Here is a 70933-nt window from a genome sequence, read left to right as displayed (position 1 = left end):
GGGGAAATGAGGCACAGGTGCGAATAATAATGGGGATCAAGGGAAAACAAAAGGTCAAAAGGCACGATGGGGCATCTAGTGACCAAAAACCGGAACAACCCTGGCCAAATCGTGACACAGCTCATCTCCTTTCCAAGACACCAACTTTCTTTTGGTTTTGCTATAGGAATAAGGTAACTGTAACGGCGTTCGTCTGTTGAAAGAGAGTCGGACCAAAATGCGGCGTGGTGGTTATTTTCTTTAATGAAAATTGAACGATACATGAAATAACTAAATATACAAAACAACAAACGAAAGGCTGTATAGGTTTTCGCTATCTTGTGAAAACAAACACTGAGACAGGAACAATCACCCACAAAACACACAGTGAAACCTAGGCTACCTAAATATGGTTCCCAATCAGAGACAACGAGAATCACCTGACTCTGATTGAGAACCGCCTCAGGCAGCCAAGCCTATGCTAGACACCCCTACTCAGCCGCAATCCCAATGCCTACAAAACCCCTATACGAAACACAACAAAATAAACCCATGTCACACCCTGGCCTACCCAAATATATAATGAAAACACAAAATACTAAGACCAAGTAACGCCAATCATCAATTGTATTAGCCAATCAGAAGCCTTCTTTCCCGGGACTTAGGGTAATACCCGACCAGGCAGGGCCCCAGGCAGTCTGTAGTTTCCATTCTGATGATCAACCTGTTTTTCTCTCCTGCTTATTTTACCTCCTTAGAAGAAATTGCGTTCCTTTCTGATGTAATTGTATTTGCAGCTAAATGTAAGTTCCAAAATCTTGATGTTTTGTTGTTTGGAGCTAAATAGTGTCTGTAAATATGTACCATTTGTGCTAGCTAGCTTGCGTACTCCGGCTAGCTTTAGCATTAGAATTAGCATTGTCATCCAGACTGCATTACTATTTAGCATGCTTATTATCATTTGTTAGCATTTGTCTGTGGTGCTAGGCTATTTTCGGTTGTAGATCGCTCATGCTTATTATGTTTTATAATGTGTAGATACTTCTGAATTGCTTTATTGTTCTTTGTGCATCTAGCATGTGTTTGGGTCCACATAGCCTGTTTAGTTGTGGACATGTAAATAGGCATATATTTTGCCATAATGTGCCATTGCCTAAGTTCTCCTCTTTTCTTTACAGAACCACAATTAGTATCAAAGAGACTGGTGTTCTATGTGTGTTTGTGGATCTTCAATAAATCCTTGAACTGGAACTATTGCTTCCTCGTGTTCTGAATGGACACCCTGTGCTGGTTGCTACCGGCCTAAAATCCAGCACCTAAGTTTTTTCCATCCCATTTTATTGGTCCTTCGAATTCATAAATAACCCATAGTTTGCGAATCAACACAAGCAAGCACACACACATGCAATAATTTCAGCGATTTTACTGAGTTACAGTTCATATAAGGAAATCAGTCAATTGAAAGAAATATATTTGGCCCTAATCTATGGATTTCACATGACTGTGTAGGGGCACAACCATGGGTGGGCCTGGCTCCCAAGTGAGTGGGCCTATGGGCCTGGGAGGTCCATTCAGAATGGGGTTTTCCCCACAAAAGGGCTTTATTACCAACATATATACTCCTCAGTTTCATCAGCTGTCCTGGTGGCTGGTCTCAGATGATCCCAGAGAAGAAGAAGCCAGATGTGGAGCTATCGGGCTCGTGTGGTTACACGTGGACTGGGGTTGTGATGCCGGTTGGACGTACTGCTAAATTCTCTAAAATGACGTTTGAGGCGGCTTATGGTAGATAAATTATTCATTCCGCATGCCCATTGCACGCTCCCTCAAAACTTGAGGCATCTGTGGAATTGTGTTTTCGAGTGCCATTTTATTGTCCCCAGCACAAGGTGCACATGTGTACGGATCATGCTGTCGTGTTGTCAACTTTTTGATATTCCACACCTGTCAGGTGAATGAATTATCTTGGCAAAGTAAAAATGCACACTATCAGGGATGGAAACAAATTTATGCACTAATTTGAGAGAAATCTGCTTTTTTTTTGTGAGTTTGGAAAATTTCTGGGACTTTTATTTCAGTTCATGAAATATGGGACCTACAGGTTGCGTTGATGATTTTGTTCAGTATAAAATCAAATGTATGTGCCTTTATCTGTATAAAACTTGTTTTATTATTTTGACTGTAGTTTACTGTAAGGGCTCTATTCGATCTGTTTTGCTGAAGGGCTTTTTATGGTGGTTTTGGAGCAGTGGCTTCTTCCATAGCCTTTCAGGTTATGTCGATATAGGATTAGTTTTACTGTGGATATGGATACCTTTGTACCTGTTTCCTGCAGCATCTTCACAAGGTATTTTACTGTTGTTTTGGGACTGATTTGCACTTTTCGCACCAAAGTACATTCATCTCTAGGAGACAGAACGCATCTCCTTCCTGAGCGGTATGACAGCTGTGTGGTCCCATGGTGTTTATACTTGCATACTATTGTTTGTACGATGAACGTGGTACCTTCAGGCGTTTGGAAATTGCTCCCAAGGATGAACCAGACTTGTGAAGGTCATTTGATTTTCCCATGATGTCAAGCAAAGAGGCACTGAGTTTTAAGGTAGGCCTTGAAATACATCCACAAGTACACCTCCAATTGACTCAAATGATGTCAATTAGCCTATCAGAAGCTTCTAAAGCCATGACATCATTTTCTAGAATATTCCAAGCTGTTTGAAGGCACAGTCCACTTAGTGTATGTAAACTTCCGACCCACTGGAATTGTGATATAAGTTAAATAATCTGTCTGTAAACAATTGTAGGAAAAATTATTGAGCATGCACAAAGTAGATGTCCTAACTGACTTGCCAAAACTATATTTTGTTAACAAGGAATTTGTGGAGTGGTTGAAAAACGAGTTTAATTGACTCCAACCTAAGTGTATGTAAACTTCCAACTTCAACTGTATATACAGGGGGTACTGGTACAGAGTCAATGTGCACTGGTTAGTTGAGGTAATATGTACATGTAGGTAGAGTTATTAAAATGACTATGCATTGATGATAACAACAGAGAGTAGCAGCGGTGGAAAAGAGAGGGAGCAGCGGTGGAAAAGAGAGGGAGCGGGGGCAATGCAAAAATAGCCTCAGTGATGTACTGGTCCATTCGCACTACCCTCTGTAGTGCCGTACTGTCGGAGGCTGAGCAGTTGCCATACCAGGCAGTGATGCAAGCAGGATGCTCTCGATGGTGCAGCTCTAGAACCTTTTGAGGATCTGAGGACCCATGCCAAATATTTTCAGTCTGAGGAGGAATAGGTTTTGTCATACCCTATTCACGACTGTCTTGGTGTGCTTGGACCATGTTAGTTTGTTGGTGATGTGGACACCAATGAACTTGAAACTCTCAACCTGCTCCACTGCAGCCCCGTCTTGCCTTTGCTTAGATTTGTGTGTATTAGGTAGTTGTTGTGGAATTGTTAGATTACTTGTTGATATTGCTGCACTGTCGGAACAAGAAGAACAAGCATTTTACTACACTCGCAACAACATCTGCTAACCATGTGTATGTGACCAATAACATTTGATTTGATTAGAGTATTACATTTACTGTTGTTTTTTCCCCATTCACTGCCCTTACTGATCAATCCCCTTTCTCACTCTATTGATATCTCTTGAGTAGCCAGGCAGCAGAGTAGAAATGCCAGGGGCATCTTATCCAAAAACAGAATGCGAATGAATAAATGCATAAACCATGTGCATATTGTTCATGGTTGTCCCTCATGTTAATACAAGGCAGATTAAGCTGCTTAAATGCCTTATTGACATCCTGGCCAATCAATGTGAGTGTAATTAAACAGTGAGTCTGAGCCAATGACAGGGCCAGTGATGCCCTCTCTATGGAGCTGCCGCTGGGGAAACAGATGGCTATGCATTTATTTAAAGCCCCTCTCTCCTGCTTAAAGCTGATGGGGAGAGGCTTTTCTGGCACCGGGGTTTGACCCCTTCTGACAATCGATTTTGCCAGTGAGGATGGGCCAGAGAAGATAGTTCCCGGTGTGATGTCATAATGCAAACAGGTGTGTGAAGAAAAGCATGTTTGTTTCACAATCACGGTGTACAGTCTCAGAATTGGTTTTACGGCAGTCATTCCCTTAGGGGCCGATTCCGACCACAGCAAGCATAATTGGAATGCAATTCCCTTTTTATGCACTTTCCTCTCTGTGAATTCTGACCTGAAATAGAATGACAATGAAGTATCCTATTCACCCGCTATTCGTTCAGGGTGGAGATCAAATAAATGAAGGTGTGGTGGTGTGTCGACACATGCACCGTATTCCATTGCCTTCACACATAAGGAAACCATGAATAAGGCCTAGCAAACCTACCGGTTTCAAGTGGTTTTTGTTTTTTACTTCCAATAGAAATAACACCATTCTCCATGCACTATAATTTACAACTTGATAAGAGCTAGTAATCTGTTTGGATAAGGGAATTGTAAATATAAATACACTGGCTTTAGATCTATTTCCCTTATAATAATTGGAGACAAATTTAAAACCAGAGCATATATCATGTACAGTGCCTTTGGAAAATATTCAGACCCCTTGACTTTTTCTGCATTTTGTTACATTAAAGCCTTATTCAAATGGATTTAAAAAATGTTTTCCTCAGCAACCTACCCCCAATACCCCATAATGACAAAGCGAAAACAGATTTTTAGAATTTTGTTAAAATTTATTATAAATAAAAAACAGAAATACCTTATTTACCGTAATTGCTGGACTATTAAGTGCACCTGAATATAAACCGCACCCACTGAATTATAAAAAAATATGTATTTTGCACATAAATAAGCAGCACATGTCTATAAGCCGCAGGTGCCTAACGGTACATTGAAACAAATGAACTTTACACGGCCTTTAAACAAAACACGGCTTGTAACAAAAATTAAACAGTGGCCTACCAAGAAAGTCATTGGTCACTATCTTCCTCCTCCTGTGCACTGAAACCACTGAAGCCATCTCCTTCGGTGTCGGAGTTGAATAGCCTCAGAATTGCTTCATCCGATGTTGGATCGTTTTCATTGTCGCTCTCGTGACTTTCATCCGGAGGCAAATACCCCGCTGAGCTCATGCTGCCCCTTCAACACGCAGCAGTCCAGCCTTTCGAAACCCGTTGATGATAGTGGATTTTTTGACAATGCTCCATGTTGTCAGGACCCACTGGCAGACTTGACCATAAGTTGCTCTTCGCATGTGGCCCGTTTTAGTGAAGGATTTCTCCCCACTTGTCATCCAAGCCTCCAACTGAACAAGGAGCGCCACCTTAAATGCACGATTTACACTGATGTCGAGTGGCTGCAAATACTTTGGGCCATCTGCTTTTCTTCCCTCTGAAAGCTGGTGTTGTCTTTTTGCACTGAGTCAGTTCCTCACGCTGCTTTCCAACGTCTTATCATCGACTCACTAAGGCCAAGCTCCCGTGCAGCAGCTCTATTTCCTTTTCCAACAGCCAGATCGATCGCCTTCAACTTGAAAGCTGCATCATATGCATTTCTCCGTGTCTTTGTCATGATGAGGGTGACAAAATTACTACCGTAATCAGAATGATGGGAAGTTTGAGCGCGCTCGATTTACGTCACATTATGTGACGGTGCTCAGTTTTTTGGCGGCATGAATCTTGTGAAAGCGGAAAAAATCCATAAATTAGCCGAGTCATTGTATAAACCGCGAGGTTCAAAGCGTGGGAATAAAGTAGCAGCTTATAGTCCGGAAATTACGCTACATAATTATTCAGAGCCTTTGCTATGAGACTCGAAATTGAGCTCAGGTGCATCATGTTTCCATTGATCATCCTTGAAATGTTTCGACAACTTGATTTGGAGTCCAGCGGTGGAAAATTCAATTGATTGGACATGATTTGGAAAGGCACACACCTGTCTAGATAAGGTCCCACAGTTGACAGTGCATGTCAGAGCAAAACCCAAGCCATGAGGTCGAAGGAATTGTCCGTAGAGACCCCAAGACAGGATTGTGTTGAGGTACAGATCTGGGGAAGTGTACCAAAAAATGTCTGCAGCAATGAAGGTCCCAAAAGAACACATTGGCCTCCATCATTCTTAAATGGAAGGAGTTTGGAACCACGAAGACTCTTCTGAGAGCTGGCCACCTGGCCAAACTGAGTAATCGGGAGAGAAGGACCTTTGTCAGGGACGTGACCAAGAACCCAATGGTCACGCTGTCAGGGCTCTAGAGTTCCTCTGTGGAGATGGGAGAAGCTTCCAGAAGGACAACCATCTCTGCAGCACTACACCATTCAGGCCTTTATGGTAAGGTGCCAGATGGAAACCACTGCTCAGTAAAAGGCACATGACAGCCGGCTTGGAAATGCCAAAAGGCACCTTAAGACTCTCAGACCATGAGAAACAATACCAAGTGTCATGCCTGAATGCCAAGTGTCACATCTAGAGGATTCCTGTCACCAACAATATGGTGAAGCATGGTGGTGACAGCAAGTTTTTCAGCGGCAGGGACTGGGAGCAAAGTACAGAGAGATCCTTGATGAAAGCCAGCTCCAGATTGATCAGGACCTAAGATTGGGGCCATGGTTCACCTTCCAACAGGACAATGACCCTAAGCACAAGACAACACAGGAGTGGCTTCGGGACAAGTCTCTGTATGTCCTTGAGTGGCCCAGCCAGAGCCCGGACTTGAACCCAATCGATCATCTCTGGATAGACCTGAAAATAGCTGTGCAGCGATGCTCCCCTTTCAACCTGATAGAGCTTGAGAGAATATGTCGAGAATAATGGGAGAAACTCCCCAAATACAGGTGTGCAAAAGCTTGTAGCATCATACCCAAGAAGATTCAAGGCTGTAATCACTGCCAAAGGTGCTTCAACAAAGTACTGAATAAAGGGTCTGAATACTTATGTGATACTTCAGTTTTTTTACGAACCTGAATACTTCAGTTTTTTTATGAACCGGTTTTTGCTTTGTCATTATTGGGTATTGTGTGTAGATTGATGAGGTGGAAAAAACTATTGAATACATTTTAGAACAAGGCTGTAACATAACAATGTGGAAAACGTCAAATGGTCTGAATACTTTCCGAATGCTCTGTAAAATAGATTCACCCATTTTATTTTTTATCATGCAGATATGTCAGGACATTGTAACTTATTAAGCTCATTCTAAAATACAGATATTATTTTCTGTCCCAGGGGATTGCACTGTGGATAAGTCTTCAATTTAGACCACAGTTAATTGAAATTAGGTGTTAGTGTAGGGCTCAAACAAAAACTTGTAAACTCCTGTCCTGTGTATAAAAAAAAGTTGTGGTCATGTACTGAACAAGCTTATGAATGTTGGAGGTTAATCTCCTTGATGTCCCTCACTTGGGAATTACTTATTTTGTGTTTTACGGACTCAAGCACATATTGTTATTTATTATGCATCCCCAATGATGAGAAGGCAGTTAGAGTGGGGCAAAAAGTATTTAGTCAGCCACCAATTGTGCAAGTTCTCCCACTTAAGAAGATGAGAGGCCTGTAATTTTCATCATAGGTACACTTCAACTATGACAGACAAAATGAGAAAAAATCCAGAAAATCACATTGTAGGATTTTTAATGAATTTATTTGCAAATTATGGTGGAAAATAAGTATTTGGTCAATAACAAAAGTTTATCTCAATACTTTGTTATCTACCCTTTGTTGGCAATGACAGAGGTCAAACGTCTTCACAAGGTTTTCACACCCTTTGCCTTGATGACATCTTTGCACACTCTTGGCATTCTCTCAACCAGCTTCACCTGGAATGCTTTTGGATGCTTTTCCTTCACTCTCTCCACTTTAGGTACAATGCCAGGAGCCGCTTGTGGATTTGACAGCTCTAACGCAGTTCCATCTCTGACACCATCAAAACATCAGTTATGCGGATGTCGGCTAATGCGGATGGGCTTGAATTGGGCCCTAAGAGTATACAGTGTTTGTTTACATATACTTTGTTTACAAACATGGGAATGAAACAGGCTTATATGTCAGGTTCTGATGGGGTAAGACAGTTGAACTAAGCTTATGAGGTATTTATAAGTTATATTCTTCAAGAATCAATGGGTACATATCATTCATTTACAAGTCCAAAAAGGGATGTACTGTAGCAACTGATGATTGGCCCTTTAATGCAAATGAACAGAATGATGAACTTAAATATAAACCACCTCAAATTCCAATTGGGCTTGATAAGATATTCAATATAAAATTTGTTTAAATGTATTCCTATCAGGAGTAAAATGTAGGGAGAGAGTTCACAATGTGCTAAATTCATCAATATTGCTAGTAGGCCGGCTATATACATTTTGTGAGCGAAGGTGGGCGTTCTTCAAGGTCTGTTGACCTTCTAAGATTAAGAATGAAGGATTTCCTTGTCAAAAGTGCAGGCCTACTGGCAGCGACGTGCACAGTATGGCCCACGTGTCTTCACTCACTGACATCCCAGAGAACTTAACTGACGGTAAAACAAACAGGCAGACAGTCAGGGCAAGAGAGCAGGGTAGACTGCTGCGGTTAGAATGTTAAAGCTAGAATGACACTGAAAGCATAGAGGATACAAGCCCTGTTCAGAAACATCAAAGAGTCAATCCTTCTAGACCGCACCCTTGATGAGATCTGACATTATGAGTTTGGTGAAAGCAAATGGGTGGAAATTGGGCTTTCATCCATCCAGGCTTGTGAGACTGGTGATTGCTTCAAGGAAGTAAGGATGGATGCTGAAGTAGTTATAGTACAATATGCAATATTTACAGGTGATCATTTTCAAATAATAATAGGCCAATAATACCATACCGTGAGTGGGACGGGTGTGCCTTCATGGCAATGATGAAGAGCAGCTGCTCACCGATTTGACAGCTTCAACACAGTTACACCTCAGACACAGCCAAAACATCAGCTATGCATGCAGGTGTCAGCCATCGCCGGGTAACGTTTACCTGATTGAGACCGCTGTACAATCCGCTTTAGTGGAGACTGCATTCACAGTAAATGCTGCATATTTCAATCTGAAATTTACCTTCACATTTTCTATTAAGAAATCTGTAACGCTTCAGATTTACAGATTGAATAGAGCCCCTAATCTAGGCCTAACTGTTTTACCCCAACAGAACCCAAAATAGAAAGCTTGTTTTACGCCATTGTTTGAAACCGTACAGATTTACATCCCTTACTCCATCTATAAATTGAGAGGTTATGTTTCTCCAGCCTGATCTCTCAGACAAAAATAGTGGCGGGGTGCTGCTTTGTTGTTGTTGAATCCCAGATTGCCCCATTAAGAAGACATGAGGATTTCAGTGATCCATATTCTCTGCAATTTGGAGAATGTAGTATTAATATCAGTAACATCACCACAGATGTTTTCCTTGCTTTTGAATACAAACAACTCCTTAAACTGATTTTTTTAACAGTGACATTGAGGACAGAAATAGCTCAATAAACATCTGCAGCATGTCTGATTCCCCGCTTTTAAAAACAAGTCACTTCTTTGCTGCTGACTGAAGCTGAAGCGTTACAGATTCCGGTACGGTAATTTCCGATAGAGCTGTTATGCAGGGTTTACTGTGAAAGTAGTCTCTACTAAAGGGGAAACATTGCCTTTCAATTATGAAGCACGATGTAAAGCTTAACTTCAGTGATGCGGATTGAAGAGAGCCCCTAATTTCCTCACCTTTGATCATGTATTTATTTTTCTTTAGATATACATGCCTTGGCACAGTCACGCTCAAATGAGATAGTTAGAATTTTGAAGCGTGAAAGTTGGAGAGTTAGCTGTGGAGTGGAAGGACAGAGAAAGAGATGCAAACTTGTCCACTGTCTATAGCGCCACCATGTGGCCAGCAGTACATTCAGCAGGTGAACGAAGGTAGCTTGAGTTCCATTACTGAAATCTGCATGTCAGCTTCATTGATAGTTTCACTTGAAATACAAATTATAATTCATGGCTGTTCTTGTCTGTGGAATTTAAACAACGGATGTTGGCAGTTATAAAAGTGAATTTGAGCAATTAAACATAATGATTTTTGGATACTGGTGAATGTCGTCTCCCAAAAAAGCCACACAACACTTCAAGTTGAAAACAATAACATTTATAGATTTATAGGTTATACATTTCATGATATAATAGCGATATATTATTATTATTGGCAAAGATATTGTACTCCAACTGCATTTTCTATACATAAATACAAAATGTGAGGTAGGGCCTCAATGATTGATGATTTTCAAAATAAATAATTAACTTCACATATTTGTATATGCTAAATATCTTTTTTATATCTGTCACAGAATTCAAAACATATATTTATATTATATATCTATTTTCTATTTTCAAACCAAAGGATGGCATGGGCTGTTGGAGGCACATATCTATATCCATAGGCAGCAGTACCTCACATAGAACACACAGAAATAAATGACATTACCCAAGTAATTAGACATTTAACCTATGCATTCATAGGTCCACAATAAAGTGCCAAAAAGACACAACATACATAACAATAGGGATATACCATATGAGACAGACAATACATCTTGAGTTACATACAATATTTTACTATTAGAGGACACCTATAAGGTCAATGGTTACCTGAAGATGTTTTGTAACATATTGGCAAACATTAAGGATCACTAGGTGGGATATGAATGGCAGTATCTCAATCTCCTAAATGCAAGTTTTTTGTATTGTTTTGTGTGTATTTTTTCAGAACCCTATGTTCTGATAAAAAAAGTTGTTCTCCCTCTTTGGTGACCTACTGACCAAAGTTGACCCACAGGTATAGCAATGGAAAGTTTATTATTTAGTGTTGTTCTTTGTGAAGGAAAATACCGGGGTAAACTATAACCCTGGTTTGTCAGTGCTTTGAGGAACATAAAAGCACGCTAAGGAGACATGCGAGGGGGAGAAGGGAGGAGAAGGAGGAAGCAGAAGGAAGAGAGCATACATAGACACGGAAGCACAGGAACACAAACAGCACAAGCTAGCTTTCGAACGTTTAATTTCCTGTTCAATCCCGTTGAAAACAGAAAGCTAATCCCCATGTCCTCAACGAAAGCATCAAATTGGCTACACAAGGACAGAGCTATTCCAAACAGCGCTTAGATTTACATTTGACATTTTAGCCACTTAGTAGACACTTTTATCCAGAGCGACTTACAGGAGCAATTCGGGTTAAGTGCCTTGCTTAAGGGCACAGCGACAGATTTTTACCTAGCCCGGGGATTCGAAGCAGCGACCTTTCGGTTACTGGCCCAACACTCTTAACCGCTAGGCTATCTGCCACCCCTACATGAATTGTTAGCTGTTGGCCCAGCGCAAACGTTACAATCTATCACAGCGCAAAAATGTTCTCTTTCTCTCTCTCTGTCATTGGAAGATAATGGATAATGTGTATACAGGAGTGTACATAGTCGTGATTCACACAAGGATTCACTCTGAGACTTAAATCATTTAAAAAAACCTGACCTGCTTGTTTATTCAACCTTGCCTTCAAGTGAGTGACTGTCAAACAAACACATTGTTGGACCTGTTCTTTTTTTTCACCCGCAACAGAACCGTCCCTAGTCTTTAGGGGGGCCCTAAGCTGAATTTTTGTTGGGGGACCCCCACCTCAAGGGCAAAACATTTTAGTGGCCCCCATGTTGATTATGGGGATAACTTAATTTGATTTATAGTTAATTTACTGCAATTCTACAAATTCTGCAAAGGGGCGTAGAGAAAATGTTGCAGTTTTAAAGTAAGTTTGCTGCAATTCTACAGATTTTGACCCAATTTAAAAATAAAGAAAAACCCTTCAGTAAGTAGGTGTGTCCAAACTTTTGATGGGTACTATATATATATATATATATATATATATATATATATCTATCTATCAGTACACACTGCATCATTTCTAGGCAGTTAGTTTAATTTACATTGTATTGCCTATTTTATAAAAGCAAAAATATTATATATATCATAATGTGCCATAGGTCAGAGTCTGATGAATACCAATGTTTCTCAGTCTGTCAATTGTATTTTTGTGCCTTTTTGTTTGTGGAGAAGTTTTCATTATCACTATACACAAAGATAGAATAATAAAACAATCACACACACGCGCATGCACACACACACACACACACACACACTCCATAAGGAGTAGTCCAGATGTAGTGGAGATGTCGAGAGCTTCAAGTTCCTCTGTGTACACATCACTAAGGAATTAACATGGTCCACACACACCCACACAGTTGTGAAGAGGGCACGACAATGCCTCTTCCCCATCAGGAGGCTGAGAAGATTTGGCATGGGCCCTCAGATCCTCAAAAAGTTCCACAGCTGCACCTCAACTGGCTGCATCACTGCTTGGTACGGCATCTGCAAGGCGCCCGACCCCAAGGCGCTACAGAGGGTGGTGAGTACTGCCCAGTACTTCACTGGGGCCGAGCTCTCTGCCATCCAGGACCATTGCACCAGGCGGTGTCAGTGGAAGGATAAAAAAATTGTCAAAGACTTTACACAAGCCATACACTGTTCTCTCTGCTTCCACACGGAAAGCAGTAACAGTGCACTGTTACCGTCTGGAATCAATCAAGTCTGGAATCAACAAGACTCTGAACAGCTTCTAGCCCCGAGCCATAAGACTGATGAACAAGACGGCTAAATGGCTACCCGGATTATCTGCATTGACCCTTTTTTGCACTAATTCTCTTGCAGTGACTCTTGCACTGGCTATGCACACACACTGGACTCTACCCACACTCACACATACTTACACTGGCACCCCAACACACACAGACACACACACACACACTACATGTGCACACACACACATAACACACGCACACATGCATACTGATGCCACAGTCACTTTACCCCTGCCTATATATACAAATCTTCATCAATTACCTCATACCCATCGATGGTACGTTTCCTCCATAGCCATTTTACTTTATCTTGTTACTGTTATACGTTAATCCCTGTGTATTTATTCCTTGTCACTATTTCTATTACATTTTTTTATCCTTAATTCTGCATTGTTGGAAAAGGACCCGTAAGCATTTCACTGTTAGTCTACACCTGTTGTCTATGAAGCATGTGACACATACAATTTGATTATATTTTTTTGTCATGTGCAGTCGAATATTGCCATTGCAACATTGTGACACAGTACACATTTTTTCTTTTGGAATAGAGATCCCCTCAGAAAGAAAGGGTTCTGGAGTAATGGCTGTGCATGGGCAGGAGGCAGAGGACAGACCATTCTCAGGTCAGGGGTTAGGGAGAGAAAGGGCAGGGTATGGTATGGGTGCCTGCCAGAGAAAGCAATGTTGGAGAGGAGGGCAGCCCCACTTTGCTATAGAGTGGAGGAGAAAGAAGAAGGGAGCAGGAGAGTAGAACCGGGAAATGAAGTGGAGGATGTGTTGGCTTGCTTTTCTCGCACCCACATTGAATGGAAAGAGGAAGGAAAGGAGAGATGAAGTGAAGTGGAGAACAGGAAAAAGAGAAGGAATAGGTGGAGGAGAGGGCAGTGGTAGGCTGCTGCTCTCTCTCTCCCCCGGTGCCCCTGCTAAAGTGGTGGTGGTGGTAGTAGTGGAGGCTGCTACTGGTAGGTGCCCAGCTGGAAATCTTTCGGGGGCAGTTTGAGGCCCAGGGAGTTGGATCCATGGGGATCCATCATGTTCTTGTAGCGCTCCCCTCTGTGCTTTGCCAGGAAGGGACCCCAGTCGGGCTGAGGGGAGCACACCAGCTTCAGACGCTGTGGAGGGGACGGGGGGGTGGAGTCACACACTTGTTTTAAAATATAACATTATAGAATCAATCAAGTTGCGGAAGGTCAAGGGTAGAGTTGGGTAGAATAAATTACAGTAGGACCGTCCTGAGAGATATGAAAATGTTGGGAATAGCAGTTGTTCGTAACACTGAAATGTCTAAGCGCATCATACCTTTATAGAAAATATTGATTGAACATACAGGAGATTTTGCTCAGACTTACTGTATGTGAGTACAGTTGCGTACACATGCACGTGCACACAGCTCAAACACTTTGATTAATGTGTGATGTAGGGAACTTCAACAAGCACAGCATGGGACTGCTAAGTTTCTGTGTGTCCTGTGCCGATCTGCCACCAGTTATCAGTGGACCAGGGCTGATATTTCACTTTACTGCACATTAGAAAATGTATCGCTGACATCAAACACTTCTGTGTGCATGCCAAATGCCACCCTATTCCCTATTTAGTGCACTACTTTTGACAAGGGCCCATAGGGAGACAGGAAGGTCATATTGCAGAGGGAGGGATTGTGTGGACCGTTTGTTTATGTAACCTGTGTGAGATGTGCAAAGAAATATTATTATACTACAGTAGAAACCCAAAGATACAAACCTCAGAGTTGTCAACAGAACAGGCAATATCAAACTGAGACGTGTATTAAATACCAGAAAAAGACTAAATGTAAATGTTGCTTAAATCTGCTAAAAAAAACATAAGTATTTACAGTTCAAAAAAAACATTTCTTGCCCCAGGACATTTAAATGAAAAAGTAGCAGATCTGCATAGGTCTGAAGTGTATTTATGGGACATTCAAACTGGCTTACAGTACATGTGTGCATGTGTGTGGTATTGTGTCCTCTTACATACCTCCATGAAGCTGCCTGGGGCCAAGTACATTTTGATGACAAACATGATTGGGATCCAGATGACGGAACACACCACCATCAGCCAGCCCATCACCATGGACCAGGGGGGGTAGGTGTAGTCCTCATAGGTCATCACCTTCCACTGGTATAGACTCAGCCCCAGGATACCCTGCAGGGAGAGAGAGGAGAAAAATTAGAGGAGAGGAGGGTTAGGAAAGAGTGTAGAATCAAGGAGGATAGGAGGAGAGGAGAGGAGATTGAGAAGTGAATGAGACGGAGGAGGACTGAAGAGAGTGAATTAGTGAGCTGAGGAAGTGAAGGAGGAGGTGGAAGAAAGAGTGATCAAAAACAGGAAGAAGACTATTAACAGATAGGGAAAGGAAGGATCAGGAGGGTAAGATGAGGAGGGTAAGGGGTGAAGAAGGGAAAAGGGAGAAGAGGAGGACAAGATTAGGCATGCACTCTGCATCACAGAGGTCCCCGGGTAATTTGTAACTGCCTATAGAGGGGCGGACTGGCTGGGGAGAGCAGTACGCTCGAGCTATAGGAGTGTCATTTGTCAGTTATGCTCAGCTGTTACTGCAAGAGACATTCTAGCAAACTAGTAATGTCACTGTAACACCTTCCAATGTGGTGAAACATACACTGAGCCCCACAAAACAGTAAGGACTCCTGCTCTTTCTATGACATAGACTGACCAGATGAAAGCTATGATCCCTTACTGGTGTCACTTGTTAAATCCACTTCAATCGGTGTAGATGAAGGAGAAGGGACAGGTTAAAGAAGGAATTTTAAGCCTTGAGACAATTGAGACATCGATTGTGTATCTGTGCGATTCAGAGGGAAAATGGGCAAGACAAAATATTTAACTGCCTTTGAACAGGATATTTTGTAGTAGGTGCCAGGCGCACCAGTTTGTGTCAAGTACGGCAACGCTGCTGGGTTTTGGGTCATGTCCAATCAATGAAATGGTGGACTCCAATCAAGTTGTAGAAACATCTCTAGGTTGATCAATGGAAACAGGATGCACCTGAACTCCATTTTCGAGTCTCATAGATTAGGTTATGAATACTTTATTTATGTTTCAAATTTTTATTTTTAATAAATTTGCAAACATTTAAAAAAATATGTTTTCACTGTGTCATTATGGGCTATTGTGTGTTGATTGATGAGGAAAGCATTTCAATTTAATCCATTTTAGAATAAGGCTGTAACATAACAAAATGTGGGAAAAGTCAAGGGGTCTGAAAACTTTCCGAATGCACTGTATACACCATCTTTACACACAAGTAAGCTCAGACAGATCCTGCTCAGAGAGGCCCAGATCATGAGCTCCATCAGCAGAAGATTTTAATTTAGTAAACAGAAAATGAATGTGTCAATGCAACAAATGTTTGTGCATTGAATCATATAGCATCGAACTGAATCGCATTGATTCGTTCCTTTAATCAAAAGGAATCGCATCGAATTGCTTCAAACTGAAAGGTACCATTCATGCATCGTATTGGAGCCCATGTATCTAGATACGTTTCTAATTGTCTTACAGTGCCTTGTAAAAGTACTCATCCCCCTTGTTGTTTTTACAACCTGTAATTTAAATAGATTTTTTTATTTGGATTTCATGTAATGGACATACACAAAATAGTCCAAATTGGTGAAGTGAAATGAAAACAATAACTTGTTTTAAAAAAATGCAACAACAAACAAAAATATGGAAAAGTGGTGCAACACCACTAAGCAAGGGGCACCAGCAAGCAAGTGGCACCATGAAGACCAAGGAGCTCTCCAAACAGTTAATGGACAATGCTGTGGAGAATTACAGATCAGGGTTGGGATATAAAAAAATATCTGAAATTTTGAACATCCCACAGAGCACCATTAAATCCATTTTTAAAAATGTAAAGAATATGGCACCACAAGAAAGCTGCCAAGAGAGGGTTTGTTGACCAGGCAGGGACCAGGGAAGGAGGGCATTAATTAGAGAGGCAACAAAGAGACCAAAGATAACCCTGAAGGAGCTGCAAAGCTCCACAGCGGAAATTGGAGTATCTGTCCATAGGACCATTTAAAGCCGTACACTCCACAGAGCTGGGATTTATGGAAGAGTGGCCAGAAAAAAAAGCCATTGCTTAAAGAAAAAAGAAAACATGTTTGGTGTTCGCCAAAAGGCATGTGGGAGACTCCCCAAACAAATGGAAGAAGGTACTCTGGTCAGATGAAACTAAAAAAATGTTGGCCATCAAGGAAAACGCTATGTCTGGCGAAAACCCAACACCTCTCATCACCCCGAGGACAACATCCCCACAGTGAAGCATGGTGGTGGCAGCATCATGCTGTGGGGATGTTTTTCATCAGCAGGGACTGGGGAACTGGTCAGAAGTGAAGGAATGATGGATGGCGGGAAACCTGTTTGTCTTCCAGAGATTTAAGGTGGGACGGAGATTCAAATTCCAGCAAGACAATGACCCTAAGCATACCTTTAAAGCAACACTTGAGTGGTTTAAGGGGAAACAGTTAAATGTTTTGGAATGGCCTAGTCAAAGCCCAGACCTCAAATCAATTCAGAATATGTGATATGAAAATTGCTGCACACCAGCAGAACCCATACATCTTGAAGGAGCTGGAGCAGTTTTGCCTTGAAGAATGGGCAAAAATCCCAGAGCCTAGATGTGCCAAGCTTATAGAGACATACCCCAAGAGAATTTCAGCTGTAATTGCTGCATACAGTGGCTCTATGAAGTATTGCCTTTAGGGGGTGAACATTTTGCACGCTAAAGTTTTCTGTTTATTTTCATCTTAATGCTTGTTTGTTTCACAATAAATAATATTTTGCATCTTCAAAGTGGTGGTCATGTTGTGTAAATCAACTGATACAAACCCTCCAAAAAATTCAGGTTGTAAGGCAACAAAATAGAAAAAATGCCAAGGGGGTGAATACTTTCCCAAGCCACTGTAAAGGGGAATGATGCACATCCTCAGATATAATTCAAATCAGGAGATGGAGGAGATACAGTTGAAGTAGGACATTTACATACACCTGAGCGAAATACACTAAAACTCAGTTTTTCAAAATTCCTGACATTTAATCCTAAAAAAAATTCCCTGTCTTAGGTCAGTTAGGATCGCCACTGTATTTTAAGAATGTGAAATGTATTAAAGAGAATTATTATATTTCATATTTTATTTCTATCATCACATTCCTAGTGGGTCAGAAGTTGACATACACTCAATTAGTAGCATTGCCTTTAAATTGTTTAACTTGGATCAAATGTTTCGGGTAACCTTCAACAAGCTTCCCACAATAAGTTGGGTGAATTTTGGCCCATTCCTCCTGACAGAGCTGGTGTAACTGAGTCAGGTTTGTAGGCCTCCTTGCTCGCACACGCTTTTTCAGTTCTGCCCACAAATTTTCTATAGGATTGAGGTCAGGGCTTTGTGATGGCCACTCCAATACCTTGATTTTGTCATCCTTAAGCCATTTTGCCTCAACTTTGGAAGTATGCTTGGGGTCATTGTCCATTTGGAAGAACCATTTGCGACCAAGCTTTAACTTCCTGACTGCTGTCATGAGATGTTGCTTCAATATCTCTACATAATTTTCCTCCCTCATGAAGCTATCTATTTTGTGAAGTGCACCAGTCTCTCCTGCAGCAAAGCACCCCCACAACATGATCCTGCCACCTCCGTGCTTCATGGTTGAGATGGTGTTCTTCGGCTTGCAAGCATCCCCCTTTTCCCTCCAAACATAATGATGGCCATTATGGCCAAACAGTTCAATTTTTGTTTCATCAGACCAGAGGACATTTCTCCAAAAAGTACATCTTTGTCCCCATGTGCAGTTGCAAACCATAGTCTGGCATTTTTATGGCAGTTTTGGAGCAGTTGCTTCCTCCTTGCTGAGCGGCCTTTGAGGCTTTGTCGATATAGGACTCGTTTTACTGTGGACATATATATTTTTGTACCTGTTTCCTCCAGCATCTCCATAAGGTCCATTGCTGTTGTTCTGGGATTGATTTCCACTTTTCGCACCAAAGTACGTTCATCTCTAGGAGACAGAACGCGTCTCCTTCCTGAGCGGGTATGACGGCTGCGTGTTCCAATGGTGTTCATACTTGCATAGTATTGTTTTTACAGATGAAAGTGGTACCTTCAGGCATTTGGAAATTGCTCCCAAGGATGAACCAGACTTGTGGAGGTGGACAATTGTGTTTTCTGAGGTCTTAGCTGACTTATTTTGATTTTCCCATGATGTCAAGCAAAGAGGCACTTTTTTGCTTTTGAAGGTAGGCCTTGAAATACATTCACTGGTACACCCCTAATTGACTCAAATGATGTCAATTATCCTATCAGAAGCTACTAAAGCCATGACATAATTGTATGGAATTTTCCAAGCTGTTTAAAGGCATAGTCAACTTAGTGTATGTAAACTTCTGACCCAGAGGAATTGTGATATAGTGAATTATAAGTGAAATAATCTGTCTCTAAACAATTGTTGGAAAAATTACTTGTGTCATGCACAAAATAGTTGTCCTAACCGACATCCCAAAACTATAGTTTATTAACAAGGATCTTGTGGAGTAGGTTAAAAACGAGTTTTAATGACTTCAACCTAAGTGTATGTAAAACTCCAACTTAAACTGTGTATTACATTTTGTTTTCTTGGTTCTAGAACTTTATTTTTGTGTCGCATTAGTGTACAGTTGTGGCAAAAAGTTTTGAGAATGACACAAATATCAATTTCCACAAAGTTTGCTGCTTCAGTGTCTTTAGATATTTTTGTCAGATTGTACTATGGAATACTGAAGTATAATTTCAAGCATTTCATACGTGTCAAAGGCTGTTAATGACAATAACATTAAGCTGATGCAAAGAGTCAATATTTGCAGTGTTGACCCTTCTTTTTCAAGTCCTCTGCAATCCGCCGTGGCATGCTTGCATAGTCAATGCTTGGAGTTTGTAGGAATTTGTTTTTTTTGTTTGTCCACCCGCCTCTTGAGGATTGACCACAAGTTCTCATTGGGATTAAGATCTGGGGAGTTTCCTGGTCATGAACCCAAATTATCTATGTTTTCTTCCCCAAGCCACTTAGTTATCACTTTTGCCTTATTGCAAGGTGCTCCATCATGCTGGAATAGGCATTGTTCGTCACCAAACTGTTCATGGATGATTGGGAGAAGTTGCTCTCGGAGGATGTGTTGGTACCATTCTTTATTCATGGCTGTGTTCTTAGGCACAATTGTGAGTCAGCCCACTCCCTTGTCTGAAAAGCAACCCCACACATGAATGGTCTCAGGATGCTTTACTGTTGGCATGACACAGGACTGATGGTAGCGCTCACCTTGTCTTCTCCAGACAAGCTTTTTTTCCGGATGCCCCAAACGATCGGAAAGGGGATTCATCAAAGAAAATTACTTTACCCCAGTCCTCAGCAGTCCAATCCCTGTACCTTTTGCAGAATATCAGTTTGTCCCTGATGTTTTTTCTGGAGAGAAGTGGCTTCTTTGCTGCCCTTCTTGACACCAGGCCATCCTCCAAAAGTCTTCACCTCACTATGCGTGCAAATGCACTCACACCTGCCTGCTGCCATTCCTGAGAAAGCTCTGTACTGGTGGTGCCCCGATCCCGCAGCTGAATCAACTTTAGGAGACGGTCCAGGCGCTTTCTGGACTTTCTTGGGCACCCTGAAGCCTTCTTCACAACAATTGATCCGCTCTCCTTGAAGTTCTTGATGATCCGATAAATGGTTGATTTAGGTGCAATCTTACTGGCAGCAATATCCTTGCCTGTGAAGCCCTTTTTGCGCAAAGCAATGATGACAACACGTGTTTCCTTTCAGGTAACCATGGTTGACAGAGGAAGAACAATGATTCCAAGCACCACCCTCCTTTTGAAGCTTCCAGGCTGTTATTCGAACTCAATCAGCATGACAGAGTGACCTCCAGCCTTGTCCTCGTCAACACTCACACCTGTGTTAATGAGAGAATCACTGACATGCTGTCAGCTGGTCCTTTTGTGGCGGGGCTGAAATGCAGTGGAAATGTTTTTGGGGGATTCAGTTCATTTGCATGGCAAATAGAAACTTTGAAATTAATTGCAATTCATCTGATAACTCTTCATAAAATTCTGGAGTATATGCAAATTGCCATCATACAAACTGAGGCAGCAAATATTAATATTTGTGTCATTCTCAACTTATGGCCACGACTGTAATGTATTTACATTTGCATTGCTAATTCAATAGCAAATAGTTAGCTACCAGAGTGCAGTTTTCTCCACCAGAATGACTAACGCTAACAACAATATAATGTATTTCCACTAAAGGTCCACTAAAAAGGGCAACTACAAGGAGCTTGCAGAGATAATTGCATGTTACATTGCTTTATTTGCTGAGCATATGGGAATTTCTTCTGTCTGAATAAACTTCCATGGCATCATCCTCCGTTATTTAATTAGCAAACGTGATAACACATAACTCCCGACAGACACAAGCAAAAACTCTTTATATAAATGTTGCAGCAGCCTAGGAAAAACAAGATGATTTTTCAGTAGGCTAACTTTTAGAAAGCAAGTGCATACAGCCTGTGAACCTTGTCTATCTGTTCAGGGCAAACACATTTGTAACGTTATGTATACTATGTTATAGTCAATGTTTTGCTGTCAAGAGAAAATCTGAATGTGATCAATTTTGGTTTATATTCCAAGTTGGGCTGGCTAGGTTTCCTAGACCTTTTCAATACAATAGTATTAACTGGAATTAATCCATTAACACAATAGCGATGACACAGGCTGAGTACATTTTGAATTAGGCCTACAGTTGCATAGGCCTACACGATGCAAACAAGCATAAAGCAAACTCAGCCCTATGAGTTCTACTGTCCATCAGTTGTTGTCTCTGCGTGGCCCTGTTAGTTTAGTCTAAATATAAGGACAAGGTTCCTGCTGTTTGACAGGGTTTTAATCCTCCCCAGGGCCAGGAGTCTTTTTTAAACCATGTGACCTGATTAGAAAAACTATACCCATCATAGCCCATATATAGGGTATGACATTGATTCATCACAGGATTTTTACCTGGTTAAATGACCACATAAGTAAAACTCAGTGCACCAGGGATTGTTTTGGCCTCATATCCACATTTTATAACTGCTGTGATCCCTTCCCAACACAGTGTAAGTAGCCCTCATGTTTGGATAACTCATTCTTAGCTCTTTTGTCTAAATGTGTTATGCTATTGTTTTTTTTGTCTTCCCAGTCAAATCCTGTCCTGCCCTCAGTGGATGAGTTGAGCTCTTCTCCAACATGCATCCATGATGAGCCTGTCCTGCACTGAAGCCTCTGAACACCTCAACTCGTGCCTCATACCCTGATTCAATCACTGCTGTGATCCCTTCCAAACACTGTTCAAGTAGCCCTCTCATTCCCATTCCCCATAATATTTTACTACAAATGTCTTTATTAAACGTTTTAGGTTCAAATCATTCGTCCTTCACGATTTTTGAAACACGCTTTGTCGTCTCTGTGAAGTACGTGCCTACGCCATGGGTCTCCCAACCTCCTCAACTTTTCAAGTCACCAACCTTCACTGCATCTGTTTTGTCACAGTTATGACAATGTTATGTAGGCTATAGGAGTGGAGCATTTCGAATAGCACAAACAACCTGTGTTATAATGGTGAAAAGTGAGGAAAACAATTTCCGTTTCAGTTGGGGAAAACTATTTTCGCTTTGTTCCCTTTCTTGGAAAACACTCGCTTCTGTAAATTGATGTTGGCCCCTAAATTTGAAAAGGCTGCAGTGAAAAGGGAAACACTTTAGTAGGTGTGTTGTGTTTGTGTGTGTGTGTATGCACACATCTGTGTGTCTGTACCTGTGAGTGAGTGAGTGAGTGAGTGAGTGAGTGAGTGAGTGAGTGAGTGAGTGAGTGAGTGAGTGAGTGAGTGAGTGAGTGAGTGAGTGAGTGAGTGAGTGAGTGAGTGAGTGAGTGAGTGAGTGAGTGAGTGAGTGAGTGAGCGAGCGAGCGAGCAAGCCTGTGAATATCTAAACCCTATTCCGTATAGATCGGACACAAACACATACAGTCAGAATGGTTGGAGTCACAAAGGCCCAGCAGATTCTCCAGAAGCGGTTTGGTTGGAAGCCAATCATCATTTCAATGTCCTCGCAGAACCTCTGCAGGCCTAGAAAAAGGGGAATAGAGGGAAAAGAGGGAGAGTCAGTTAAATCGAATGCTCGATTGAGGGGTTGAGGGGAGTAGAGTCAATCTGACACACAGAACCTCCATCCAAAATGGCACCCTATTCCCTATCTATATAAGTATCTGGTCAAAAGTAGTGCACTATATAGGGAATAGGGTGCCCTTTGGGACGTGCCCAGAGAGTGAACCAGTTTCACCCAGAGCTCCAGACAAGAGAGCTGCACACAGACCCCCTACAAGGCACATCCCTTCCCAGGGAGAACCTGGAACATTTATTATCCTCCAAAACAATGTGGCTTGACAATTGTTGTCAATGTATTGACCGAAAAACTTGGCAAGCGACACAATAATTTCACTGGAACCACCTCTGCTGATGCTGTGACTAATTGGAGAACAGTATGTACAGGTCTGCTTCAGACCTGATCATTGGTCCACTAGAATGGTAACAAAGACATCTAGTGGTCAGAATGAGAAGTGCTCGAGCCCCCTGTCAGAGAGGGATAAAGTTGGCCCTAGACACTGATCTAAGGTCTGTTTGGTGTTTTTACTCATAGCAGATAGGACAAGGATTTAAGGCTTAAGCTGAACCTAGATCTGTGCTTAAGGGCAACCTAGGCACCGGGTCTGGAGCCTCTTATTGCTCATTTACACTGAGATAAAACCTGTATTTTTTCTCTCTCTTTTTTCACAGTCTTATTTTATATGTGAAATGGATAGTGGGTAAAAACACTGTACATTTTCACCATAAAAAACCCAGCTTGAGACCTACTCATGAATCCTGTTTTTTCATAGACCATATAACTAAAAAACAGGTATCAGGTCTGTGATAATGGAGGCGTGTTTATTTGCAGATAAATACACTACAACATCCATTGTTTATTAACACCTCCCTCATTTGAATTGCAAACAGCCACCATGGTTTAACAACCTAAGCACCACACACTATAAGTCCTGTTTCATTCTTGTACATGTACTTTCTGTGTTTATGTTGTTTAGCCAAGACAAAATGGCAATCAATATTGATGAATGGCTTTGAGGCTTATCTGATTCTGATGTTGATAAAGTGAGGTAAGAGTGGAATGAATTTGCAGAGACAACGATCTGAAGTTTTGCAATATTTTTCCCAATGTTTATAGAAATAATAATATTAATTTATGCCATTTAGCAGACACTTTTATCTAAAGCGACAATAGTCATGAGTGCATCCATTTTTCATATGGGTGGCCCCAGCAGGAATCAAACCCACATCACTTGGCGTTGCAAGTGCCATGCTATACCAACTGAGCCACACAGGACCACAGTTAGGATTTAGGGAGGGTAAGCTGATCGTAGATCTGCACCGAAGAGCAACTTCAACCGGAGCTACCAGAGAGCAAGTTTATTATGGTCAGGTAAACAAAAGTTCAAAAGTAATTTATTTCTAATTATTCCACTACTCACCATAGAAGTAGGAGATTCCGATTAGCTCACAGATGGCAATGATGACCAGAGAGTAAGAGGCAGCATACGTGTCCACCAACTGGAGCATGTACATCCCATTCTGTTAAACACACACGCACAAATCGTACACACACACAACGTAAGCCAGTGATGCGGATCCAGTGATGGGGGGGGGGTCTCTCAGGTGCATCCGAAATAGCACCATATCCGCTAAATAGTGCAATACTGCATTATATAGGAAATCGGGTGCTATTTGGGTCGCATCATCAGTAATGGGGCGGCAGGTAGCCTAGAGGTTAGAGCATTGGACTTGACAAGGTAAAAATCTGTCGTTCTGCCCCTGAACAAGGCAGTTAACCCACTGCTTGTAGGCCGTCGTTGAAAATAAGAATTTGTTCTTAAATGCAATTTTAAGGCAGCACATGTGAAAACTGTGCAAGGGGTGTGTAGACTTTCACAAGGCACTATGGGTGCATGTATGGATGCGTGTGCCCCCCTGTCTGTGTGGTAGCATGTAGGTGCGTGTGCATGTGTGTGTGTTTGTGTAGGTATGTTTGTGTGCGTTGTGCTCTGTACCTCTGTGACCATAGGGAATCCCAGGAAGAAGAAACAGGCACAGCAGATGAGCGTGAACAGAGGCTTGTTCTTTCTCAGATACTGGGGGAACTCATCTGACACCGACGTCACTATGGTCTCAATGGTGGCAAACTGGGACATAAGAGAAAGGAGGGAGACAGCATAGAGAGGGAGGAGAGGAGAGATGGAAGAGAGGAGAGACCAGTCAAATGTGGGTGACAGTAGGGAGACAGCAGGGGAGGTAGGCAAGATGGAGGGGAAGAAAAAAAGGAAGAGGGCAGAGGAGCGATAGGGGAAAGAGAAATGAAAGCGAGGGACGATAAGAGAGGAAAGTCAGGGAAGAGAGGCGAGACAACAGTAAAAGTCAATGACAGTGAGGGAGAGAGAGTCATTACAATCACACAACATATATCTATGGACAAAGGGACCAGAGAGAGGAAAAGGATAGCAGAGATAGAGAATGAACACCTGCATAAAAGAGACACAGATGAGAGAGGAGGGGAGCAGAAGAAAATGACAAGAGAGGCCGAGGGGCCAGAGGACAAGCGCAGAGGAAAAAAGAAGGATGAATACACAGATCGAGCCAAGAAAGAGATAAAGAGTGGAGCCCAATGGAATTGAGCTTTCTGCCACTTGCCTGCTTCTCTACATCCACCCGAGCTCCCCCAAAACATTCTCATCAATACAGTATCCCCAGCCTATTACCGCCAAGCGCTAACACGCACACACACACAAACAATACAACAAAGCCTCTTCCCTGCTTCAACAGACCTACAGCTGCGACAGCAAACCAACATCATAATTTACTGTTTACTGTCGTCTTAATAAATAACTTTTAATACACCCCGCCCTGACCGAAGGTCGTTTTAGGGTGTAAACATGACAGATTGACTGAATTTGTTTGACTTAGAAATGTACCTCCAGTGTTTTCCATGGTCTTAAATGGTCTTGAGAGACTTTAATGCTTTAAAGAAAAGGTCTCAGCGATCTTAAAATGTTAGCTCTGTACAGACAGAGAGAGAGAGAGAGAGACAGCACAAGAGCTGATTTTTCTCTGCTGCTTTACAAGAGAAGGGCAGAAGTGGATCCCCTTCTCTTTTCTCTTCTACACTCATTATTTCTCTCTCTCTATTCACCTCCCTACTCCCTAGGTGGGGCAGTCCCCCACCTAGCTCTATTGTGCCTCCACCCAAAAAAGTTAGTCTTCTATTGGTTTCAATTGACCATGTTGTTGGCAGAGTGCCTGGATGTTGCTTTGTGGACCTTTGTGGCCCACATTGAAATCAAACTTGGGAGAAGACTGACAAACACAACTACACACACAAGGTGCTGTAAAATCCGCAATGCGGAGAATGAAGACGGGATCATGGAATCCAGACATCAAAACTGAATTCAACAATAATTTTAAAAATCTTAATCTTAGGAGGAAATCAACTAAATGTATTGAACTTGTTTGAAAATAAATGAATTTTCCCAAGATTATCATGAACATGACCAAAATGCATCAGTGATTCGTATTTTCCTTCAACTTTCTGAAGAGGCAACGCTGGAATGCCCATGTTTGTGTGTGCTAACACTTTGTTAAGCCGTTAGCGATGATGCTAATAATGATAATCGTCTTCTGGGTAAAGGCTTTCCCAAAAACCTTCTCAATTAAATGTTAACTACAAAGGAGCCTATGCCTACCTGTCAGAATGATATCATGATTATTTGTATCAATCCAGTGGCGATTTGTTTAGCAAACGCGTGCTACAGAAACACTGCTAACCAAACAAGCCTCTTGCTTTGCACACTTAGATATATTCCAGACCTCAAAAGTGGTCGCCTGATGTGGTTTATAAGCATTCTTTTGTATCAAAAAATGCAAATGTTGTTGTTTTTCTATGGCCATTTTTTTTTGTTTAGAGTGACAACCTGGAAATAAATGTGGAAAAAACTGAAACCTTCAAAAACAACACAGAGAAAATTAAATTTTGGGGGGGGGGGAAATTAACAGAAGGCAACAAAATTAGGCAACAAAATACAACAGACTTGAAAGGGCCCTACACACACAAAAACACACACACAGTGAAAGTTGGTTACCATGGTATCCAAGCCGAGGGTCAGCAGCATGAGGAAGAATATGATGGCCCAGAATGGAGAGAGTGGAAGTCTGGTCAGAGCCTCCGGGTACACCACAAATGCTATGCCTGGACCTGAGAGTGTTAAATCAGATTGATAATCAGAGGCAAAAATCGAAGAGTACTATTAACTGTCCGATCCACTCTATCTCTGTAGATATATTTATATCTGTCTATCTGTCTATGGTCATACACTATCTGATCCTACCAAATCTAATTGTATTTGTAATGTTCACCGAATACAACAGGTTTAGACCTTACAGGGAAATGCTTACTTACAAGCCCTGAACCAACAATGCAGCTTTAAGAAAATTAAGTGATAGATAAAAAATAATTAACGATTAATTAAAGAGCAGCAGTAAAATAACAAAAGCAAGGCTATATACAGGGAGTACCGGTTCAGAGTCAGTGTGCGGGGGCACAGGTTCGTCGAGGTAATTAAGGTAATATGTACATGTAGGTAGAGTTGAAGTGGCTATGCATAGATAATTAACAGAGAGTTAACAGAGAGCAGCAGCATAAAACAGGGGGCAATGCAAATAGTCTGGATAGCCATTTGATTAGCTGTTCAGGAGCCTTATGTCTTGGGGGTAGAAGTCTTTTGGACCTAGACTTGGCACTCCGGTATCGCTTGCCGTGCAATAGCAGAGAGAACAGTCTATGACTAGGGTGGCTGGAGTCTTTGACCATTCTTAGGGCCTTCCTCTGACTCTGCCTGGTACAGAGGTCCTGGATGGCAGGATGCTTGGCCACTGTGATGTACTGGGCCATTCGCACTACCCTCTGTAGTGTCTTGCGGCAGGAGGCCGAGCAGTTGCAATACCAGGCAGTGATGCAACCAGTCAGGATGCTCTCGATGGTGCAGTTGTAGAACGTTTGAGGGTCTGAGGACTCATGCCAAATCTTTTCAGTCTCCTGAGGTGTAATACGCGTTGTCCTGCCCTCTTCACAACTATCTTGGTGTGTGGACCATGTTAATTTGTTGGTGATGTGGACACCAAGGAACTTGAAGCTCTCAACCTGCTCCACTACAGCCCAGTCGATGAGAATGGGGGCGTACTCGGTCATCCTTTTCCTGTAGTCCACAATCATCTCTTTTGTCTTGATCACATTGAAGGAGAGGTTGTTGTCCTTGCACCACACGGCCAGGTCTCTGACCTCCCTATAGGCTGCCTCGTTGTTGTCGGTCATCAGGCCTACCACTGTTGTGTCATCTGCAAATGTAATGATGGTGTTGGAGTCGTGCCTGGCCGTGCAGTCATGAGTGAACAGGGAGTACAGGAGGTGGTTGAGAACGCACCCCTGAGGGGCCCCCATGTTCAGGATCAGCGTGGTGGATGTGTTGTTACCTACCCTTACCACCTGGGTGCAGCCCGTCAGGGAGTCCAGGATCCAGTTGCAGAGTGTTTAGTCCTAGGGTCCTTAGCTTAGTGATGAGCTTTGAAGGCACTATGGTGTTGAATGATGAGCTGTAGTTAATGAATAGCATTCTCACGTAGGTAATAATAATAATAATAATATATGCCATTTAGCAGACGCTTTTATCCAAAGCGACTTACAGTCATGCGTGCATACATTCTACGTATGGGTGGTCCCGGGGATCGAACCCACTACCCTGGCGTTACAAGTGCCATGCTCTACCAACTGAGCTACACAGGACCACAGGTTCCTTTTGTCCAAGTGGGAAAGGGCTGTGTGGAGTGCAATAGAGATAGCATCATCTGTGGATCTGTTGAGGCGGTATGCAAATTGGAGTGGGTCTAGGGTTTCTGAGATAATGGTGTTGATGTGAGCCAAGACCAGCCTTTCAAAGCACTTCATGGCTACAGATGCGAGTGCTATGGGTCAGTAGTCATTTAGGCAGGTTACCTTAGTGTTCTTGGGCACAGGGACTATAGGGGCCTACCAACATGTTGGTATTACAGACTCAGTTAGGGACAGGTTGAAAATGTCAGTGAAGACATTTACCAGTTGGTCAGCGCACGCTCAGAGTACTTGTCCTGGTAATCCGTCTGGCTCTGCGGCCTTGTGAATGTTGACCTTTTTAAAGGTCTTACTCACATCGGCTATGTAGAGCGTGATCACACAGTCATCCGGAACAGCTGATGCTCTCATGCATGCTTCAGCATTGCTTGCCTCAAAGCAAGCATAGAAGTAATTTAGCTTGTCTGGCTCGTGTCACCGGGCAGCTCACACCTGTTCTTCCCTTTGTAGTCTGTAATAGTTTGCAAGCCCCGCCGGTCTAGTACGATTCAATCCTAATGCTGTATTGACGCTTTGCATGTTTGATGGTTCGTTGGAGAGCATAGTGGGATTTCTTATAAGCGTCCAGGTTAGAGTCCCACTCTTTGAAAGTGGCAGCTCTACCATTTAGTTGAGTGCAGATGATGCCTGTAATACATGGCTTCTGGTTGGGGTATGTACGTATGGGCACTGTGGGGAAGACGTCATCGATTCACTTATTGACAAAGCCAGTGACTGATGTGGTGTACTCCTCAATGCCATCGGAAGAATCCCGGAACATATTCCAGTCTGTGCTAGCAAAACAGTCCTGTAGCTTAGCATCTGTGTCATCTGGGGGTGGAGCTAGGAGAGAGTGGTGGATGTGGCAGCTCATTGAGTGCGGTCTTAGTGCCAGCATCGGTTTGTGGTGGTAAATAGACAGCTACGATAAATATAGATGAAAACTATCTTGGTAAATAGTGTGGTCTACAGCTTATCATGAGATACTCTACCTCAGGTGAGAAAAACCTTGAGACTTCCTTAATATTAGATTTTGTGCATCAGCTGTTGTTTACAAACATACACAGTCAACCACCCCTTGTCTTAGCAGAGGCGGCTGTTCTATCTTGCCGATGCAGCGTTAACTCCGACCAGCTGTATGTTGTCTATGTCGTCGTTCAGCCACGACTTGGTGAAACATAAGATATTACAGTTTTTAATGTCCCATTGGTAGGATATTCGTGATCATAGCTCGTATATTTTTCTTATCCAATAATTGTACATTGGCTAATAGAACTAATGGTAGGAGGCAGATAACCCACTCGCTGTCGGATCCTTACAAGGCACCCCGACCTGTGTCCCTGATATCTCTGTCTCTTTCTCATGCGAATCACGTGATTTGGACCTTGTCAGGTATATGAAGTAAATCCTTTGCGTCCAACTCGTTAAAGAAAAAGTCTTCATCCAGTACGAGGTGAGTAATCGCTGTCCTGATATCTAGAAGGTGGCAAAATATTATGTACAAAATAAGTTACAAATAACACGGGAAAAAAACACACACAATAACACAATCGGTTATGAGACGGTAAAACGGCAGCCATCTCCTCCGGGCGCCAAATCATTTCAAATACTTTATCTGTATTTTTCAAGGATTTTACCTCTGTAAATGTTTAATTTACCTTCATCTGCCACCTTCTCAATGGGCACCTTCAGTTCATGGGCCATGAATCCAATGACGGAGAAGATGACGAACCCAGCGAATATACTGGTGGCACTGTTAACTATGCACACGATGATGGTGTCCCTAAACAAGAGGAGAGGGACAAGAAAGGGATGTAAATGTTACAGGGCTGTGACACATACAGTATTGGAGAACTTGGAATGTTTTTTGGAGTATTATCACACACAAGTGAGTGGCTATGTGTTGGTAGTTGTTATTATGTGTCAAAATGTCAAAACATTTGAAAAACAGAACCTAAGGATGTTCCAAGTGTTTTACAGGATCTTTTACATATCTATATACCATTGCCATGTGTGATATTGAATAAATTAATGAATAAATAAATTAACTATCTTCTGTGCAATCTTATCCAAATGGATACAATTTGTGGAGAGATTCAACAGTTCCCTCTAGTGAGAATACTATGGCCTCATACCAAGGGAGAGAGTATACTGTGCCAGTCTCTGCTTATAGCAATTTTACTTCTTGTTTATATGTTGTGCTATTGTCACGGTACTCAGTATCACAACACTCAAGTTATCATGGCAAGAAACAAAACATGAAGCGGACAGATTTTCATGATGACAATCGTATATTGGAAATAAACACGTAGCAAAGTGCATGCCCCGCCCACCTCAGGATTCTCCCTTTTCTAGCCATCATTTCCCTGTTTTTGTGAGGTGTAAATTCACTTGTCACAGAATTGTTGCTGGATAGATTTATTTCAAAAGAAAATCAATGTAAATTTCAACTCTTGCTTGTACAATCATTGATATTACAATCGTGCAAACGTCTGTTCTGACCACTGAAACTAGTTTCAAGTAAGGTGTCATATGTAAGGGATAGGCATAGACCTTCCAATGAAATGCTTATTTGCAGGTTCCTTCTCGACAATGCAACAACAATAAGAAATAATAAAAGATACGGATACAAACATAAAGTAAATGGCTCAGTAAAATACATTTTTTTAGCATTAGTATAATACAAGAAGGGACAATTAATAGTCAAATATTTAAAAGTATTCGGGGGAAGGGGGATTGGGGGCAAGGAATTCAATTGCGCAATATTTAGCGATCATAATAAGAGTCTGGTGGTAGCAGTTGTGATGTTTGTGTAGTCCCCACAAGAAAAGTTAAATAACAACAATGGGGGGGGTTAGGATTAAGGTTAGAATGAGTGTGTGTGTGTGTGTGTGTGTGTGTGTGTGTGTGTGTGTGTGTGTGTGTGTGTGTGTGTGTGTGTGTGTGTGTGTGTGTGTGTGTGTGTGTGTGTGTGTGTGTGTGTGTGTGTGTGTGTGTGTGTGTGTGTGTGTGTGTGTGTGTGTGTGTGTGTGTGTGTGTGTGTGTGTGTGTGTGTGTGTGTGTGTGTGTGTGTTACTGTCCACAATATTCATTTCGGAGAGTCAGTGCGGAGAGTCAGTGCAGGTGGTCGGTCCAGTTCAAGTGTTCAAGAGTCTTGTTCAACAGGCCTGTAAATATATATATATATTTAAAAAATATATTCTTCAAATGTTCAAATAGTCCATTTATATTTTCCAACAGGGCTATACATTTGGGTGAGGGTTTTTTCTCACCTGAGTACTTGTTTCACTGCCAAAAATAAAATTAAACCATCTAGTGTTCAGCTAAATAACAACACAATGTCGAATACAGGTAGCCTAGTCAAATAATGAACACCCAATCCCATAAACCGTTACTCTCTCACGGGAATTCCACTAACGGTCCGTATGTAGCCAAACGTAACTGCTGCTCATTGGTATCTGTACAGATGGCGCAAAAGCCAAGACAGGGAGACATAGTGGAGTGGTAACGCGCGTGCAAGCAGTTGCTCCAGACACCACTTGGGTACACTGCAGCATCTACCGAGAGGCTCATGTTGCCAAGGGAATGCCTGACGGCTTGAAAGACGTTTTGGACACTACAATGAAAATGGTTAACTTTGTTAAAGCAAGGCCCCTGAACTCTTGTGTATTTTCTGCACTAGGCAATGATATTGGGAGTGACCATGTAACGCTTTTACAACACACAGAAGTGCGCTGGTTATCAAGGGGCAAAGTATTGACACGTTTTTTTTTAATTGAAAGAAGAGCTTAAAGTTTTCTTTACTGGCCATAATTTTTACTTGTCTGACCGCTTGCATGGTGACAAGTTTCTCACACGACTGGTATATCTGGGTGATGTTTTTTCTTGTATTAAAATTATTTAAGACGGAGACTCTCTCCCAATACAACCCAACATTGCAGAGTTATGTGCATCCTTTCAAGCACACCCTTCTCATTAACCTGTAGTGAGTTATTCACCATTTTCTATAAACAAATAAGGTTTTATATGTAAGATGGTTAAATAAAGAGCAGGGGCGGCAGGGTAGCCTGGTGGTTAGAGCATTGGACTAGTAACTGAAAGGTTGCAAGTTCAAATCCCCGAGCTGACAAGGTACAAAATGTGTTGTTCTGTCCCTGAACAGGCAGCTAACCCACTGTCATTGAAAATAAGACTTTGTTCTTAACTAACTTGCCTAGTAAAATAAATAAAAATATTTATTATTATATGTACCCTGGTCCTATAAGAGCTCTTTGTCACTTCCCACGAGCAGGGTTGTGACAAAAACTCACACTCATTCTTATGTTCAATATATGCATTGTATAGTGTGTGTGTGGCAGGCTTACAATGATGGCAAAAAACTATATTTGAGAATGCACTGACCCTGGTGCTAGAAAATGCAGCTGGAGTTTGAATGTTTGAAGGGGTACGGGCCCATGAAAAGTTTGGGAACCACTGCATTAGATATACCGAATTGAAAAACTCTTACCGTCATATAATTGTGGAGAGAATTTAATTTTATGATTTTGTTTGTTCATGATCTACAGTATATTATTCAGATATTTTTTCGACTAGTTGTATACCAGATTCTGTTGTGGCACTTACATTTTTCACATCTATTTTTAGCTCTCTGGCTGATAAACATGCCCCTTTCAAGCAACTCAGAGTCAAAAAGCGAACTAACCCATGGTACTCTCCTGTACCATCAGACCTTCTCTTGATAAGAAATCAAGCCTGGGCCAAGGCTAGACAAACTGGCTCACTAGCTGATTGCCAGCTACTTAGGCAATTGAGAAATAGGTGCACTGCCTCTGTTATTTGACGTGTGTACTAGTGTTATTGTCAAATAGTGTTATTTGACGTGTATCTTTCTGGACACACAAACACCCAAACGGCATTCCATAGTATGTTGTGAAGCTAATAACAGTGACACTATTACTGTGTAACTCCGGTAGGGCAACATCTAATCAATAGCACACTTTTTAACGTTAGTGTGTACTAGTGCTAGACCAGTTGCGAAAGCCAAAATCACACAAGACAGAGAACGGTTGATTGTCAAGGGCAATGAATTCCATTACCTTGGCGTTAATGGATTTTGCTTTTAATTTGTCTCGCTGAAATTGTCTTACTCTTTCAAATGACTGTTCGACTTGTTGACTGCTCGATCCACACATAGACATTGTGGGCTAGGTTAGGAATGCTGTGTTGCAGGTGTAGCGCAAATTTTATGTGCTGTCATTACGTCATGTACCTACTGTGCGTTATATAGATATGCACGTCAGCTTTGACATCGTTTTTTCACATCGGCGTTAAACTAGACATATGCTCCAGATACTCAATTAGTCTAAAGAAGGCCAGGTTTATTGCTTCTTTAATTAGGACAACAGTTTTCAGCTTTGCTAATATAATTTAAAAAAGGGTTTTCTAATGATCAAATAGCCTTTTAAAACGATAAACTTGGATTAGCTAACACAATGTGCCCTTGGAACACAGGAGTGATGGTTGCTGATAATGGGCCTCTGTGCGCCTATGTAGATATTCAATAAAGAATCTGCCATTTCCAGCTACAATAGTCATTTACAACAATAACAATGTCTACACTGTATTTCTGACGAATTTTATGTTATTTTAATGGACAAAAATGTGCTTTCCTTTCAACAACAAGGACATTTCTAAGTGACCCCAAACTTTCGCAGGAAGTTTAAGTGAAATTATGTGTTAAAATTTGTCCATAGGAACAATAACCAAAGAAAGAGGTATTTTCAACGTCTGTAAAATGTATTTTCAACATCATGTATTTTCACTTAGACCCGAAAGACGTCTTTCAACGTCTGTAAAATATGCATTTTCAACATCCTTAAATTACGTACTTTCAAAGTCTTTTTTGGCGATGTTCAATTTGAGTCCTGGTTGCTGCCAACATTTCTCAAGATATGTTTTCCCTTTAAGTATTATCATCAGTAACAATCAAATCTATTCTTTGAACAGACTATGGCCAAGTTATCTATTTCTCAATAATTTTGGAAAGTATTTTCACGTTACTATTGCGGTAATTTACAGGTAACTTCCAGAATAAAGGAAATACTTGCGTAAATAAGGGATGCAAACAGGGCTCTGAAGTGCATATGCTCCTACATATTTTACTAAGCGATCTGACAATTTATTTAGGAAGCACCAGTGAGACCAGGCAAAAAATCACCCAAATAATAAATATTGTAATGATAGGCTTCACTGTGCAGTTGTTTCCGAGTGCCCTAGAGAAAAAAGTGTGTGCAGATTTGTTCAATCCAAAGCCTACATGTAAAGAATATTAAAGAATGCATCAGAGATTTGTATTGGGAATGCCTGGTTCTACCACTTTGTGTAGCCAGTTAGCGATGCTGAAACAGTCTTTTCCCATAAAACCTTTCAAAATTAAATATTAATAACTGCACAAAGTAGGCAAATCATGATGATTTGTATCACTCAGGGGGTCTTTTATTTAGCAAACTCTGCTATTGCGCATGCAGTATAGAAACCACTCCAGACTCTTGAGGTGTACAGTCAGGGACGTCATGCACCCCAAAAATCTAAGGGGGCATAGAGAATCTCATATTTTCAAACACCTGAAACAGCTTTTTCCTGCAATCAAGAGCCATAATCAGTACGCTTAATTCTATGTCAAAAATATGTATATTTGTCTGCATATCTAAGCATACCTCTTGAGCTGTCTGTATCCTCCTGAGAGGTGGTTATTTAAAAAAAAAGTAATATGCTTCTCTGCATCTCTGCTAAAATCTGGGGAAAAGATTGAAAGGAATGAGTCTTATTCAGTACATTTAGTTATTCCTTGCTTTTCTAAAGTCTACCAACCTTGCCAGCAGGATAAGACACAGGTAACTACCAAAATAATGGAAACACTTGAGTAAATTAGGGATACAAAGTATATTGAAAGCAGGTGCTTCCACACATGGTTCCTGAGTTAATTACGCAAATAACATCCCATCATGCTTAGGGTCATGTATAAAAATGCTTGGCAGACCATTATTTTGGCTACCATAGCTATGCCCCCATAGAATGACAAATTGCTCCATCCATAGGGCACGAGTGGTCACTGAATGGCTTGATGAACATGAAAACATGCCATGGTGGTCTGTCACCATTATCTGAACCAAATTGAACACTTATGGGAGATTCTGGAGCGGTGCCTGAGACAGCGTTTTCCAGCACCATCAACAAAACCCCAAATTATGGAAATGTCTCGTGAAAAATCCCTCCAATAGAGTTCCAGACACTTGTAGAATCTATTCCAAGGTGCATTGAAGTTGTTCTGGCTCATGGTGATCATGGTGAACTCCCTATTAAGATCATTTATGTCTAGTAAATAGTAAAAATGAAGAAAAACCCTTGAATGTGTAGGTGTGTCGAAACTTTTGACTGGTACTGTATATTCATTCAAGGATTTTTCTTTATTTTTACTATTTCCTACATTGTAGGATATTAGTGAAGACATCAGCACTATGAAATAGCACATATGGAAACATGTAGTAACCAAAAAAGTGTTAAACAAATACAAATATATGTTATATTTGATATTCTTCAAAGTAGCCACCCCTTGCCTTAATGACAGCTTTGCACACTCTTTGCTCTCAAACAGCTTCATGAGGTAGTCACCTGGAATACATTTCAATTAACAGGTGTGCCTTGTTAAAAGTTAATTTGTGGAATTTCTTTCCTTCTTAATGCGTTTGAGCCAATCACTGATTAGGGAAATGTGTTATGACAAGGTAGGGTTGGTAAACAGAACAAAAGTCCAAGTACGTGTAATTTAATATGTTTATTGTTTGTCAATCTTGTTTATGTATTTGTCTATAACAAGTTTATATATGTTGACAACAAGCAAGGGGAATATATCAGAATAGGGGCAATGGGGAATAATAACACATTGTACAGAATACATTTGTACTGTAGTGAAGCCGTCTCTAGAGTAATGCAAGGTCTCTTTCATGATCATGTGAAACGACAATTGCTATGGAAATGCTGGTATGTGTTTTTCAATGATGTTAAAGGTAATTATGATGCAACGATGACGGTGATACGATATGGATTACAATTATCATCATGAAAATTAAGGCTATACGCACTACATGTTACACACATAGACACTCAACCATGCAAATTGGCGGAGTTATTATTTACACATTATAGTCTTACTCTTATACAGGCATCGTACACACTCTCACTAAATCACATCAAATGTCATACATATCAACCTACTCAGATTTACCACACACATAATATATTGTCTCAATTTTCTAGCATCTGTGGCATTGGCTCACAGGCAAACAGGCAAGGGAATAAAACAAATATTGCTAGAACCTATTTCTTGAATTCAAAATATCAGATTTGAAATCTCTAATTTTGACCGTCATATAACTCTGATGATAGTAACTTTACAAGCACTAATTATGGTCAGACTGAGAATAGTATCTAGTTATGGTAAGAGGTGAAATAAGTATAGCCAGTTATAATTGTAACGGTTTAGCAGATTATAAAAAAAGAAGATCAGTCTTTACATGGCTAAAAGAAAAGGAATACAACATATACTGTTTACAGGTGTCACACCCTGACCATAGTTTGCTTTGTATGTTTCTATGTTTTGTTTGGTATGGGTGTGATCTGAGTGGGCTTTCTATGTTGTGTGTCTAGTTTGTCTGCTTCTGTGTTTGGCCTGATATGGTTCTCAATCAGAGGCAGGTGTTAGTCATTGTCTCTGATTGGGAACCATATTTAGGTAGCCTGTTTGTTGTTGGGTTTTGTGGGTGATTGTTTCCTGTGTTAGTGCCACACGGGACTGTTTTGGGGTTTTCACGTTGTTGTTTTGGGGTTTTCACGTTGTTGTTTTGGTTACATGTTCAGTTTTCTAATTAAAAACCCATGGACAAATACTGCGCTGCATTTTGGACCTCCTCTCCTTCGACACAAGAATCCCGTTACAACAGGACACTCACTCTATATCCTTAGATGAAGATGTGTGGGAAAAGGAATGGGGTGGTGAAATAATTTGCTGTCATGGACAAAGGAACTCAAAAGTTGTGATGATATTAATTAACAAAAATGTAAATCTGAATGTGCAAATAGTTAGGAATGATTCACAAGGAAGGTGGATCTGTTTGAATACGAAAGTGGATGAAAAAAAGATGTGGCTCGCAATCTGTGGATTCTATTCGATTAGATAGAAATTGTATGTTAATGTTAGGGAAGTGCTCCCGCTGTGGGAACATCAATCAGTGGAAATCAGTGGAAATTTCAAGTGCGCCACGTATAGTTTTTGATAAAACTCAAACTTTCATTAAAATTGACATACAATATACTGAATTAAAGCTACACTCGTTGTGAATCTATCCACCAAGTCAGATTTGTAAAATGCTTTTCGGCGAAAGCATGAGAAGCTATTATCTGATACCATGCACCCTCAAAATACTGCAACGTCACCTAACACGACAGATTTTGCGTTAGCCGTCGCAAACCAAAACGCTGAAATAAAATATAAAACATTCATTACCTTTGACGGGCTTCTTTCTTGGCACTCCTAGATGTCCCATAAACATCAGTTAGGGTCTTTTTTCGATTAAATCGGTCCATATATAGCCTAGATATCGATCTAAGAATACTGTGTGATAAACGGAAAAAAATAGCGTTTCATAACGTAACGTCATTTTTTTAAATTCAAAAAGTCGACGATAAACTTTCACAAAGGAGGAGTTCCCTTGAACCGGTTAGACCAAGAATCAATTGCGAATCAAATGACAAGAATCTAGACAACATGTGGAAGCTGTAGGTAGTGTAACCTCGGCCCTATTTAATTCGGTTCACTTTGAACAATTCCTTGAAGTCGCGGAAGGATATATTTTTCCATTTTCAGTAAACAGATTTCCCTGCACTTTTCGATGAAACGCACGTTCTGTTAAAGCCACAGCCGTGATTTAAACAGTTTTAGAAATGTCTGAGTGTTTTCTATCCACACATACTAATCATATGCATACACTATATTCCTGGCATGAATAGCAGGGCGCTGAAATGTTGCGCGATTTTTAACAAAAAGCTGCCTGAATTCTCTACTTCCTTAACAGAAAAACATCACATCATAGTTGAAAGATATGTGTTGCGTAGAAACCCGAAGAGGGTGGCAAGCAGAGATAGATGGGATGGGCTGAGGGAAGCTGAGGGTTGGTATGTGGAACTGGAGACAAGTGGGAGTGGAGTTTGTGTGGGAGAATGATGGTCTAAGATTTTTTTTTAAATTAAAGTTAAGATAAAACATGAAAAGGATGTTTGAATGACACTTGAGGGGCAGTGTTTTTACAACTAATGCCGGTTTGCCTGAGGCTGATGCCGTGCAAGCGTTTGTACACATGCATATACACACACTCTCGTGCAAATAAATGCATACAAGAACATACACATACATGTAATAGTGCCAGACATGCACACAAACATATACAGTTGGCATTGCTGTTATAATTTCAGATGTCCTTGATGTCCTTTGTTTTTGTTGTTATTTTTTTGCATTGTTATTTGCTGTTTTCTTCTGCCTTTTTCTTTTATCTCTTTAGTTAATTATCTTGGTTGTTGGTGTATTGGGGGGTTCTTGGGGGTGGGGAATGGAATTCATTAAAAAATATTTTTTTTTCTTGTTGAGGGGCAGCTATTGGGGAACTGTGTGGGGATCTTGGAGGGTTTGGGTTCACGGTTTTTGTCCTGATGGGAGATCTGTCAACATGCCCTTGAGCAAAACATTGACCCTGTATGCTTCTGTGTGTCACTCTGAATGGGAGTCTGTTGGATGACTGGTATGATGACGTAGTTGTTGAGCGGCTTAACTGTAGGTATATTGTAAGTTTCGAGTATATTCAATAAAATAAAAAATTTAATTAACAAATAAAAATAAAACATCTCAAGACATCAAGACATTGGTCGCAAATGTGTCTTCCAAATGGGCAATGACCCCAAGCATACTTCCAAAGTTGTGGCAAAATGGCTTAAGTCAATGTATTGAAGTGGCCATCACAAAGCCCTGACCTCAATCCTATAGAAAATGTGTTGGCAGAACTGAAAAAGCACTTGCGAGCAAGGAGGCCTACAAACTTGACTCAGTTACACCAGCTCTGTCAGGAGGAATGGGACAAAATGCACCAAACTTATTATGGGAAGGCTACCCGAAATGTTTGACCCAAGTAAAACAATTTAAAGGCAATGCTACCAAATACTAATTGAGTGTATGTAAACTTCTGATTCACTGGGAATGTGATGAAAGAAATAAAAGCTGAAATAAATAATTATCTCCACTATTATTCTGATACTTCACATTCTTAAAATAAAGTTGTGATCCTAACTGACTTTAGACAGGGAATTTTTGCAAGGATTAAATGTCAGGAATTGTGAAAAACTGAGTTTAAATGTATTTTGGTTAAGGTATATGTAAACTTCCAACTTCAACTGTATATATATATTCAAAAGTTTGGGGTCACTTAGAAATGTCCTTGTTTTTGAAAGAAAAGCATTTTCTTTTGTCCATTAAAATAACATCAAATTGACCAGATATACAGTGCAGACATTGTTAATGTTGTAAATGACTATTGTAGCTGGAAACTGCCATTTCTGGGAGGAATGGCCCTAGCCCTCACCCTCTGATCCAACAGGTCCCAGACATGCTCAATGGGATTGAGATCCGGGCTCTTCACTGTCCATGGCAGAACACTGACATTCCTGTCTTGCAGGAAATCATGCACAGAATGAGCAGTATGGCTGGTGGCATTGTCATGCTGGAGGGTCATGTCAGGATGAGCCTGCAGGAAGGGTACCACATGAGGGAGGAGGATGTCTTCCCTGTAACGCACAGCGTTGAGATTGCCTGCAATGACAACAAGCTCAGTCTGATGATGCTGTGACACACCGCCTCAGACCATGACGGACCCTCTACCACCTAATCGATCCGGTTCCAGAGTACAGGCCTTGTAACGCTCATTCCTTCAACGATAAACGCGAATCCAACTATCACCCCTGGTGAGACAAAACCGTGACTCGTCAGTGAAGAGCACTTTTTTGCCAGTCCTGGCTGATCCAGCGACGTTGTTGCCGGTGATGTCTGGTAAGGACCTGCCTTACAACAGGCCGACAAGCCCTCAGTCCAGCCTCTCTCAGCCTATTGGGGACAGTCTGAGCACTGATGGAGGGATTGTGCGTTCCTGGTGTAATTCGGGCAGTTGTTGTTGCCATCCTGTACCTGTCCCGCAGGTGTGATATTCGGATGTACCAATCCTGTGCAGGTGTTGTTACATGTGGTCTGCACCTGCGAGGCAAATCAGCTGTCCGTCCTGTCTCCCTGTAGCGCTGATTTTGGTCGTCTCACAGTACAGACATTGCAATTTATTGCCCTGGCCACATCTGTAGTCCTCATGCCTCCTTGCAGCACGCCTAAGGCACGTTCACGCAGATGAGCAGGGACCCTGGGCATCTTTCTTTTGGTGTTTTTCAGAGTCAGTAGAAAGGCCTCTTTAGTGTCCTACGTTTTCATAACTGTGACCTTAATTGCCTACCATCTGTAAGCTGTTAGTGTCTTAAAAACCGTTCCAAAGGTGCATGTTCATTAATTGTTTATTGTTCATTGAACAAGCATGGGAAACAGTGTTTTAACGCTTTACAATGAAGATCTGTGAAGTTATTTGAATTTGTATGAATTATCTTTGAAAGACATGGTCCTGAAAAAGGGATGCACAGCTAGCACTGCGCCACCAGGGAGGCCTGGACGTTTCTTTTTTTGCTGAGTTTATATCGTCAGGATCTCCAGATTTGATGTTGTTCTCCTACATTTTTTTAGTTGGGAGCACCAGTGCTATCAATGATTATAATTTACAAAGTATATTGAAACCAGGTGCTTCCACACAGGTGTGGTTCCTGAGATAATTAAGCAATTAACATCCCACGATGCTTAGGGTTATGTATAAAAATGTCCAGTTGCCCATTATTTTGGCTACCATGGCTAGAAGAGATCTCAGTGGCTTTGAAAGAGGGATCTCAAAGTTTAAAGCGTGTGTGTGTGTGTGTGTGTGTGTGTGTGTGTGTGTGTGTGTGTGTGTGTGTGTGTGTGTGTGTGTGTGTGTGTGTGTGTGTGTGTGTGTGTGTGTGTGTGTGTGTGTGTGTGTGTGTGTGTGTGTGTGTGTGTGTGTGTGTGTGTGTGTGTGTGTGTTTTCGTTTGTTTTAACACCACCGGTGCATGTAATCTCCCATTAGTAATGTTTTACGAAATCCAATTCCAACACACAGCTTTGTGTTAAATGCTGCCTGTTGATTGCAATTGGCCTGTATGGTATTAAAAAAAAGGTGGCATGTGTTGTTTCAAAAAATATTTGAAATTACCTGAATTCCTACCAAAATTCCTGGATATTATTGATTTCATATCTCTCATTCAAAGTGCTCTGTAGTTTAGTTGGTAGAGCAAGGCGCTTGCAATGCCAGGATAGTGGGTTTGATTCCTGGAACTACCCATACGTGAAATGTATGCACGCATGACTGTAAGTCACTTTGGATAACAGCGGCTGCTAAATGGTATATATTTATACATTATATATATACACTGCTCAAAAAAATAAAGGGAACACTTAAACAACACAATGTAACTCCAAGTCAATCACACTTCTGTGAAATCAAACTGTCCACTTAGGAACCAACACTGATTGACAATAAATTTCACATGCTGTTGTGCAAATGGAATAGACAACAGGTGGAGATTATAGGAAATTAGCAAGACACCCCCAATAAAGGAGTGGTTCTGCAGGCGGTGACCACAGACAACTTCTCAGTTCCTATGCTTCCTGGCTGATGTTTTGGTCACTTTTGAATGCTGGCGGTGCTTTCACTCTAGTGATAGCATGAGACGGAGTCTACAACCCAAACAAGTGGCTCAGGTAGTGCACCTCATCCAGGATGGTACATCAATGCGAGCTGTGACAGGAAGGTTTGCTGTCTGTCAGCGTAGTGTCCAGAGCATGGGGGCGCTACCAGGAGACAGGCCAGTACATCAGTAGACATGGAGGAGGCCGTAGGAGGGCAACAACCCAGGAGCAGGACCGCTACCTCCGCCTTTGGGCATGGAGGAGCAGGAGGAGCACTGCTAGAGCCCTGCAAAATGACCTCCAGCAGGCCACAAATGTGCATTTGTCTGCTCAAACGGTCAGAAACAGACTCCATGAGGGTGGTATGAGGGCCCGACGTCCACAGGTGGGGGTTGTGCTTTACAGCCCAACACCGTGCAGGACGTTTGGCATTTGCCAGAGAACACCAAGATTGGCAAATTCGCCACTGGTGCCCTGTGCTCTTCACAGATGAAAGCAGGTTCACATGGAGCACATGTGACAGATGTGACAGAGTCTGGAGACGCCGTGGAGAACGTTCTGCTGCCTGCAACATCCTCCAGCATGACCGGTTTGGCGGTGGGTCAGTCATGGTGTGGGTGGCATTTCTTTGGGGGGCCGCACAGCGCTCCATGTGCTTGCCAGAGGTAGCCTGACTGCCATTAGGTACCGAGATTAGATCCTTAGAACCCTTGTGAGACCATATACTGGTGCGGTTGGCCCTGGGTTCCTTCTAATGCAAGACAATGCTAGACCTCATGTGGCTGGAGTGTGTCAGCAGTTCCTGCAAGAGGAAGGCATTGATGCTATGGACTGGCCCGCCCGTTCCCCAGACCTGAATCCAATTGAGCACATCTGGGACATCATGTCTCGCTCCATCCACAGACTGGACAGACTGTCCAGGAGTTGGCGGATGCTTGAGTCCAGGTCTGGGAGGAGATCCCTCAGGAGACCATCCGCCACCTTATCAGGAGCATGCCCAGGCGTTGTAGGGAGGTCATACAGGCACGTAAAGTGTTGAATATCTTGCTCCATTATACAGCTGTTACATTTATCAGAACTGTATTTTTGACCTTTTATACATTTTGACGACCCTTTCTAAAACAACCGTATGTTGTCATAGAATCACATGTTTACCTTCAAAGCTCCATAAAATAGTGTATTACATAAAGCAGGTTGCTGTGACGACAGCAATTTGAGTCTGCGTCGTGTTGATTGGTAACCTCACTCCTCAGTTTGAAATGTCTCTACCCGCACAATAGAGTTGCTAGGTTTACGGTGGCGCAGCTGGCTAAGATGTTGTCAAGAGGGCGGTCACATGTGATTACGAGACAGAGGATTCGGGATCACTCCCAGTGGTGGGAGAAGTGAGAAGTGCTTACCTGTAGCAGTTGTTGTGGAACTTGTTGTAAGAAGACAGTGTGATGAGGCCTCCCCAGGCTGCTGACAGAGAGAAGAAGATCTGGGTGGCAGCATCCTTCCACACCTAGAGTAACACACACTCACTGTTAGACACAGAAGGATGGGCGGAGAAATGTGTGTGTGTGTGATCGCATTTGTCTGAGAGTCTATTTGTGTGCCTGTGCGCACTTACGTGTGTGTATGTATACCTTAGCATCATTGAGTTTCTCCCACTTGGGTGTGATGAAGTAGAGGATGCCGTCACCAGCCCCTGGGAGGGTCACTCCTCTGAACAACAGAATGACCAGAACCACATAGGGGAACGTAGCTGTGAAATACACCACCTAGGAGATGGGAGAGGAAGAACAAAACGAAGGGAGTTAGCAGGTTGTGTGATAATGCACTGATTCAACACTTTAAGTTTAAAAACAAACCCACTTGAGAGCAACATTACATATTAATTCACAGAACTAAACACTTTCTTTTATGGTTCTGGGATTTCACAGAGGGAAATTATTCAAATCCAAAGGAGGTTAAAGGAGGTACCACATGAGCAGAGAGAGAGATATTTCTCTTACTTTCCCTGATGACTTGATTCCTTTGGCCAGGGAGAGGTAGACTATCAACCAGGCCAGCAACAAGCAGCCTGCGAGGGGCCAGCGGATGTCTCCAGGGTACTCTATCCCTTTGGAGATGTGCAAGACATTATACCTAGAGAGAGAGAGAGAGAGAGAGAGAGAGAGAGAGAGAGAGAGAGAGAGAGAGAGAGAGAGAGAGAGAGAGAGAGAGAGAGAGAGAGAGAGAGAGAGAGAGAGAGAGAGAGAGAGAGAGAGAGGAAGAGAGAGAGAGAGAGGAGGTTATTTCCCAATCACATAAAACAGTTATTTCAGATCTGACATTTATTATTCCTACATGTCAATCAATAGCGGGAAATCATAGTGTCTATACAGCCCAATAACTGTGACCTAATTATGTTAGAAAGGAAGTATCATCAGCCAACAGGCCTACTTCAAACATAGAACCTCTATGTAAATATGATGCAAGTTATTATTTATTATTTTTTTAATTACTATATCTGTATTGAATTATTTTTTAGCTGTTGTATTGTTTGCAAGGAAAGCTTGCAAGTATGCATTTCATTATACTGTGTACACTACACTGTATCCTTTGCATATGAAAAATAAACTTTGATTTGACTTACTTGAAGTACTCCTCGCTGGGGCTGACGTAAGTTTTGTTATCCGGATAGGTCATGTTAACCAGTTTGGTCAGGTTTCCAATGGCTTGAGCCGACAGGCAGAACGAGCTGTTCTTTACAGAGGTGATGTTTTTATCATGGAGGATGCACGTGTCTGTCACAACCAGGACAGACAGACAGACAGGTTTACATTCACTGTATCGAATCAGAGAAAATAAATATCTCAACAGTGACAGACAGACAGACATCTTTATAATCTGGTTTAAAAACTGTATCAACTCTCACAATTTTCTCTGGTGGTGGGTATAATGTAGAATAGATTCTTGCCCAGCATGTTTTATATGTGTAATGGTTATTTTTCTTGTAACAGAACTGTAAATACCAGTTGTGCTTATTATGAAATAACCTTTTTTCCCCAAATGTAGCGTACACTTAGAATAAACATAGAAACGTTAATCATGTTTGACAGAGTAGATCTAATTTCGCTTTGTATAATCATCATAAGTTTGTTATATTACCAATTAAACCTACGGGTTGACACAGCCTCAATGCCAGTGCAGACTCCTCAGAGGAGGAAGGGGAGGACCATCCTCCTCAGTGAATTTCATTTAAAAAATTAAACATTTAAAAATGTATAATTTTTAGATAAAACTATACTAAATATAATCACGTCACCAAATAATAGATTAAAACACAATATTTTGCAAAAAAGGTCTACAGTAGCCTCAACGGCACTCTGTGCGATAGCATGGTGTAGCTGGAGGACATCTAGCTTCCATCCTCCTATGAGTACATTGACTACAATACAAAACCTAGGAGGCTCATGGTTCCATAGACTTACACAGTAATTAAGACAACTTCCGGAGGACATCCTCCAACCTATCAGAGCTCTTGTAGCATGAACTGACATGTTGTCAACCCAATCAAAGGATCAGAGAATTAATCTAATACTGAAAGCATAAGCTACAGCTAGCTAGCACTGCAGTGCAAAAAATGTGATGAGTAGTTGACTCAGAGAGAGAAAGAAAATAGTTTTCAACTAATTAATTTCTTCCTAAATGAAGGAAAAGCAAGAGAGAAATAGAGAGAGAGATTTAGATTTAGTTCTATTACCTATGCTGCCTATGATGTTACTTTAGCTAATATGGTGACAATGATGTAGGCTGTGTGTAGCGGTTAGGCTTGGAAAGTTTTTTTGCCTGGTCATACAGCTGATGTCTTGTGCATTGAAGTCCACAAGTGAAGGGAAGAGGTGAAAGGTGGAGAGCACATAACGTAGATGCGAGAAGGAATACAATGTGGCTGCTATGAACCTGAGAACTGTATTTACCCATGATCAGGGGTGTAGCAGTCATTTTGGCCTGTTTATGAGTTGTGTATATGTTGTCTGACAAGGGTTATTCTGACTTGTTTTGTACACTAGAGAGCACTATATGTTGGGGTCATGGGTCACTGGTCATGTGTGCATATATGATATGCAGCTGTTCAGGGAAGATAGAAACCATTATACACAAGGCAGTTAGAAAAGCCAAGGCTAGCTTTTTCAAGCAGAAATTTGCTTCCTGCAACACTAACTCAAAAAAGTTCTGGGACACTGTAAAGTCCATGGAGAATAAGAACACCTCCTCCCAGCTGCCCACTGCACTGAAGATAGGAAACACTGTCACCACTGATAAATCCACCATAATTGAGAATTTCAATAAGCATTTTTCTACGGCTGGCCATGCTTTCCACCTGGCTACTTCTACCCCGGTCAACAGCACTGCATCCCCCAACAGCAACTCGCCCAAGCCTTCCCCATTTCTCCTTCTCCCAAATCCGTTCAGCTGATGTTCTGAAAGAGCTGCAAAATCTGGACCCCTACAAATCAGCCAGGCTAGACAATCTGGACCCTTTCTTTCTAAAATTATCTGCCAAAATTGTTGCCACCCTTATTACTAGCCTGTTCAACCTCTCTTTCGTGTCATCTGCGATTCCCAAAGATTGGAAAGCAGCTGCGGTCATCCCCCTCTTCAAAGAGGGGGACACTCTTGACCCAAACTGCTACAGACCTATATCTATTCTACCATGCCTTTCTAAGGTCTTCGAAAGCCAAGTCAACAAACAGATTACCGACCATTTCGAATCTCACCATACCTTCTCTGCTATGCAATCTGGTTTCAGAACTGGTCATGGGTGCACCTCAGCCACGCTCAAGGTCCTAAACGATATCTTAACCGCCATCGATAAGAAACATTACTGTGCAGCCGTATTCATTGATCTGGCCAAGGATTTCGACTCTGTCAATCACCACATCCTCATCGGCAGACTCGACAGCCTTGGTTTCTCAAATGATTGCCTCGCCTGGTTCACCAACTACTTCTCTGATAGAGTTCAGTGTGTCAAATCGGAGGGTCTGCTGTCCTGACCTCTGGCAGTCTCTATGGGGGTGCCACAGGGTTCAATTCTTGGACCGACTCTCTTCTCTGTATACATCAATGAGGTCGCTCTTGCTGCTGGTGAGTCTCTTATCAAACTCTACGCAGACGACACCATTCTGTATACTTCTGGCCCTTCTTTGGACACTGTGTTAACAACCCTCCAGGCAAGCTTCAATGCCATACAACTCTCCTTCTGTGGCCTCCAATTGCTCTTAAATACAAGTAAAACTAAATGCATGCTCTTCAACCAATCGCTACCTGCACCTACCCGCCTGTCCAACATCACTACTCTGGATGGCTCTTACTTAGAATACGTGGACAACTACAAATACTTAGGTGTCTGGTTAGACTGTAAACTCTCCTTCCAGACCCATATCAAACATCTCCAATACAAAGTTAAATCTAGAATTGGCTTCCTATTTCGTAACAAAGCATCCTTCACTCATGCTGCCAAACATACCCTTGTAAAACTGACCATCCTACCAATCCTCGACTTTGGCGATGTCGTTTACAAAATAGCCTCCAATACCCTACTCAACAAATTGGATGCAGTCTATCACAGTGCAATCCGTTTTGTCACTAAAGCCCCATATACTACCCACCATTGCGACCTGTACGCTCTCGTTGGCTGGCCCTCGCTTCATACTCGTCGCCAAACCCACTGGCTCCATGTCATCTACAAGACCCTGGTAGGTAAAGTCCCCCCTTATCTCAGCTCGCTGGTCACCATAGCATCTCCCACCTGTAGCACACGCTCCAGCAGGTATATCTCTCTGGTCACCCCCAAAACCAATTCTTTCTTTGGCCGCCTCTCCTTCCAGTTCTCTGCTGCCAATGACTGGAACGAACTACAAAAATCTCTGAAACTGGAAACACTTATCTCCCTCACTAGCTTTAAGCACCAACTGTCAGAGCAGCTCACATATTACTGCACCTGTACATAGACCACCTATAATTTAGCCCAAACAACTACCTCTTTCCCAACTGTATTTTATTTATTTATTTATTTTGCTCCTTTGCACCCATTTACATTTACATTTAAGTCATTTAGCAGACGCTCTTATCCAGAGCGACTTACAAATTGCACCCCATTATTTTCATTTCTACTTTGCACATTCTTCCATTGCAAAACTACCATTCCAGTGTTTTACTTGCTATATTGTACTTACTTTGCCACCATGGCCTTTTTTTTGCCTTTACCTCCATTCTCACCTCATTTGCTCACATTGTATATAGACTTGTTTATACTGTATTATTGACTGTATGTTTGTTTTACTCCATGTGTAACTCTGTGTCATTGTATCTGTCGAACTGCTTTGCTTTAACTTGGCCAGGTCGCAATTGTAAATGAGAACTTGTTCTCAACTTGCCTACCTGGTTAAATAAAGGTGAAATAAATCAAATAAAAATATAGGTAGCACATGTGACCAGGAAGGTTTAGCACAGGTAAGGGGAGAGCACATACAGTTCTTACCGTATAACATAGATGGCTTATAGAATGCATCTCTCTGCACCTTTTGTGTACGAGCTATTTATATTTATATACACAATAAATGGGAACGCCACCCCAAAAGAGTAATGTTTGGAAAGCTGATTTTTAACCTATCGCTGTTACATTTAACTGGGTGAATGGATTATGAATGACAGTCATCCAATATGCTGTAATAGAAATAAGGCCATGCTCATAAAAAAAATCATCTGAAACGGCACTGACCGCCACTGATCAATGCTATTCAAGGATACAGAGGAGAAAGACCGGGGAGAGTACAGTTACTGTAATTGAACAGGAGAGGGCAGTCTGGCGCACACTGCGGCACTGCAGCAACTGTACTACAGTAAATGTGTCAAGCAAGCAACTTTTGTGCTGAATTCACTAAAATGCAACAGACAAAACAGGCATTTTCTTAATCAAATTTCGATTTTTTTTTTCCACCATGCAACTAGGAGAAAATTATCCGGTCATAATGGGAGCCTTTCTTTTATCAATTTATCCTCTTTTTTTAACAATAAATTGTAGCCCAATGTAACCTAAAAACAATTACTCATAATTGCACCAGTGAAAAACTACTTTGTCTACTTAGCCTACACCTTAATATGGAAAATACACATTTTGTATAACTGCTTTGTGCTCATGACGTGTTTAGGGTAGAATAAAGATATAATCAGGAGAAAAAACATCACACATGTAACCTACACACAGTTGAAAAAAGAACTTGAGACCCACAGAAGAAATATAAAAATCTATATAATAAACCTAGTAAGCAAAAGTAGCACTTTTTGGATGTAAATTAAACTCGAAAACATTGCTTAAAATAACTGGCCACTCAACACTATAGGTCAGGTTACAGAAAGAGACCTTAGCTGAGGGGTGCGTTGCGCATTGCGCAATGGTGATGGGATGCCTATGTGTATGCGTGTGCGCGCATGCACGATAGTGTGTGCGTTCTGGCGCATTGTGGTCTTACCTAAGAGAAGCATGTCTTTGTCCTTACAGTCCAACGTGTTCCACTCGTTCTTACAGTTAGCCCATGGCAGTGAGCCCTTCAACGAAGCGAACAGGTAGTACAGTGTCCAGCACATAATAATGTTATAGTATATGGCTATCAAGACAGATATTATCAACATGGCAATCCCGCAACCTAAAATAAATAAATGAGACGAAATATATAAATTACTCTTAAGCAGGCAGAGGAGCTTGATCAAAAGTGATTATATCATAATAAGTAGTTTTCCTTTTTTTTTCCTGAAGTTCGAGTATGTTACAAGTTTTAAATACGTTACTTTATGAGTTTGGATCGCAGCCTGTATATGCGCAGTTTACCTTGCAGAGCCGGGATGGCTTTCCACACGGACACGGGGCCCTGGCTGGCAAACTGACCCAGGGAAACCTCCAATAAAAAGATAGGGATCCCGGCGAGGCACAACATTATCAGGTAGGGGATCAAAAAAGCACCTATATGCACAGGGAAACGGGGAAGCATTTCAAAGTAGCGCACAGGTACAACTGAAAAGAGATTACTCAAACTTGGCACACATGATTTAAACAGAAGGCTATAATAGACTTAAATCGACTTCCTTTCTCATGAAATAAAGAGATTATGTATAACGGGTAATAATGAAATAAATGTGACATATTACTAGGGCTATATTTCTATTTAGTTTGGTCTACACTCTATGCATTATTATATTGTAGTTACCTTATACATCTAATTAGGCTACATGCAAGGGAAGCAAATAAGTATAACACCTGCGTTGTAAACCTTCATTCATAAGTTAGGTTGTAGCAACCTCATGATGGGTATAGGGAAAATTTGAGTATCAGTATCATGCCTTAACCTATCGCTGGATAAGTGAATGACACTTATCCAATATGCTGTAATAGAAAAAAGCTCATAAAAAAAATCACGTGTTATACTTATTTGCTTCCTTTGCATGTAACCTAATTAGTTGTATAAGGTAATTAATGAGTGTAGACCAAACTAAATTGAAATGAAGATAGGCCTAGTAATAATAATAATCACAATAATATACATAATATTTTATTTACAGATCTGATTATCAATCATAAAGCCTAAATAAATGAACTAAAATGCACGAGAAAGAGTAGTCTCCTAGAAGCTGAAAAATAATGTTAGCTAGACGCGTTCTATAACTGTTTAGAAAATGTGTCATAATAAAAAGTCGCCTATTTTCTTTGAGAATAGAAAGCAAACAAACAGGAAAGTCAAGAATATGTTTTCCGACACTCATTTCAACTCCAATGATATAGCCTAGCAAGTGAATTATTTTAAAGTAATGTATTTTCGTTTGACAATGTTAAAATACGTTAAGCATACTGTTGTTTAAACCATGGCAAAACAACCATACAAATCATCCACGATATGAACACAATTAAATCGACTTATTCCCATTGTGTTCCTCGAATTTAATTAAATCGTCAATTTCGTTCATATCAATTATGGGTGATGCCAAACATCTAAATCTATCATTGTGGAGCAATGGAATATCTAAGTCAAATAACACTGATACATTTTGGGATACGTTTTATTTATTCTCCGCATTTAGGTGCTTGTGCATTTACAACGTTAGTGACATTTGCAGTGCAGGTACATTCTCAACTCAACACTCCCCTTACCTCCACCATTTTGGAAGGCAAGGTATGGAAACCTCCACACGTTTCCCAGTCCCACGGCATAACCAACCATGGACAGGATGAAATCCAATTTATTAGTCCAGTTTCCCCTGGCCTTATTCTCATCTCCACTCTCGTCCTCCTGGGAAAAACAGTGGATTTTAGTGGTTTCATGTACATTAAGTAACCATATTGGACTTCAATTTAGTATAGCCTATCATTAAAACGTCTCAGATCCCAAACCCCTTGCCTTTCTGGGCGAACGATTCGTTTCGTTATTCGATCTATTAAATTGGCCACAAGTCTAGGCTATTTGCAACAATCAGAAAACACAAATGCACTCCGCTTCAACGCACACAACAATCGCGGGAATACCACTATTTGATTGATGCGAGCATTTTAAAACATGACGGGACAAATTCATATGAATATTCATAAATACGGATCATTCAAATGTCCTAATTTCTGATTCCGTGCCAAGAGGGGTAGGGAGACCGGGACCAAGCTTATCAATGGAGCACTGTCATAAAGGCGCACGGGCGGGAGACTAGAGTGAGAGGAGGAGAGTGGCGAGGAATGCCCTCGCGGGGATTGGAACAATGGGCAGAATGCGCAGCCTTATGTAACCCATTGCCAAGCGCTGTCATGGGTTTACTGAGACCAATCCCGAGAGAGCATGATGCGGGGTTTCTATCCCTCTTTCTATCTATACCTGACACACGGAGCAGCGCAGTGCGGGGGGATATACCATTACCGTACGCTGATACACAAACAACCATTTTACAGTAGGCATATTCCTTTATCTTACTGCAGTGGGAAGATTCTTTCCATTCAGCACTTTCAGGAGGACGTTTTAGACCAACTCTATATTTTGATAATTACCTACAATAACTGGGAATTATTCGAAACTATTATATTGGTGAATTCTATTCGATTTATAGACAATTGCAACCTATGGTTACTGCATCTGGCCATCGCAAATTGAAACTCACTTGAATAGGCTATATAGATCATATCCTCTCAAATCACCCATCAGCGTCAGGCTCCAGAGCTGCACTATCTCAGGAGTCCCATGGGACCGTAATTACAACTTCTCAGCCGCAGCATGTCACCCCCACCTCGGCCTCCTTATCCGTGAAAGACCCGATAACACCACAGCCAATTCTCTATTTTAATAGGCAATACAGGTTGCATGTCAGATAGATCACCATTCGCTCCAAACCGCGGTTCGTCTTGTAATCCAGAAACCCCCCTCTAAGCTCTCCTGACCCCGGTTGGGCTATCCTCCCGTATCGAAATAATTCGTTTGAGCCCACTTACCCCCGTCACCGCGCCGGGCTGAACAGACGTGTTGCCATCTGCGCCCAGAATGATGGTGGTCTGACTCATGGTGGTCCAGTTGCCCGACGCATTGTTGTGATCCCCGGTAGCTTTAAGCGGGTCCCCGCACTGGACAGGGACAACCCGGGCAGCAGAACCACCAACTGAGCTGGTGGAATCCTTACGTAAGGCCGAGTTCGCAGCCACGGATCCAGGCACCGCCGGAGCGGCATTTTTAAATGTTCCATAGACTTTACTGACTTCTCCCGGTTTATTTTCCGTGGGACAGAAAGTTTTGCTCTCGTTGGATGGTGCTGGCTGAGGGGCCGGGTAAGCGGCGGACGTTTGGTTAAGGGCATTATACGGTTTGTTTGTTGAAACTCCCACCGCTCCCTCCGGCTGGTGCAACGGTTTAAAACCGGTAGGAGCATTGGCCGGCTGTTTGGTCATCTCTCTCTGGTCGGAGAAATCCTGCAAAATGTCATTTACAGATGAGGCTTAGCACACAAGACAATGGATAAAACAAATATATAAAAAGGTTTTACAAACAGAAACACTTTAAGATGCATTTACCAGGTCGGTGTTAGCACTACTAGGCTATGAATTGAGAATGAAATGATTTTAGCGCTACTATGTTCAGATCAAACCTATAGGCTAATCACCTACAATAAAAACGAATGCAGCAGTGGTGGTTGTTTCTGCAGTATTTTAAAAGCCCTTTGTCGCATGTTTTGGCTCCGCTGCTCTGGGCTTCAGATCACGGTCTGCGGGAGTTTGCTTCTCCTGTTCGCAAGATTCTTTAATTTTACGCCCCATTCCCCCCATGTCATTCAGCTCCACACAGCTACTGATTTTTATGGGCAATAGACAAGCTGCCGGGCTCTTGACAGCTCCCCTCTCCCTGGCAGGCATATATGATCACTGGCACCAGGCTACAGCTCTGAGAGGACCCGGGCGTGCAGAAATACAAATGACTATCTCCGCATATATTGCCTAACCAAGAGGAAACAAAGCAATATAAGAGAGCGCGGGATGTCTAAACACAAACGTGCTACATTTAAATTGAAGTTTAAAAAAAATGTAAAAAGAGATACCGTTTATGTGTGTTTTATCTAGCACCTTGCATATAGGCTATTAAAAGGACACGCTCTGTTTTCGTTTCTCTTAAATTGAAAACAAATACATTCAAGACAAATAGCCCTACTTGAAGTCCTTGATTGGAAAATATCGAACGAAATACAAGTGTTTTCGATTAAACTTAATGCATCTTTTGCTCAGAGATTGCAAAGTGAATGCAAGTTGTGAAAAGTTTTTGCACAATGGACAACGCACAACGCGGCTACTAAATATAACCTATTATCCAGCACGCAGTTTGAATAAACGAAAATATTTAAACAAAACGAACTTAGGCTGCTTCAACCATTTAGATAAAATAAGATAACTTGAATGACAAATGTAATGTAGAATTCAAAAAAAGAAACAAAGTATTTAACCTACTCACCATTTGTGAAGATGCTTAAGACGTGCTGACGTTGAAAAACAGCTGTAAAGAGAACTGGAAGAAGTAGGAGTGGATTTGGCCGTGCTCAGTGTAAAGCTTTCTATACCTCAGTGGGAAAGATTGGGTTTGCGTCAGTGCGGAGCAAGGTGCCCTTCGCTTGACATTTTCTTGATAATAAGAGTTTGATAAATCATTGGCCTTGGATTCTGATTTTTAAAGCGACACCGGGCGAAGACGCGCAGGATCGTGCCCATGTTGTCCACGCACATGCCGCTCAGTGTGTGCGTGTTTGGACTGACTCATTCACCAGCTGATTAATAATACACTTTTCTCGAGGGCATGTGTACGTACAGACGCGCTTGGGAGGATTTGCATGTAGGTCTACATACATTTTGGGGATGGAGAATGCATGCAAGCACTGCAATTCGTGAGCGAAAATGTACCATTCGTGGGAGATACGACGACACTGATGGGGAAACTATTTCGTTAAATGGTTTCTATTTTTGCTAAACTATGGGGTTTGTTCTGTTGTAAATATGCCTACTTTGCGTTTATGCTAATGAACATTTCTTAAGAAAGTAATATGTTGAAAACACTGAACATGTAGCTTTACATCTAGTATCATATATTACTTCTTTGGCCTATATTTTAATACTAGGAACACATAATTATATAGGCTACGACATATGATTATCAATATTAAAATGTGATTTTTCGTTTCCATAAAGCCTGTGTTAGTCAATATTTTTTTACAGGCTATTCAGTTTGGGCTATACTGTATATTTATCAAAAGTTATGAATATCCACCATAACAATTATTTACACCATTATCCTTGTACAAATATTTCTGAAGTGTGTGATGACAAACACTGCAGACTGCCGCAACGTATTTTTGTAAAGCCTCCGGGCTATATATAGGCTTTACTATGCTTCAAGGAATTTAAGCACACATGCGATATAGGGTTATACGTTTCTGTGTGCGTCACCGAGACAAGCACTGATCAAGTGTAGAAAAAAAGTGGGCGAGGTCTTCATGAAACGATTGAAGCTACTCATTTGTTAATCTCTTACGCAAGAAGGACATTCTTTTTTTTTTTTACACGTGGTCATTGGGGTATCGCGCTACACTGGAGGCTTTGGAACTTTCCCAGCACCACAAATAGCCTGCCCTAAAATACTGCATTGCGCACGGCATTGTTCAGCTTTTTCTTCCTTGTTAACGAAATGTAGCCCTCATTCAAAATTGGTTCATTCTCGTGCGAAAAATACCCGATGAGCATCCTATTGTGTTGTTATTCAGACAACTGTTATGCAACCAACCCAAACCCCTGAGAAAGATAAATAATCCGAATAACACCCAACCCGGCTGAAACGGTCCACCGACCTCGCAGTGTCTACGAGCACGTCACTGTAGTCCGCGTGCCTTATTAAATGTGCGATAATCACCTGCACGCAGAGCTGCGCCCGTGTGGCGAGCGCACCTCGTAAATCTGGGCCATAACAGATAAGGGCCTCTCGCTGCAAAATTAGCTGGCTGCTCCAAGGTTTAATTACTTTGTCAACAGGGAATAATTGTAATTGATTTTTGCCCCTCTTTCCTTGTACTTCTCACACCTTCCCAAAGACACAGAATGGGAGACGGCAGGAGACGTACTTTGAGTTCCCACTGTGGGGGAACCTTTTTGAAATGTAGGGTTCCTCGAGGAACCTTATTGAAAATAACAATAAAAAAGGATTAAAAACCTTAAGTTTTTGAACATTTTATTATTGACGACATTTAGCAATAATAATAAAAAAGAATAGCCTAATAATAAATATAATCTAATGACACAAAACATCCATGGGTAATTTAAGATTTGTCAAATGTATAGACCAATGTTGACATTTTAATTAGGTCTATTAAACATTAAACAACAATAATAAAAATGAAAACAATAAATCCAAAACAAAACAACAAGCCCATACTTTGGAGCAAACACTTAAAAAAATACATTTATATTATCCATATATTCCCTAGATATTATATTCGGAAAGTTTAAGATCTTGAAGTGGGTATGGCGTTACTTTAATGCAACACTTCACACATGGAAAGATTTGATTTGTGCTAATCAAATATTCACCGGTGTGACAGCAAAGTATGCTATAGTCCAAATTCTGATTTAAACCAATTACATAACCAGTGGTTACCAACCACCACAGACAGATGAAGGAATGGAGTTGCAAAGTCTGGGTGAAGCCCTGGAGAACACCCTATTGCCAAAACGGTGGAGGTTGGATTTGGAGATGATGAGATCAGAGGAGGCTGGTGGGAGGAGGTATAGGAGGACAGGCTCATTTCTGGCCCCCACTGAAGGCCAGGCACTCTTTCTTGCCTTATATTTTGGCTCAGGCAGAAAACATTGTTTGATGTAGTGATATTTCAGATAATCTGTAAGCAAGACATGTCATGGAAATCAGGTGGCGTTGGCATGTACTTGCACTATTGTTAAAGTTTTGTTGGTGACCTGGTATGCAGAAATCACTGAGCAGAGCTATAATTATATAATGCAACATACAGTTCCTTCAGAAAGTATTCACACCCCTTTACTTTTTCCACTATTTTTTGTGTTACAGCTTGCGTTTAAAATGGATTAAGTTGAGCTGTTGTGTCATTGATCTACACACAATACCCCATAATGTCAGTGGAATTTTGTTTCTAGGACATTTTAGAAAGTAATAAAAAATGTAATGCTGAAATGTCTTGAGTCAATAAGTATTCAACCCGCTTGTGCTTAATAAATTGCATAATAAGTTGCATGGACTCGTTCCGTGTTCAATAACAGTGGTAACATAATTTTTTTAATGACTATCCCATCTCTGTAGCCTACACATACAGATAATTGTAAAGTTCCCTCAATCAAGTAGTGAATTTCAAGCACAGATTCAACCACAAAGACCAGGGAGGTTTTTCAATGCCTTACAAAGAGGGGCACCGATTGGTAGATGTGTAAAAAAAAAAAAAAAAAAAGCTGACGCTGAATAATATCCCTTTGAACATGGTAAAGTTATTAGACTTTGGATGGTGTATCAATACACCCAATCACTACAAAGATATAGGTGTCCTTCCTTACTCAGTTGCCAGAAAGGAAGGAAACTGCTCAGGGATTTCACCATGAGGCCAAAGGTGATTTTAAAACAGTTATAGGAGTTTAATCGTGATATGAGAAAACTGAGGACGGCTCAACAACACTGTAGTTACTCCACAATGCTAACTTAAATGACAGAATCAAAATAATCAAGCATCTTGTTTGCAACAAGACACTTAAGTAACACTGTAAAAAAAATATGAAAGAAATTAATTGTTTGTCCTGAATACAACGCGACATGTTTGGGACAAATCCAACACACATCATATTTTCAAGCATGGTGGTGGCTGCATCATGTTATCAGTATGCTTGTCATCATCTAGGACTAGGGAGTATTTAGGATAAAAAGAAACAGAATACATCTATAAGCACAGGCAAAATCCTAAACGAGAACCTGGTTCAGTCTGCTTTCCAATAGACACTGGGAGACAAATGCACCTTTCAGCAGGACAATAACCTAAAACACAAGGCCAAATCTACACTGGAGTTGCTTACCAAGATGACATTGAATATTCCTGAGTGGCCTAGTTACAGTTTTAACTTAAATCATCTTAAAGATCTATGGCAAGACTTGAAGTATTTTTAAAATAATAATGGGCACATATTGTGCAATCCAGGTGTGCAAAGCTCTTAGAATTACACCAAAAGAGTCACTGCTGTAATTGTCGCCAAAGGTGCTCCTACAAAATATTGAGTCAAGCGTGTGAATACTTATGTAAATGAGATATTTCTGTATTTAATTTTCAATAATGTTTTCAAACATTTCTAAAAACATGTTTTCACTTTGTCATTAAGGGGTATTGTGTGTAGAGAAAATGTAAATGCAGCAACTATTTTTTATGAAAACCATTAAAGACTTTAGTAATGAGTTTAAATACAAAATCTAGAGTGAATCTGACGTATGGTTCATGAGAAGATGATTGCAGCTGTTTTTTTTAGCATTAGTGTTACATATGCAAAGAATGAGTTGTTAAAAGGTGTAGTTTTTTGAGATATCAATACCAAATTCATTGTGGTTCATCTTAGGGATGTCCATGATAGCAATGACAAGTTTCAAGTTGATAGGCCACTGTGGAGTGGATTAAATGTACATGTAAAATTTGACGATTGATTTGTCAATAACTGTCATCTTTTGACCAATCCCTTAGCTTTCAAATGAGAAAAAAGTTACCAATCTATGCTTTGCTGTGAACCCCAATAAGACAATTTATTCACACACATTGAAAGACGCGGGACACACAGAAGTGGAAAAATAGATTTATTAAGCAAAACCAAATCAGAGGCGACAGTCGCCACCTGATCACGAACCAGCAATCCTTTCTTTTTCAGAACTTATGATTTATGTTCTGAGGGGAAGAGTGGAAAAGCATTCTGTTGTCAGCAGAGCTGCTCAATGGAGTATGCAGAGCGGGAGGTTTGTTTGATTTTTTTTTTCACGACAAAATAAAACTCACTATGATTGTGTCCCAAATGGCACCCTATTCCCTACAGAGCTCTATTGGTCGTGGTCTAAAGTAGCACACTATATAGGGGAAAGGGTGCCAATTGGGATTCACACTTTATGCTGCTAGTAGTAGACCAGTAAATCTGGGAAAAAGTGCTTGTTTTTCTTTTGCTTGTTAAAGGTTGTCATCCATGCTAGATCAAATAGTGATCGGTGACAAAGTTAGGCCATTTTCAACGGGTTAAAGTTAGAATCTGGTGGAAATGGACATAATGGAAATTGTAATAGATTTAGGTTAAATATCCTGAAATTCTCAACCAAACTGAGTCGATTATCAAACAAACACATAGACTATGGAATGGATACGTTAAATTACTTTTCGTACAGTTATTATGCTTTAAGACATGCAAGTACACAGAAAGGATGAACATTCAGATTTTTTTTAGCTAGTTGTGGTCTATAGCACCACCAAGTACCCTTTTCAGATGACCTAGACCAGGGCTCTCCAACCCTGTTCCTGGAGAGACACCGTCCTGTAGGTCCTAATCTAGCACACCTGATTCTAATAATTAGCTGGTTTAAAAACTGAACCAGCTTAGCTACAGTTGGAGTTGGAGTGAAAACCTACAAGAGAGTAGCTCTCCAGGAACAGGGTTGGAGACCCCTGACATAAACCCCGTGAGAAAACCGCAGTTGACCCAACTGAACCAGGAGAACTTTACCTCGTAAGAATCCGACTTTCTGGGCCAGAGATACTTAAACTGTAATGCTATTTTTAAGGGTTGAAATGTACATGCATGCAGCCAAGTAGGATAGTCACAGACTGTGACCAAATTTACTGAACACATCAATATTAATCAGGGATGGGCAACTCCAGTCCTTGAGGACCTAGTTGGTATCACACTTTTGCCCCAACACCTGACTCCAATAGTCAACCAACTCATGATCTTCAGTTGAGAATGCAATTAGTTTATTCACCTGTATTTGCTAGGGATGGGTAAAAATACCACACTTCAGTAAAAGGCACGACAGCCCACTTGGAGTTTGCCAACAGGCACCTAAAGAACTCTCAGGCCATGAGAAAAAAAGATTCTCTGGTCTGATGAAACCAAGATGGAACTCTTTGGCCTGAATGCCAAGCAGCATCATGCTGTGGGGATGCTTTTCAGCAGCAGTGACAGTGAGACTAGTCAGGATCAACGGAAAGAGGAACGGAGCAAATTAAAGAGAGATTCTTGATGAAAACCTGCACTAGAAGGCTCAGGACCTCAGACAGGGGGGGGGTGAAGGTTCTCCTTCCAACAGGACAACGACCCAAAGCACACAGCCAAGACAACGCAGGAGTATCTTTGGGACAAGTCTCTGAATGTCCTTGAGTGGCCCAACAGGAGCCGGGACATGAACCCGATCGAACATCTCTGGAGAGACCTCAAAAGAGCTGTGCAGCAACGCTCCCCATACAACTCCCCATACAAATTCCCCAAATACAGGTATGCCACGTTTGTAGCGTCATACCCAAGACGACTCGAGGCTGTAATCGCTGCCAAAGGTGCTTCAACAAAGTGCTGAGGAAAGGGTCTGAATACTTATGTGTGATAGTTTTTTAAATTTTAATACATTAATTAAAAAAAATGTAAAACCTGTTCTCGCTTTGTCATGATGGGGTATTGTGTGTAGATTGATGAGAGAAATAAACAATTTAATTAATTTTAGAATAAGGCTGTAACGTAACAAAATATGGACAAAGTCAAGGGGTCTGAATACTTTCCGAATGCACTGTATGTATGCATGTAAATAGTCTGTTTATATTAATATAGTATGTTCAGTGCATTGTCAGTATTTTTAACTATCAGTATATTTAACTATTTGACTGTTTGAATATTTTATCCCTTACAAATGACATTACTGTTTCAATATCTCTGGAGCAGAAAGTCAGGTTCTTACGAGGTAACGTTCTTCTGGTTGAGTGGGGTCTCCTGCAGTTTTCCGAAGGGTTCTACATCAGGGCTCTCCAACCCTGTTCCTGGAGAGCTACCATCATGTAGGTTTTCATTCCAACCCTAATCTAGCGCACCAAATTCTAATTAGCTGGTTCATAAGATGAATCAGGTTCGTTACAACTGCGGTTGGAATGAAACCCTACAGGAGGGTAGTTCCCCAAGAACAGGGTTGGAGGTCCCCGGTCTACATCATCTGAGAAGTGTACTTGGTGATGCTACAGACCACAACTGTAGCTGAAAACATAAGAATTTTCGACGTTTCTGTTATTCACATGTCTTAAAGCATAGACATTTATGAAAAGTAACTATTAATGCATCCATTCCATAGTCTACGTGTTTGTTTGATAAGCCATTCAGTTTTTGTTGAGAATTTCCGAATATTTAACCTAAATCTATTACTATTTCCATTATGCCCATTTTCACCACATTTGACCTGTAAACCCATTGAAAATGGCCTTATAAATCGAAAACTAACATGTTAATTAACATGTTAATCCAGCCTAACTTTGTATCACCCCATCATTGTTTGATCTAGCATAGATGAAAGCCTTTAACAAGCAAAACATACATAAAACATTTCCAGGTTGGTTGGTCTACAATAGGGAGAACAGATGGCAACCTTATGAAAAGTACGGCAAAATTGCAAGAATAATGTACATAAAAGGGGAGAGCAAATGAGAACGAAGTGGGAATGTCACAGGAAAATGTTGACCCTGTGCATAACTGATTTAAGAAGTTTCCACATTTAAGTTTCCACAGCGAAGTATAAACATTTTTAAGAAATGGCACTTTCCAAGAAAATCAACTCAGACTTTGTATGAGGGAATGTGTTAATTAATAGGTATGGTATTGAAATGGAGTGAACTCCACAGCTTGTTGTTCAAGCCCACTTCATACTCTCCCTGTCTCAGCACTCAGTCAGTCTACCTGTTTTTCTTTTTTAGATTAATCCCACACACTTATATCATCTACATTTACTGCTCCATATGAAGATAAGTTGTTTCTGATTCCATAAGCGTTAAACATTTCATAATAACAACCATAATAATACTATTTGTTTTGGCAAAGTCTGGGGAATATTTCAGTTCAGCCACACTATTGATATGTCATCATTGTCATGTGATCAGTGAACTCACTGCAGGCTGTAGGTCTGCTTCCTGTCATGGAGGTCAACTGTAATGAACAGTGAGCAGGGGGTTCTTTTTGTTTTTGCATACGGTGATCCTACCCTGAGGCTCCTCCCCTAAAGAGGAAAACCAATAAAAGTGAGAGGCTGAGCACCAACCTTTGACTTCTGTTCACCTGTATTGGAGCACTCTGGGGTGAGTGTAGGGCCAACAGACAATATAATCAATAATAATAATAAATGTCTTGGAGCCGCACATCTCTAATCTAGAGAATAACCTCTCCTAGGCAATAGACAGTAGTGCTATTCAGTTACAGTCCCAGAGTGCCACATCAACATCAGGCCAATAATTCAATAAATACATAATAAATAAATATGATGAGTACAACCTCAAGAACACCATCCCAACTGTGAAGCACGGAGGTGGAAACATCTTTCTTTGGGGATGCTTTTCTGCAAAGGGGACAGGGCGACTGCACCGTATTGAGGGGAGGATGGGGCCATGTATTGCGAGATCTTGGCCAACAACCTCCTTCCCTCAGTAAGAGCATTGAAGATGGGTCGCGGCTGGGTCTTCCAGCATGACAACGACCCGAAACACACAGCCAGGGCAACTAAGGAGTGGCTCCGTAAGAAGTATCTCAAGGTCCTGGAGTGGCCTCGCCAGTCTCCAGACCTAAACCCAATAGAAAATCTTTGGAGGGAGCTGAATGTCCGTATTGATTTGTACATTTCGCACCAAAGTACATTCATCTCTAGGAGACAGAACGCGTCTCCTTCCCGAGCAGTATGATGGCTGCGTGGTCCCATGGTGTGTAGACTTGCGTACTATTGTTTGTACAGATGAACGTGGTACCTTCAGCCATTTGGAAATTGCTCCCAAGGATTAACCAGACATGTGGAGGTCTACATTTTTTTCTGAGGTCTTGGCTGATTTCTTTTGATTTTCCCATGATGTCAAGCAAAGAGGCACTGAGTTTAAAGGTAGGCCTTAAATTAAATCCACAGGTACACCTCCAATTTACTCAAATGATACAAATTAGCCTATCAGAAGCTTCTAAAGCTATGACATAATTTACTGGAATTTTCCAAGCTGTTTAAAGGCACAGTCAACTTAGTGTATGTAAACGTCTGACCCACTGGAATTGTGATACAGTTAATAATAAGTGTGGTCCTTCTGTAGCTCAGTTGGTAGAGCATGGCGCTTGTAACGCCAGGGTAGTGGGTTCGATCCCCGGGACCACCCATACGTAGAATGTATGCACACATGACTGTAAGTCGCTTTGGATAAAAGCGTCTGCTAAATGGCATATATTATAAATAATCTGTCTGTAAACAATTGTTGGAAAAATTACTGGTGTCATGAACAAAGTAGATGTCCTAACCGACTTTTGTGGAGTGGTTGAAAAACTAGTTTTAATGACTCCAACCTAAGTGTATGTAAATTTCCAACTTCAACTGTATATACAAATATATATACTTTATTATTCCCCACAAACCCTACCACCCTTCCCCCAATAAACAATAACACTTAGGCTTCTAACTTCAGTTTATACATATTATACACATTTTACAGACAGAATCTATTTTACAATAATTATATTTTGTTTGTTTTTAGTCCTTCCTCTATTTCTGATGTACATCCAGTTTGATTTCTATTTGTATCTGCTATTTCACAAAATGTTTGAATCTATATACATGTTACAGACCCCGTATGTTTTACATTGGTTATCTTGTTAGTAGTCCCACTCTTCAGCTCATCCTATCTATCTCTTACATTTACATTTACATTTAAGTCATTTAGCAGACGCTCTTATCCAGAGCGACTTACAAATTGGTGCATTCACCTTATGACATCCAGTGGAACAGCCACTTTACAATAGTGAATCTAAATATTTTAAGGGGGGGGGGGGGTGAGAAGGATTACTTTATCCTATCCTAAGTATTCCTTAAAGAGGTGGGGTTTCAGGTGTCTCCGGAAGGTGGTGATTGACTCCGCTGTCCTGGCGTCGTGAGGGAGTTTGTTCCACCATTGGGGAGCCAGAGCAGCGAACAGTTTTGACTGGGCTGAGCGGGAACTGTACTTCCTCAGTGGTAGGGAGACGAGCAGGCCAGAGGTGGATGAACGCAGTGCCCTTATTTGGGTGTAGGGCCTGATCAGAGCCTGGAGGTACTGAGGTGCCGTTCCCCTCACAGCTCCGTAGGCAAGCACCATGGTCTTGTAGCGGATGCGAGCTTCAACTGGAAGCCAGTGGAGAGAGCAGAGGAGCGGGGTGACGTGAGAGAACTTGGGAAGGTTGAACACTAGACGGGCTGCGGCGTTCTGGATGAGTTGTAGGGGTTTAATGGCACAGGCAGGGAGCCCAGCCAACAGCGAGTTGCAGTAATCCAGACGGGAGATGACAAGTGCCTGGATTAGGACCTGCGCCGCTTCAGCTTGAGGTGGTGATCAGTCATCCACACTGATATGTCTGCCAGACATGCAGAGATGCGATTCGCCACCTGGTCATCAGAAGGGGGAAAGGAGAAGATTAATTGTGTGTCGTCTGCATAGCAATGATAGGAGAGACCATGTGAGGTTATGACAGAGCCAAGTGACTTGGTGTATAGCGAGAATAGGAGAGGGCCTAGAACAGAGCCCTGGGGGACACCAGTGGTGAGAGCGCGTGGTGAGGAGACAGATTCTCGCCACGCCACCTGGTAGGAGCGACCTGTCAGGTAGGACGCAATCCAAGCGTGGGCCGCGCCAGAGATGCCCAACTCGGAGAGAGTGGAGAGGAGGATCTGATGGTTCACAGTATCGAAGGCAGCCGATAGGTCTAGAAGGATGAGCGCAGAGGAGAGAGAGTTAGCTTTAGCGGTGCGGAGCGCCTCCGTGATACAGAGAAGAGCAGTCTCAGTTGAATGACTAGTCTTGAAACCTGACTGATTTGGATCAAGAAGGTCATTCTGAGAGAGATAGCGGGAGAGCTGACCAAGGACGGCACGTTCAAGAGTTTTGGAGAGAAAAGAAAGAAGGGATACTGGTCTGTAGTTGTTAACATCGGAGGGATCGAGTGTAGGTTTTTTCAGAAGGGGTGCAACTCTCGCTCTCTTGAAGACGGAAGGGACGTAGCCAGCGGTCAGGGATAAGTTGATGAGCGAGGTGAGGTAAGGGAGAAGGTCTCCGGAAATGGTCTGGAGAAGAGAGGAGGGGATAGGGTCGAGCGGGCAGGTTGTTGGGCGGCCGGCCGTCACAAGACACGAGATTTCATCTGGAGAGAGAGGGGAGAAAGAGGTCAGAGCACAGGGTAGGGCAGTGTGAGCAGAACCAGCAGTGTCGTTTGACGTAGCAAACGAGGATCGGATGTCGTCGACCTTCTTTTCAAAATGGTTGACGAAGTCATCTGCAGAGAGGGAGGAGGGGGGAGGAGGATTCAGGAGGGAGGAGAAGGTGGCAAAGAGCTTCCTAGGGTTAGAGGCAGATGCTTGAAATTTAGAGTGGTAGAAAGTGGTTTTAGCAGCAGAGACAGAGGAGGAAAATGTAGAGAGGGGGAGCGAAAGGATGCCAGATCCGCAGGGAGGCGAGTTTTCCTCCATTTCCGCTCAGCTGCCCGGAGCCCTGTTCTGTGAGCTCGCAATGAGTCGTCAAGCCACGGAGCGGGAGGGGAGGACCGAGCCGGCCTGGAAGATAGGGGACATAGAGAGTCAAAGGATGCAGAAAGGGAGGAGAGGAGGGTTGAGGAGGCAGAATCAGGAGATAGGTTGGAGAAGGTTTGAGCAGAGGGAAGAGATGATAGGATGGAAGAGGAGAGAGTAGCGGGGGAGAGAGAGCGAAGGTTGGGACGGCGCGATACCATCCGAGTAGGGGCAGTGTGGGAAGTGTTGGATGAGAGCGAGAGGGAAAAGGATACAAGGTAGTGGTCGGAGACTTGGAGGGGAGTTGCAATGAGGTTAGTGGAAGAACAGCATCTAGTAAAGATGAGGTCGAGCGTATTGCCTGCCTTGTGAGTAGGGGGAAGGTGAGAGGGTGAGGTCAAAAGAGGAGAGGAGTGGAAAGAAGGAGGCAGAGAGGAATGAGTCAAAGGTAGACGTGGGGAGGTTAAAGTCGCCCAGAACTGTGAGAGGTGAGCCGTCCTCAGGAAAGGAGCTTATCAATGCATCAAGCTCATTGATGAACTCTCCGAGGGAACCTGGAGGGTGATAAATGATAAGGATGTTAAGCTTGAAAGGGCTGGTAACTGTGATAGCATGGAATTCAAAGGAGGCGATAGACAGATGGGTAAGGGGAGAAAGAGAGAATGACCACTTGGGAGAGATAAGGATCCCGATGCCACCACCCCGCTGACCAGAAGCTCTCGGGGTGTGCGAGAACACGTGGGCGGACGAAGAGAGAGCAGTAGGAGTAGCAGTGTTATCTGTGGTGATCCATGTTTCTGTCAGTGCCAAGAAGTCGAGGGACTGGAGGGAGGCATAGGCTGAGATGAACTCTGCTTTGTTGGCCGCAGATCGGCAGTTCCAGAGGCTACCGGAGACCTGGAACTCCACGTGGGTCGTGCGCGCTGGGACCACCAGATTAGGGTGGCAGCGGCCACGCGGTGTGGAGCGTTTGTATGGTCTGTGCAGAGAGGAGAGAACAGGGATAGACAGACACATAGTTGACAGGCTACAGAAGAGGCTACGCTAATGCAAGGAGATTGGAATGACAAGTGGACTACACGTCTCGAATGTTCAGAAAGTTAAGCTTACGTAGCAAGAATCTTATTGACTAAAATCTTAACACCATCCATTTTGGATTTATATTTGCCATATATTTCTCAACTGTGCTGTGATGCTTCACAAAAGTACTGAACATTTCTAATCTCATAGCTTCTACAGATTGTAAATTAAAGATAAACATTTATGCTAAAATTATTATTCTATTATTGATTGATTGACTATGGCTTTTCAAATGATCCAGTATTGCTATCTGCAGCATTAGTTCATGTGACCAAAAACGAGCTATATATGGACAGTACCAAAATAAATGATCTAATGACTCTGCCTCCTCACAGCAAAATCTGCAGAGTTGGGAAGATTGTATCCCCCATATACATAACATTCTATTGGTTGAAAGAATTTTGTATAGTAATTTCATTTGAAAAATTCGAAGTTCTGAATCCGGCGTTGTTTTGTGTGTCAAGTCATAAACCATGTGCAATGGAATGGGTACATTGGAAATCTCTTTAGAAACTGTACATTTTTTGGTCCTTAAAAATGAAATTGGTATATGTTTTTATTCATCACAATTTTCATGAACCATTTCTGTTCTTTAATGCAGGGCCAACAGACAAGTTCCTTACTTCATTCCCCTTCCATTTTTGTGGGAATGCTGCAATTAGTTGGTTGTAATTTTGGGTAGAGCAGACATATCCATATGTCCGTTTTAGCTGCATGTGTGACATAACTCCACCAGTCCTATTTATGATATCATTCACTAAATTATACATTTTTTAAACATTTCATTGAAAAATATGTGTTTTTTAAATCAATTAGTATATTTGAGTTTAACCACAATATTTGTTGTATTATTTGTTTTGTCTTTTCAGGTGGATTAAACGTGTTTAAAAAATTAATGCTTGTTTATAAAAATATAGCTCGTTTAAAAAAATAACGATATTTTGGAGATTATTTCCTTTTCAAACAACAGAAAGTGAGCAGTTAAAGGGAAAAAGGGAAAAAGGCCTTTCTTGAACTTGGGGTGAGACATTCCTACCAAATTACGAGAAAACAAGTTTGGATTTAAGTATACCTTTTGAATGACTGATGCCTTTAGTGCGAGATCTAATGCTTTAATATTTAATAACTTCTGCCCTCCGAATTCATATGCAGTATAGAAATAGGCCCATTAAATTTTTTCTGGCTTTGCCATTCCAAATAAAATCGAATATTTTTTGTTCATATAATTTAAAAAGCAGGTCACTAGGTGTAGGCAAAACTATAAGCAAATAGGTAAACTGTGATATGACTAGAGTTAAATCAGGGTGATTTTTCCACAAATAGACAGGTATTTTCCTTTCCATGGTAGCAAGACCTTATCTATTTTTGCTAACTTTCTATAAAATGGATTGGAGTGAGATCATTTCTTTCTTTTGGGATTTTTATACCGACTATGTCCACATCCCCATCAGACCATTTTATTGGTAAACTACACGGTAATGTATTCTTTAGTGATCCAATATGTAATATAGTACACTTATCATAATTTGGTTTTAATCCAGAGAAGTTAGCAAAAGTATCTAGATCCTCCACGAGGCCGAGGAGGGATTCTAATTGTGATTTAAAAGAAAACATGAGCCATCAGTGTACAGTGACAACTTTGTTTTTAAGCCACAGATTTCTAATCCCTTAATATTCTTGTTGGATCTGATTTTAACAGTTAACATTTTGATGGCAATAATAAATAGATATGCCGATAGTGGACAACCTTGTTTTACTCCTATAAACAGTTTAAAACTTTCTGAGATGTAGCTATTCTTTACTATTTTACACCTAGGGTTACTATACTTAACTTTAACCCCTTTTATAAGAGATTCCCCAAAATTGAAATATTCTAGGCATTTATATATAAATTCCAGTCGCACTTTATCAAAAGCCTTTTCAGAATCAGCTATGAAAATCAGGCCTGGAGTCCCCGATATTTCATAGTATTCGATTGTTTCCAGTACTTGTCTTATATTATCTCGAATGCATTGTCAATGTAAAAAACCTGTCTGATTAGAATGAATAATATCTGACAATACCTTTTTAATTGTATTTGCCAAGCATTTAGGTAGGATTTTTGCATCACAATACTGAAGTGTAAGATGCCTCCAATTTTTTAAATGGACTGGATCTTTATATACACACCACTTGGGTCCTGTTTCAGTAATAATGATATCACCCTCTTGTTGCGTGTCCGACAATATACCATTTGTATAGGAGTGGTTAAAACATGCTAATAATGGTTCTCTGAGTATTTCTCCCAAAAAGTTTGCTATACAGTGCCTTGCGAAAGTATTCGCCCCCCTTGAACTTTGCGACCTTTTGCCACATTTCAGGCTTCAAACATAAAGATATAAAACTGTATTTTTTTGTGAAGAATCAACAACAAGTGGGACACAATCATGAAGTGGAACGACATTTATTGGATATTTCAAACTGTTTTAACAAATCAAAAACTGAAAAATTGGGCGTGCAAAATTATTCAGCCCCTTTACTTTCAGTGCAGCAAACTCTCTCCAGAAGTTCAGTGAGGATCTCTGAATGATCCAATGTTGACCTAAATGACTAATGATGATAAATACAATCCATCTGTGTGTAATCAAGTCTCCGTATAAATGCACCTGCACTGTGATAGTCTCAGAGGTCCGTTAAAAGCGCAGAGAGCATCATGAAGAACAAGGAACCCACCAGGCAGGTCCGAGATACTGTTGTGAAGAAGTTTAAAGCGGATTTGGATACAAAAATATTTCCCAAGCTTTAAACATCCCAAGGAGCACTGTGCAAGCGATAAAATTGAAATGGAAGGAGTATCAGACCACTGCAAATCTACCAAGACCTGGCCGTCCCTCTAAACTTTCAGCTCATACAAGGAGAAGACTGATCAGAGATGCAGCCAAGAGGCCCATGATCACTCTGGATGAACTTCAGAGATCTACAGCTGAGGTGGGAGACTCTGTCCATAGGACAACAATCAGTCGCCTATTGCACAAATCTGGCCTTTATGGAAGAGTGGCAAGAAGAAAGCCATTTCTTAAAGATATCCATAAAAAGTGTTGTTTAAAGTTTGCCACAAGCCACCTGGGAGACACACCAAACATGTGGAAAAAGGTGCTCTGGTCAGATGAAACCAAAATTGAACTTTTTGGCAACAATGCAAAACGTTATGTTTGGCGTAAAAGCAACACAGTTCATCACCCTGAACACACCATCCCCACTGTCAAACATGGTGGTGGCAGCATAATGGTTTGGGCCTGCTTTTCTTCAGCAGGGACAGGGAAGATGGTTAAAATTGATGGGAAGATGGATGGAGCCAAATACAGGACAATTCTGGAAGAAAACCTGATGGAGTCTGCAAAAGACCTGAGACTGGGACGGAGATTTGTCTTCCAACAAGACAATGATCCAAAACATAAAGCAAAATCTACAATGGAATGGATGAAAAATAAACATATCCATGTGTTAGAATGGCCAAATCAAAGTCCAGACCTGAATCCAATCGAGAATCTGTGGAAATAACCGAAAATTGCTGTTCACAAATGCTCAACATCCAACATCACTGAGCTCGAGCTGTTTTGCAAGGAGGAATGGGAAAACATTTCAGTCTCTCGATGTGCAAAACTGATAGAGACATACCCCAAGCGACTTACAGCTGTATTCGCAGCAAAAGGTGGCGCTACAAAGTATTAACTTAAGGGGGGCTGAATAATTTTGCACGCCCAATTTTTCAGTTTTTGATTTGTTAAAAAAGTTGGAAATATCCAATAAATGTTGTTCCACTTCATGATTGTGTCCCACTTGTTGTTGATTCTTCACAAAAAATACAGTTTTATATCTTTATGTTTGAAGCCTGAAATGTGGCAAAAGGTCGCAAAGTTCAAGGGAATACTTTCACAAGGCACTGTATATATAAAAAAAATCCTGTTTATCTTATTTTC

General features: G+C 41.4%; 1 protein-coding gene and 1 pseudogene across 1 annotated transcript; both read right to left on the bottom strand.

Annotated features, from left to right (window-relative positions):
• Nucleotides 1-11894: 11894 nt before the first annotated feature.
• On the bottom strand, nt 11895-53530 carry LOC124034874 (sodium- and chloride-dependent glycine transporter 2-like). The gene is made up of 15 exons (XM_046348282.1): nt 53076-53530; nt 51764-51909; nt 50450-50581; nt 50094-50267; nt 45212-45362; nt 44589-44721; nt 44220-44354; nt 43992-44095; nt 30358-30482; nt 26919-27031; nt 24837-24968; nt 24261-24360; nt 22703-22803; nt 14632-14799; nt 11895-13748 (listed from the first exon to the last, which is right to left on the bottom strand). Exons 1-15 carry the CDS (start codon nt 53528-53530, stop codon nt 13593-13595), a joined length of 2325 nt encoding a protein of 774 aa, XP_046204238.1. The 3' UTR covers nt 11895-13592.
• An 8752-nt stretch (nt 53531-62282) lies between these two features.
• LOC124034873 overlaps nt 62283-70933 on the bottom strand; it is a 144245-nt pseudogene continuing 135594 nt past the window's right edge.

Source organism: Oncorhynchus gorbuscha, linkage group LG05, assembly GCF_021184085.1.
Source record: "Oncorhynchus gorbuscha isolate QuinsamMale2020 ecotype Even-year linkage group LG05, OgorEven_v1.0, whole genome shotgun sequence".
Lineage (NCBI taxonomy): Eukaryota > Metazoa > Chordata > Actinopteri > Salmoniformes > Salmonidae > Oncorhynchus > Oncorhynchus gorbuscha.
This window is presented reverse-complemented; position numbering and strand designations above follow the sequence as displayed.

What these genes read in the sequence shown, in the direction of transcription:
- LOC124034874 (XM_046348282.1), bottom strand. Translation starts at nt 53,530, where the DNA reads ATGACCAAACAGCCGGCCAATGCTCCTACCGGTTTTAAACCGTTGCAC. An exon ending in TTCCACAACAACTGCTACAG is followed by an intron (nt 30,483 to 43,991) that starts GTAAGCACTTCT and finishes CCTCTTGTTTAG; the next exon opens with GGACACCATCATCGTGTGCA. An exon ending in CCCTCGGCTTGGATACCATG is followed by an intron (nt 24,969 to 26,918) that starts GTAACCAACTTT and finishes CTTATGTCCCAG; the next exon opens with TTTGCCACCATTGAGACCAT.